Here is a 72,089-nt window from a genome sequence, read left to right as displayed (position 1 = left end):
TCATTCCTCCCCTCTCTATACTGGGGTAACACATCCCAACTCTCCATTGATCTGATCCCCCGACATCCACTTCCCAGTAAATTTGCCCCGAGGAGAAACTCTGACTGCTCAACACCTGAGGACACTGAAATCTCTCCGGTGTCACTGGGTGATTCTGGCTTTTATTTAAGATGGATACTGTTTTCCTGTCATCTGATATATGTAGATAATTATTAGCTGTGTTTACATCTAGAGATATGTATTTAGTGCCCTGTACATAGAAGGATACATTTACCCCTGTTATTATATCAGATAATGTGTGTGATATCCCCACCACATCCAGCCCCCCTCCATCATGGAGGAGTTCCTCATGTCTCTCTCTGTCCTCATCTCCATCCTCAGTATCACACAAGTCACCTGTGTCTGATTCCTGTAGGACAGTCAGTGGATTTGTCATGTTACACATCTCCTCAATGTCACGTATCTTCCTGGACAGCTCCTCCTTCTTTATTTCCAGATCCTGGATGAAAATGGAGACCTGCTCTGCCCTCCCAGAGATTTCCCTCAAGAATCTCTTCTCCTGGTCTTCCAGATGTTTCCTAAGATCTCTAAACAGAGCAGTGGCACCAGCTGCTTCTTCTTCTGCTTTCCTCCTGTGTTCCTGCAGACTCTGGACTCTTTCCTCCATCTCCTCTCTCTTTGTCAGAAGTTTCTGCAGAACATTCCTCAGTGTCTTCTTCTTCTTCTCAGAAGCCTTATACAGCACCTCCACCTTGTGTCCTCGATGTTCTCCAGACAAATGGCAAGATGCACAGATACAGCTGTCATCACTAACGCAGTAATATTTTAACAGTTTGTTGTGAGTGGAGCATTTCCAGAACTGGATAGAAGAGGTGAGGTCAGATAAGACATGTTCTGGTGCCTTGTTGTGGACTCTCAGGTGTTCCTCACACAAATAGGATTTACAGTGCAGACAGGATCTAACAGCAGGTACAGGAGAGTCCACACACTGAGTACAGAAGACCCCGGACTCCTGGCCTGGCTGAGCAGACAGGAAATTCTCTGCTATGTTAAGTAGTGGTATGTTCCTCTGCAGTACAGAACGATCCAGAAATTCCTCTCTGCATTCAGGACAGGAATATCCTCCAGACCCCCCCAGTGTATCCAGTACATGATGATTACAGATCCGGCAGAATTTGTGTCCACATTTCATATAAATGTTCAGACAGACGGAACATTTGAGCTCAGCTCTCAGATCAGACGCCATCACTGACCGCAGAAGAGAAATGAAATGACAGTGAAATGCAGATGAACTGGTTACATGTTTTTCTGCACAGGGTGAAGCTGAATTCATCTCTCAGATGAATTCTTTAACTCCTTGCCCTAAGGAAGATTTACCCACCCCCCCCTTCCTGGCAAGGCCATTGTTTTGCGATACGGCGCTGGGTTATTTTGACTATTGCGCAGTCATGCATTGCTGCACCCAAATAACATTTCTGTAATTTTTCCCCCACAAATAGATCTTTCTTTTGGTGGTATTTGATCACCACTGAGTTTTTTTTTTCTTAATTTTTTGCCCTCTTTAAAAAAAATGACAATTAAAAAAAACTATGTTTACATTTCTGCAATAAAACATATCCAACAAAAAAATACAAAAAACACATTTCTTCATACATTTAGGCCAATATGTCTTCTGCTACATATTTTTGGTAAAAAAATCTTAATAAGCGTATGTCGATTGGTTTGTGCAAAAGTTACAAAGTCTACAAACTATGGTATAAATAATGGGATTTTTGTTTATTTTATATTAGTAATGGCGGCGTTCAGCAACTTATAGCGGGACTGCAATAATGCGGCGGACAATCTGACACTAACTGACACTTTGTGGGACCAAGTGACACTAATACAGTGATTAGTGTTAACAAATACACACTGTCTGTCAGGAATGGACTCGCCAATAGTGGTGGGACTCACCTGCCTTGTGGGTTGCAGTACCAGGACTGGCCAGCGGGTGCTCTCAGCAACCATAGGCTCACTCCTGCAGTCAGCCAAAACACCTGAGGCTGATTGCAGGAGGGGCATATAAGGAATGGCCAGACTTGCAATCAGGGCCTTGGTGTATGTTTCCCAAGAGCCCCTGTACCTGCATCCTGTCTGCTTCTTGTCCTGCTTGATCCCTGACTCTGATTGAACTCCGCCTGTCCTGACCTATGCTATTCCTGACCACTCTCCAGTCTGCTCCTTTGTACCTTGCCTGCCCGTTTGCTACCGACCCGGCCTGCCCGACTACGCTTAGTATTGTTCTTTTGTTATCTGTTGGGGGTTTTGGTTTGGTTTGTTTGCACTGTGTTTATGTTTAGTCTTGCACTGCGTTTATGTATTGTTTAGTCTTAAACAAATTATATTGTTTATACTATATCTGAAGCCTGCATTTCCCTGTGTCAGTCCACACACCTCTGGTCATACCCGGAGCCCTGACATTACACCAAGGCCAATCCTGACCAGAAGTGGCTGCACAGGGAAGCCATCTTGGCTTATTGTTGCTGGGAAGGATGGATCTTGATGAGGTTGTGTATTTGTCTCTGCTAGTGTTTGATGACAGAGAATATGCTTATCAGACTCTGAAGGAGTATCCCCGGGATGAACTGCTAGAATGTATACGGATCGCTCATGTTCTAGTAGATCAGGGCACAGTGTTCTCTGAGGTGCAGCCATTGATTCAGGATTGTGCAGAGTTGGTTTCATCTGGTACCCCCGAAAGCAGGGATGAATGTTTGCTGCCATTTAGTGCCGACCAGGTAGAGTCCCTGGTGTGGTTATTAGAGGATGATGTGGGTTACTTTCTGGAGCGTTATTCCACATGTTCACCACAGACACTGCAAGATTGTATAAACGCAGTGCAGTCATTGACCAGACAGGCTTTGTGTAAGCTGAGCTTTGTTCAACCCATACTGCAGACATGGACAGACTTGTTGCACCCAGCCTCAGTCAGCTTGCAACGTCATACCTCTGCTCAAGGCACTCTTCCTACATCCCCGACAGCACCCCCAGTGACGGCCCAGTATACTCTGCTAACTACCACATATCAGTCCCCTGCTCCCACTTGCTGCACCTATCCTTTCTTTAACCCTCTAAAGAAGTCCTCTGTAGCAACTGCTCCCTCCTTTGTTCCATCCCCCAGCTCTTCTCTGCCTACAGCTGCTCTATCCACTTACAAACCTGCGCTTACTTCCTGTGCTCCAGTAAATAAAACCAGGAAAAAGTGAAAATTCTTTCCAACCAGTACCATCCTGCCAGTATCCAAACCGGTCAGCCTGCCTTCTGAGAACCCACCTTCCGTGGTTCAGCCTGGTGCCCCTGCACCCGCAATTCAGCCTGATACCCTGATGCCTGATGACCCAGTGTACGCTACCCAGCCTGATGGTTCTACCCAGCCTGATGGTTCTACCCAGCCTGATGTTCCTACCCAGCCTGTTGAACTGATCGAGCCAGATGTCCTGTTGCCAGATGACCCGGTGCCCGCTGTCAAGCCAGATGACCCGGTACCCGCTGTCGAGCCAGACGATCCAATGCCTGATGACCCAGTGCCCGCTGTCGAACCAGATGACCTGGTACCCGCTGTCAAGCTTAAAGACCCGATGCCCACTGTTTTGCCAGATGACTCGGTGCCCGCTGTCTTGCCAGATGACTCGGTGCCCGCTGTCTTGCCAGATGACTCGGTGCCCGCTGTTTTGCCAGATGACTCGGTGCCCGCTGTCGAACCAGATGACCTGGTACCCGCTGTCAAGCTTAAAGACCCGATGCCCACTGTTTTGCCAGATGACTCGGTGCCCGCTGTCTTGCCAGATGACTCGGTGCCCGCTGTCTTGCCAGATGACTCGGTGCCCGCTGTTTTGCCAGATGACTCGGTGCCCGCTGTCATGCCAGATTACTCGGTGCCCGCTGTCTTGCCAGATGACTCAGTGCCCGCTGTCTTGCCAGATGACTCGGTGCCCGCTGTCTTGCTTGACGACCCGATGCCCGCTGTCTTGCCAGATGACCCGGTGCCCGCTGTTTTGCCAGATGACTCGGTGCCCGCTGTCTTGCCAGATTACTCGGTGCCCGCTGTCTTGCCAGATGACTCGGTGCCCGCTGTCTTGCTTGACGACCCGATGCCCGCTGTTTTGCCAGATGACTCGGTGCCCGCTGTCTTGCCAGATGACTTGGTGCCCGCTGTCTTGCCAGATGACTCGGTGCCCGCTGTCTTGCTTGACGACCCGATGCCCGCTGTCTTGCCAGATGACCCGGTGCCCGCTGTTTTGCCAGATGACTCGGTGCCTGCTGTCTTGCCAGATGACTCGGTGCCCTCTGTCTTGCTTGACGACCCGATGCCCGCTGTTTTGCCAGATGACTCGGTGCCCGCTGTCTTGCCAGATGACTCGGTGCCCGCTGTCTTGCCAGATGACTCGGTGCCCGCTGTCTTGCTTGACGACCCGATGCCCGCTGTCTTGCCAGATGACTCGGTGCCCGCTGTCTTGCCAGGTGACTCGGTGCCCGCTGTCGAGCTTGACGACCCGATGCCCGCTGTCTTGCCAGATGACTCGAGGCCCGCTGTCTTGCCAGATGACTCGGTGCCCGCTGTCTTGCCAGATGACTCGGTGCCTGCTGTCGCACTTATAGACCCGATGCCCGCTGTTTTGCTAGAAAAACCTGTCTATCCTACTCTCACTTCTGCCTCTCCTAAATGTGAACCCCGTGCTGTCCGGGCTGCACTTAACCAAGGCGTCCACTAGACCTGCTTCCCTGACTATCGCATTTAAAAAAACGCTATCATATCCCAACCTGTCCTTGAAGCCTTTCCTGTCCTTAGGCCTAATGATGGTGTTGAAATCACCTCCAAAGACAACCTGTCGGGATGTAAAAAGAAAGGGTTTAATCTTTTTAAAAAGGCACTTCCTATCCCACTTAGTCTGAGGCCCATAGACATTAATCAGCCTCAACTCGTGCCCCTTCAAAAGGACGTCAAGGACCATGCATCTTCCGATCTCCACCTCAATAACCCGCCGGCAAGTTACCATGCCGGTAAAAAGAACCGCAACTCCGCTGTAAGGCTCGGCCGCAAGAGACCAGTAGGAGGGGCCACACCTCCACTCCCTTTTTTCTAGATGTATGTCAGCAAGGCTGCCCAGCCTGGTCTCCTGCAAAAATAAAACATCAGCACCAATATCACTGAGCAAAAATAAGGCCGTACTTCTAGCGGTTACAGATTTTACGCTGGCAACATTAATCGTTGCCACCTTTAACGGAGCGGGAACAGCCATTAAGGTAATTGAGAAAGGTGTTTCTTAACCTTCTTCTTAACTTTTTTTGGAGAGTCCCCAGGTCTCTTTTGGATCCCTCCTGCCTCCTCATCCTCCATCGGGGAAGGAGAGCCAACCGACTCCTCCTCCTCCCCTGACAGAGCCCCAAACATGTTGCCCAAGGTCGGTCCCTGCACCTCCAGAGAAGAAACCGACCCTGCCGGAGAAAGCACAGACTTGTTGCGTCTCCCTCCTACCACCGACCACCCTTCCTCCCCCTGAGCCCCATCCTGCCCGCCCTGAATCGGACCCTGGGACCCCTGAGGTTTCCTGATGGACACTTTACTCTGCCGTAGCGGAAGAAGAACTGGGGGAGCTGGCACAGAGGAACCTCCAGAGTTTAAATCCACCACCCCAGCCCCTTTGGCTGCCTCTGCCACCTTGCCCCCCTTCCTCTGAGGAAAGACTGGAGCAACCGGGAAGCCCACCTGAGACTCAACAGGAACAGACTTAATAGGAGGGGGCTTAACCAGGGGAACGGGGACAGTGGGGCCAAACCGGCCCTCCTCCACCCTCACAGCAGATGCTGCTGATGCCAAGGCGACTTTCTCTGCCGCCACCTCCGCCTCCTCAGCTTCCATTCTATCCAATTCCGCTGCCAACTCCCTATCAGTGAGGTTGTGGAGGGCCTCAGGACACTGGCTGTATGAGTGTCCAACCACACCACATAGGTTACATCTGATAATGTTGCAGTCCCTAGCCAGGTGCCCAATCTCCTGGCAAAGGGAGCAACGAATCACAGGGCATGTGGCAGCGGAATGACCCTTGCCGCCGCACCGGTGACATACCCGTGGCTGACCGGCATAAAAGATGATCAGCCGGTCCCTCCCTAGGAAAGCTGATGATGGAATGTGCTGTAATACATTACCCTCCACCCTTAGGAGGATGGTAGTTGTCCACCCACCTGTCCATATTCCCCTCTCATCCACTATTTTACTCAGGGCCCCCATCACCTGCCCATATCTTCCCAGCCACACCACAATATCAGACGCTGGAATGGACTCGTTCCTCAAGTTACCTGCCCGGGACTGGATGGGCCTAGCCTGCTCATGCCCACCCCTTACTACCGCCGAATAACTTAAGGCGGGCGCTGCTGGTGTAGGGGCACCCACTGTAGGAGGGCCGGAAACAGATGGGACCACCGTGGGGGCAACCTGATCCTGAGGGGGTGGACCTGGGGGAACGGAACCAGGGAGCACCTGAGCCTGAGGGCCCGAGCCCTGTGGGCGGGACCCTTGCTGAGCAACAACCGGGGGAACCTGGGCCAAAAGACTAGGCTTAGCAGACGGGGGATTCTGCGGGACTAGGCCAGCAGACACTAGATCTAACGGGACCTCCAGAGCAGGGACCCCACTAAGAGCAAACTCAGCCCCCGACGGGGTGGAATCAGCAGGAACAGAACCCTTAGAAACACTAGGAGCTACATCTACCACCCCCTGGGCTTCTGCTGAAGCCTGCTTGGCAGACACAGCCGCTACCATATTACCATCCACCATGACCCCGCCTCCTCCCAGCATCACAGAGTCCCGTTGGGTGTCTCCAGTCAGAAGGTTGCTTTTCAGTGAGCTCGGGATTCTTTGCAGTTTAACAAAGACTGCCCTCTCTTACACCACTAGCTGTGCAGGCTTGTGGGGCACCATGTCATCTTCTTCATCAACAGATGATTCTTCAGAGGTGAACCGGAAGAGGTCTCCACGTAACCCAGATTCCACTTCCTGTACAAAGTGCAGTTCTCCTGCTGACTCTGCCTCCTCCACACGAGAGCCCCAATCCTCGCTCTGCTGCCCAGGAGGGAGGGAATCCGACCCATCCACGTTCTCTGCATCTTCCATAACTATCGGCGCCACTTTCTGGTCTTCAGCAGTGGGCTCAACCGGCCTCTGCTCCTTCTCTCCCTCTGCCATCGGTGCATCAGACAATTCCTCCACCGAGGATCCCACGCCCATCGTGCCTCTTGCTGCCGCCACACGCCTACTCCTGGCGGTCTTAAAACGGCTATCGTTGGAGTATTTCTCCTGCAACACACCGCTTTTCTTCTTTAGAGCTGCAACATACTTCCCTTGCAGGGATACCCTTTGCTCAAGGGCCTCCAAACCCGGCTTCATACTCTGACGCTTCGTGCTCCATACCCGATCATAGGAACTGCGGAGCTTTTTCAACTCCAATTTAAGCTTAACTAGCTTTGCTTCCTCCTTTTCGACCGTACAGATACGGGCCACCACACGGTTACGGTACTCGCCGTAACCTTCCCCCTTCTTTGGGGAAGTTCCCAGGTCCTCAATGGTGGAGAGAACGGGACCGGTACTAGGCCCCTCAGAGGCCTTCCTCCAGCGGGTCCAGGCCCAGGACCCGACATCCTTCCTGGGCTTAGTTGGAGTTATTGAGCCCCCGGCTTTCCGGCCTTCCTGGAGCTCAGCTGAGCTCTCCAGCATACAACCACACCCGACAGGAATGGACTCGCCAATAGTGGTGGGACTCACCTGCCTTGTGGGTTGCAGTACCAGGACTGGCCAGCGGGTGCTCTCAGCAACCAGAGGCTCACTCCTGCAGTCAGCCAAAACACCTGAGGCTGATTGCAGGAGGTGCATATAAGGAATGGCCAGACTTGCAATCAGGGCCTTGGTGTATGTTTCCCAAGAGCCCCTGTACCTGCATCCTGTCTGCTTCCTGTCTGATCCTGCTTGATCCCTGACTCTGATTGAACTCCACCTGTCCTGACCTCTGCTATTCCTGACCACTCTCCAGTCTGCTCCTTTGTACCTTGCCTGCCCGTTTGCTACCGACCCGGCCTGCCCGACTATGCTTAGTATTAGAGATGAGCGAATCGAACTTGGCGAAGTGGAATTTGTTTTGAATATTAGGAAAAATTTGATTCGCGCCGAATCCGAAAATTAGCAGACTTCTGATGCGCGAATCAAAATTTTTCCTTAAATTGCGGCGACATGTGTGGCGACGGAGCGGGGATCTCTGGGAAGGCGCACAGACAAGGCGCGCTGACCCATAATGCATTCATTCATGACATGTGATCGCATTAGCCAATCAGCAGCCAGCCAGGCAGCACTGTGTAATGGTGGAGCTATAAATTGCGGCCATCTTACAATTCTCCATTTGCCTACGGTCATTCAAGAGAGACAGACCTCTCTGTATTAGGGACAGAGTTAGGGCCACAGATACTTTAGGGACACAGAATTGTTACTTAGGGACACAGAATTGTTACTCAGGGACACAGAATTGTTACTCAGGGACACAGAACTGTTACTCAGGGACACAGAATTGTTACTCAGGGACACAGAACTGTTACTCAGGGACACAGAACTGTTACTCAGGGACACAGAACTGTTACTCAGGGACAGACACATAATTGTTACTCAGGGACACATAACTGTTACTCAGGGACACATAACTGTTACTCAGGGACACAGAACTGTTACTCAGGGACACAGAACTGTTACTCAGGGACAGACACAGAATTGTTACTCAGGGACACAGAATTGTTACTGAGGGACACAGAATTGTTACTCAGGGACAGACACAGTATTGTTACTGAGGGACACAGAACTGTTACTCAGGGACAGACACAGAATTGTTACTGAGGGACACAGAATTGTTACTGAGGGACACAGAATTGTTACTGAGGGACACAGAATTGTTACTAAGGGACAGACACAGAATTGTTACTGAGGGACACAGAACTGTTACTCAGGGACACAGAACTGTTACTCAGGGACACAGAACTGTTACTCAGGGACACAGAATCGTTACTCAGGGACACAGAATTGTTACTCAGGGACAGACACAGAATTGTTACTCAGGGACACAGAATTGTTACTCAGGGACACAGAATTGTTACTGAGGGACACAGAATCGTTCTGAGGGACACAGAATTGTTACTCAGGGACAGACACAGAATTGTTACTCAGGGACACAGAACTGTTACTCAGAGACACAGAACTGTTACTCAGGGACAGACACAGAATTGTTACTCAGGGACACAGAACTGTTACTCAGAGACACAGAACTGTTACTCAGGGACACAGAATTGTTACTCAGGGACACAGAACTGTTACTCAGGGACACATAATTGTTACTCAGGGACAGACACAGAATTGTTACTGAGGGACACAGAATTGATACTGAGGGACACAGAATTGTTACTGAGGGACACAGAACTGTTACTCAGGGACACAGAACTGTTGCTCAGGGACACAGAACTGTTACTCAGGGACACAGAACTGTTACTCAGGGACACAGAATTGTTACTCAGGGACAGACACAGAATTGTTACTGAGGGACACATAATTGTTACTGAGGAACACATAATTGTTACTCAGGGACAGACACAGAATTGTTACTGAGGGACACAGAACTGTTACTCAGGGACAAAGAACTGTTACACAGGGACACAGAACTGTTACTCAGGGACACAGAATTGTTACTCAGGGACAGACACAGAATTGTTACTGAGGGACACAGAATTGTTACTGAGGGACACAGAATTGTTACTCAGGGACACAGAACTGTTACTCAGGGACACAGAACTGTTACTCAGGGACACAGAACTGTTACTCAGGGACAGACACAGAATTGTTACTGAGGGACACAGAATTGTTACTGAGGGACACAGAACTGTTACTGAGGGACACAGAACTGTTACTCAGGGACAGACACAGAATTGTTACTGAGGGACACATAACTGTTACTCAGGGACACAGAACTGTTACTCAGGGACACAGAACTGTTACTCAGGGACACAGAATCGTTACTCAGGGACACAGAATTGTTACTCAGGGACAGACACAGAATTGTTACTCAGGGACACAAAATTGTTACTCAGGGACACAGAATTGTTACTGAGGGACACAGAATCGTTACTAAGGGACACAGAATTGTTACTCAGGGACAGACACATAATTGTTACTCAGGGACACATAATTGTTACTCAGGGACACAGAATTGTTACTCAGGGACAGACACAGAATTGTTACTCAGGGACACAGAACTGTTACTCAGGGACACAGAACTGTTACTCAGGGACACAGAATTGTTACTGAGGGACACAGAATTGTTACTGAGGGACACAGAATTGTTACTGAGGGACACAGAATTGTTACTGAGGGACACAGAATTGTTACTGAGGGACACAGAACTGTTACTCAGGCACACAGAACTGTTACTCAGGGACACAGAATTGTTACTCAGGGACAGACACAGAATTGTTACTGAGGGACACAGAATTGTTACTGAGGGACACAGAACTGTTACTCAGGGACACAGAATTGTTACTCAGCGACACAGAACTGTTACTCAGGGACACAGAACTGTTACTCAGGGACACAGAACTGTTACTCAGGGACAGACACAGAATTGTTACTGAGGGACACAGAATTGTTACTGAGGGACACAGAATTGTTACTCAGGGACACAGAATTGTTACTCAGGGACACATAACTGTTACTCAGGGACACATAATTGTTACTCAGGGACAGACACAGAACTGTTACTCAGGGACACATAATTGTTACTCAGGGACACAGAACTGTTACTCAGGGACACATAATTGTTACTGAGGGACACAGAATTGTTACTGAGGGACACAGAATTGTTACTCAGGGACACAGAATTGTTACTCAGGGACACATAACTGTTACTCAGGGACACATAATTGTTACTCAGGGACAGACACAGAACTGTTACTCAGGGACACATAATTGTTACTCAGGGACACAGAACTGTTACTCAGGGACACAGAATTGTTACTCAGGGACAGACACAGAATTGTTACTGAGGGACACAGAATTGTTACTGAGGGACACAGAATTGTTACTCAGGGACAGACACAGAATTGTTACTGAGGGACACAGAATTGTTACTGAGGGAAACAGAATTGTTACTGAGGGAAACATAATTGTTACTCAGGGACACAGAATTGTTACTCAGGGACACAGAATTGTTACTCGGGGACACAAAATTGTTACTCAGGGACACAGAACTGTTACTCAGGGACACAGAATTGTTACTCAGGGACACAGAATCGTTGAATTAAAGAGTATGTCAGACAACACGCAGAGGAGTGGCAGAGGAGGCAATGTTTCAGGAGCGAGCAGATGTGGCAGCAGAGGAAGGGGTCGAGGCAGCACTAGTCACAGCCAGAGGCCAGTGCTCCCGGTGTCATCCAGCGGTCGTGTCTCCACCAACAACCCTGCCGTCATCGATTGGTTGGCTCGGTCGTCTTCCTCTTCCCAGGTCACCTCTGACACCTACAGCCAACGGTCGGTGGGTACGTCAGACACAACCGTTAGTTGGCATGGCCCGGGAGCAAGCCCACTGAAATCACGTGTCCTCTACCTGCCCCTGTCCTTTGCTGTTCCCTCACCAAGCGAAGTATCGCATGCTGTGGGCTCAGCCCCACTGTACAGTGAGGAAGAGCTAACAGAGGGCGGTCAGGAACGGGGGGAGACATCCGCCTCTTCAGCAGCCAGGCGAAGAAGTACTGGCGAGGAGAGTGGCTCGGTAGCCGGTCTAGAGACAGGTCTGTCTCCTGACCCACACGCAGCCGAGGGGGCTAGTAGTGAGGCGGAGACCCTAATTGATGATGAGGAGGTTGATCGCACTTGGCAGCCTCGTCGTCATCAGGCAATTTCTTCCGCATCATCAGGAGAAGAGGGTGCCAGCTTGGCAGCGAGCAAAACAGTCGGTGGGTTGCCCAGGAGGCAGCAGGGTCGCAGCAGTGTCAGTGGAGCCAAACGGCCATGGAGTAGAACACCAGCTCCACTGCTGGTGGGTTCCATTTTGTCATAGGGTGCTGGCAGATTACGGGCCTTCCATTGCTGCTGCCAGGCCCGTAATCTGCCATGGGCCCCCGTACCGACTCCTCATGCTGCTGCCAGGTCCACAGTGTGTCATGGGTCCCTGTACGGCCTCCCATTGCTGCTGTCTCCATCGCCACACTTTGCCATGTGCCACTTTCAGGTCTCCTCACACTGCTGCTGGGTTCCATTTTGTCATAGGGTGCTGGCAGATTACGGGCCTCCCATTGCTGCTGCCAGGCCCGTAATCTGCCATGGGCCCCCGTACCGACTCCTCATGCTGCTGCCAGGTCCAGAGTGTGTCATGGGTCCCTGTACGGCCTCCCATTGCTGCTGTCTCCATCGCCACACTCTGCCGTGTGCCACTTTCAGGTCTCCTCACACTGCTGGTGGGTTCCATTTTGTCATAGGGTGCTGGCAGATTACGGGCCTCCCATTGCTGCTGCCAGGCCCGTAATCTGCCATGGGCCCCCGTACCGCCTCCTCATGCTGCTGCTAGGTCCAGAGTGTCTCATGGGTCCCTGTACGGCCTCCCATTGCTGCTGTCTCCATCGCCACACTCTGCCATGTGTCACTTTCAGGTCTCCTCACACTGCTGGTGGGTTCCATTTTGTCATAGGGTGCTGGCAGATTACGGGCCTCCCATTGCTGCTGCCAGGCCCCTAATCTGCCATGGGCCCCTGTACCGCCTCCTCATGCTGCTGCCAGGTCTACAGTGTGTCATGGGTCCCTGTACGGCCTCCCATTGCTGCTGTCTCCATCGCCACACTCTGCCATGTGCCACTTTCAGGTCTCCTCACACTGCTGCTGGGTTCCATTTTGTCATAGGGTGCTGGCAGATTACGGGCCTCCCATTGCTGCTGCCAGGCCCCTAATCTGCCATGGGCCCCTGTACCGCCTCCTCATGCTGCTGCCAGGTCCACAGTGTGTCATGGGTCCCTGTACGGCCTCCCATTGCTGCTGTCTCCATCGCCACACTCTGCCATGTGCCACTTTCAGGTCTCCTCACACTGCTGCTGGGTTCCATTTTGTCATAGGGTGCTGGCAGATTACGGGCCTCCCATTGCTGCTGCCAGGCCCCTAATCTGCCATGGGCCCCTGTACCGCCTCCTCATGCTGCTGCCAGGTCCACAGTGTGTCATGGGTCCCTGTACGGCCTCCCATTGCTGCTGTCTCCATCGCCACACTCTGCCATGTGCCACTTTCAGGTCTCCTCACACTGCTACTGGGTTCCATTTTGTCATAGGGTGCTGTATGGCCTCCCATTGCTGCTGCCTCCACCGCCACACTGTGGCTCCACACTCTGGTTTTGGCCCCGTGACTGCCCAAATGAGTGAAGTGTGCGGTGATTCTAAGATCGACGGCACTCATCTGCATGTCATACTGACTGACAGTATTATTTCTCTTCCCCAGCAGACTCCAAGGGCATTTAAATTAAAGGTACAGTGTTCTGCACTAATATTAAGTCTCTCTGAAGCCTAGAAACACCCTTTTATAAGTTAAATTTGCAGAAAATATATTCGACTCGAATCAAATTTTTTCCACAAATTCGCCGAATCAGTCGAATCAAATTTTTGAATAATTCGCTCATCTCTACTTAGTATTGTTCTTTTGTTATCTGTTGGGGGTTTTGGTTTGTTTGCACTGCGTTTATGTATTGTTTAGTCTTAAATTATATTGTTTATACTATATCTGAAGCCTGCGTTTCCCTGTGTCAGTCCACACACCTCTGGTCATACCCGGAGCCCTGACACTGTCACTGTATTAAAGTGATTCTAATCGATTTTTTTAAGAGAAAATAGCAAACCTGTCTATACTTACCTGCTGTGTGTAGTGGTTTTGCACAGAACATCCCGAATCCTCTGCTTCTTGGGTCCCCTGCACGCTCTCCTGGCTCCTCCCTCCTGCCAGGTACCCCCACAGCAAGCAGCTTGCTATGGGGACACCCGCTGCTCCATATGTCCATCCACTCATAGAGCCGGGGCTGGGTCCCGCCCCTGCTCTCTTCTCATTGGCTCACTGGCTGGGATTGACAGCAATGGGAGTGAATGGCTCCTGCTTCTGTCTCAGACAATGAGAAGAGGGAGTCCCAGGATAGCCGAGACTTCTGTGCACATCATTGGATTGTGAGGGGGCTTAGGTGATTATTGGGTGGGGGATGCTGCACACAGAAGTTTTTTTTTTATGCATGAAGGTAAAAATCCTTGAGAGTTTAGAATCGCTTTCATGACACTGGCTGAGAAGGTGCTAAACATCTAGGTTGATCAAAGGGTTAACTGTGTGCCTAGCTATGTGTTTTGTGTACACAGTAAAGTGCTTTTACTAGGCAATCTGCCTCATTTACAGAGCTGTGTCCTGTCACTCTCCTCGCCGTTCAACGGGTGCCGGCGCTCATCCATTGGCTGGAACCTATTGATCAGCTTCTGCTGTGACTAGTCACAGCAGAAGTGGTGCGCCCGGGGTGTGAGAGTGTGCCCCCTACAGCAGAAAGTGCAAACTCACTTATATATGCGTGATTTTGCGCAGAACAGCTGCCCCATAGCAGTAAATAAGCTGTAGGGTGGTCCTAAACTGGTTAAATGCCTTCTGATGGCAGATTAGGACAACCCCCATGATTGTTACAGTTTGGGCGTTAGTGCCCCCTACAGCAGAAAGTGCGAACTCTCGTGTATATATGCGTGATTTTGCACAGAACAGATGCCCCATAGCAGTAAATCTGCTGTAGGGTGGTCCTAAACTGGTTAAACGCCTTCTGATGGCAGATTAGGACAACCCCCATGATTGTTACAGATTACTCTTATATCTGGTGTCTTTCTTAGCTTGGGTTGTCTATAGAATACATAAATAAAGTATATAAAGAGGAGTAATTCCATTGTAGAATATCAAGCCGTCACTCTCTCTATCCCACCTTATAGAAATGTAAACTTAAAATGAAGGATGAGCCATATTTACCTGGGTCTGGTTCGAGGCTCATTCAGGGCCAAACCAAACTACATTGTCAAGTCAATGGGAGCCCCATGTTAATTGGCCATTTTCTAGACCAGGGGTCTCCAAACTCCAAAAGGCCCTTTGCTAGCCTTTCTCTGACCCTTGGGGCCTCAGCTGTCATGAATGCACCCTATTCATGACAGTGCTAAACATTGCTGTTACAATGATCATTAATGTAACAGCATATCAAAACACCAGAGTAGTACAGTGTTACTATGGTGATATTGAATTGCTCTGATGAAAGTATGTAAAAAAATTCAAAAAAAGAAAAAAATGTTTAAAAAAATTGGATAAAAATGTATTTATTTATTTATATTATAACATACTGTCACCAGTCAGTATCCCTGATCACCGCCACACCAGTCATATGACGACACTGTACTGCTCTGTTGACAGGATGTAAAAAAAACAAAATTGTGGAAAAAAACATATTTAATTTCTTCATTTTCAAATGTGACAAAAAATTACAACTTCAAAAAATGTATCATGCCTCTTATTAAATATTTCAGACTGTCTACTTTTCAAAATGGGGCCATTTGGGGGAGAGGATTTGTACTGTCCTGACATTTGGGGGGGTTTGTACTGTCCTGACATTTGGGGGGGATTTGTACCGTCCTGACATTTGGGGGGGATTTGTACCATCCTGACATTTGGGGGGGATTTGTACCATCCTGACATTTGGGGGGGATTTTATTGTCCTGACATTTGGGGGAGGGGGGATTTGTACTTTTCTGACATTGGTTGGGGTGGGGGATTGCACTGTCCTGACATTTGGGGGTGTTTGTACTGTCCTGACATTTGGGGGGATTTGTACTGTCCTGACATTTGGGGGCATTTGTACTGTTCTGACATTTGGGGGGATTTGTATTGTCCTGACATTTGGGGGGAGGGGGGGATTTGTACTTTCCTGATATTTGGGGGGATATTTTCACTGTCCTGACATTTGGGAGTATTTGTACTATTTTGAAATTTGGGGGGTATTTGTACTGCCCTGATTTTTTTTGGGGGGGAGATTTGTACTGTCCAGACATTTGGGGGTATTTGTACAATTCTGACATTTGGGGGGGATTTGGGAGGGGGGGGTGTTTGTACCATCCTGAAATTTGGGGGGGGGGTATTTGTACTGTCCTGACATTTGGGGGGGATGTTTGTATTGTCTGGATATTTGGGGGTATTTGTACGGTCCTAGCATTTGGGGGGTATTTGTACTGTCCTGACATTTGGGGGTATTTGTGCTGTCCTGACATTTGGGGGGATTTCTACTTCCCTGACATTTGGGGGGGATTTGTACTGTCCTGACATTTGGGGAAGATGTTTGTACTGTCTGGATATTTGGGGGTATTTGTACGGTCCTAGCATTTGGGGGGTATTTGTACTTCCCTGACATTTGGGGGTATTTGTAGCGTTCTGACATTTGGGGGTATTTGTACCGTTCTGACATTTGGGGGGATTTGTACCGTCCTGACATTTGGGGGGTATTTGTACTGTCCTGACATTTGGGGGGATTTGTACTGTCCTGACATTTGGGGGGATTTGTACTGTCCTGACATTTGGGGGGATTTGTACTGTCCTGACATTTGGGGGTATTTGTGCTGTCCTGACATTTGGGGGGATTTGTACTTCCCAGACATTTGGGGGTATTTGTGCTGTCCTTGAATTTGGGGGGTATTTGTACTGACCTGATGTTTGGGGGTATTTGTACCGTCCTGACATTTGGGGGGTATTTGTACCGTCCTGACATTTTAGGGGATTTGTACTGTCCTGACATTTGGGGGATATCTGTACTGTCCTGACATTTGGGGGGATTTGTATTGTCCTGACATTTGGGGGGATTTGTACTGTTCTGGTATTTTTTTTTGGGGGGGGGGATTTTTACTGTCCTGACATTTGGGGGGGGGGGTATTTTGTACTGTCCTGACATTTGAGGGAGTATTTGTACTGTCCTGGAATTTGGGGGGGGGGGGATTTGTACTTTCCTGACATTTGGGGGGATATTTTTACTGTCCTGACATTTGGGGGGATCTGTATTATTTTGACATTTGGGGGGTATTTGTACTGTCCTGACATTTGGGGGGGGGGGGGGATTTGTACTGTCCAGACATTTGGGGGTATTTGTACTGTCCTTGAATTTGGGGGGTATTTGTACTGTCCTGATGTTTGGGGGTACTTGTACCATTCTGACATTTGGGGGGGATTTGGGAGGGGGGATTTTTACCGTTCTGACATTTGGGGGGTATTTGTACTGTCCTGAAATTTGGGGAAGATGTTTGTACTGTCTGGATATTTGGGGGTATTTGTACGGTCCTAGCATTTGGGGGGTATTTGTAATTCCTTGACATTTGTGGGTATTTGTGCTGTCCTGACATTTGGGGGGATTTGTGCTGTCCTTGAATTTGGGGGGTATTTGTACTGACCTGATGTTTGGGGGTATTTGTACCATTCTGACATTTGGGGGGGATTTGGGAGGGGGGGTATGTGTACTGTCCTGACATTTGGGGGGTATTTGTACCTTCCTGACATTTGGGGGTTATTTGTACTGTCCTGACATTTGGGGGGATTTGTATTGTCCTGACATTTGGGGGTATTTGTGCTGTCCTTGAATTTGGGGGGTATTTGTACTGACCTGATGTTTGGGGGTATTTGTACCATTCTGACATTTGGGGGTATTTGTGCTGTCCTTGAATTTGGGGGGTATTTGTACTGACCTGATGTTTGGGGGTATTTGTACCATTCTGACATTTGGGGGGGATTTGGGAGCGGGGGTATGTGTACTGTCCTGACATTTCGGGGGTATTTGTACCATCCTGACATTTTGGGGGATTTATACCTTCCTGACATTTGGGGGGATTTGTATTGTCCTGACATTTGGTAGGATTTGTACTGTTCTGGTATTTTTTTTTTTTTGTTGGGGGGGGGGATTTTTACTGTCCTGACATTGGGGGGGGGGGGGTTATTTGTACTGTCCTAACATTTGAGGGGGTATTTGTACTGTCCTGAAATGGGGGGGGGGGGGATTTGTACTTTCCTGACATTTGGGGGGATATTTTTACTGTCCTGACATTTGGGGGGAGATTTGTACTGTCCTTGAATTTGGGGGTATTTGTACTGTCCTTGAATTTGGGGGGTATTTGTACTGTCCTGATGTTTGGGGGTATTTGTACCATTCTGACATTTTGGGGGGGATTTGGGAGGGGGGATTTGTACCGTTCTGATATTTAGGGGGTATTTGTACTGTCCTGGCATTTGGGGGCCATTTGTACTGTCCTGACATTTGGGGGATATCTGTACTGTCCTGGCATTTGGGGGCCATTTGTACTGTCCTGACATTTGGGGGATATCTGTCCTGTCCTGACATTTGGGGAAGATGTTTGTACTGTCTGGACATTTAGGGGATATCTTTACTGTTCTGACATTTGGGGGGATTTGTACTTCCCTGACATTTGGGGGTATTTGTGCTGTCCTGATATTTGGGGGAATTTGTACTTCCCTGACATTTGGGGGTATTTGTGCTGTCCTTGAATTTGGGGGTATTTGTACTGACCTGATGTTTGGGGGTATTTGTACCGTTCTGACATTTGAGGGGGATTTGGGAGGGGGGGTATTTGTACTGTCCTGACATTTGGGGGGTATTTGTACCATCCTGACATTTTGGGGGATTTGTACCTTCCTGACATTTGGGGGATATTTTTACTGTCCTGACATTTGGGGGGGGAGATTTGTACTGTCCTTGAATTTGGGGGTATTTGTACTGTCCTTGAATTTGGGGGGTATTTGTACTGTCCTGATGTTTGGGGGTATTTGTACCATTCTGACATTTTGGGGGGGATTTGGGAGGGGGGATTTGTACCGTTCTGATATTTGGGGGGCATTTGTACTTCCCTGACATTTGGGGGGTATTTGTACTTCCCTGACATTTGGGGGTATTTGTGCTGTCCTGACATTTGGGTGTTTTTGTACTGTCCTTGAATTTGGGGGGTATTTGTACCATTCTGACATTTGGGGGGGGATTTGTGAGGGGGGATTTGTACCATCCCGACATTTGGGGGGTATTTGTACCATCCTGACACTTGGGGGGGGGGGGGTTGTACTGTCTGAACATTTGAATGTATTTGCACTGTCCTGACATTTGGGGGGGGGGGTTGTTTGTACTGTCTGGACATTTGGAGGGTATTGGTATTTGTATTGTCCTGACATATGGGGGGGGGGGGATTTCTACTGTCCTGACATTTTAGGGCCTCTAGAAATGGGATTGGATGACAGTACATGAGGACTGATGTACTGAATCCCATAGTTTGTAGACGCTATAACTTTCACACAAAACAATTAATATACATTGATTTGGGTTTTTTTTTTACCAAAGACGTAGCAGAATACAATTTTTTTTAATTTTAAGTTTACAGTAATACCTCGGTTTACAAATTTAATTCATTCTGCGGGACTTTTCGTATAGTGAAAAAATAGTAAACACTGTTTCCCACAGGAATGCACTGAAAGCCAATTAATCAGATCCGGAGGTCAGAAAAAAGTAAACGCTTCTAAAATACTGCATGAGTTATTTTATCAAGTCATGCAGTATTTTAGTAGTGACAACCATGTGGTAATGTTTCACCTGTCAGTGGGGTTCCTCACTGACAGCTGAATGTAAAAGAATTGCCGGCAATTAAAAAAAATATTTAAAAAATGGTGTGGGGTCCCCCCTCCCATACATACCAAGCCCTTCAGGTCTGGTATGGATTTTGAGGGGAACTCCCGTGCCAAAATTAAAAAAAAAAAATGATGTGGCGGTCGCCCCTCCCATCCATACCAGTCCTTTATCCGAGCATGCAGCCCGGCAGATCAGAAAAGGGGGGAGAACAAGCGAGCACCCCCCTCTCCTGAACCATACCAGGCCACATGCCTTCAACATGGAAGGGTGCTTTGGGGCAGGGGGGCCCCCCAAAGCACCTTGTCCCCATGTTGATGGGGACAAGGGCCTCTTCCTCACAATCCTGGCCAGTGGTTGTGGGGGTCTGCGGGCGGGGGGCTTATCATAATCTGGAAGCCCCCTTTAACAAGGAGTAGATCCAACATCAATCACAATGCCCACCGCTGCCACCGACCCGAATAAAAAAATTAAAGAAAAAGTCTCAGCTTCCGACGATGGCTTCCAGCCGTCTGGCTGCTCTGGTGGTTTGACAGTTCTTAAATATGTAAGGGGCGGGGCCACCCGGGGGCATCACCCTAATGACCCCACCCCATAGGGTGGGGTCATATGCGTGAGGTCCCTGGATGACCCTGCCCTTTACATATTTAAGAACTGTCAAACCACCGGAACAGGCAGATGGCTGGAAGCCATCGTTGGAAGTCAGGCCTTTTTTTTAATTCTTTTTTTGGGACAGCGTTGACGGCAGGCATCGTGATTGGATCTACTGCAGGGGACATTCTTTTAGTTTTTTCTTTTAATGAAGAACTTGTCAAAGACTGTGTCTTGTCTTTTTTCATACTACACTTTTTGTTTCTTGTGAATGTGTAGAGGTACCATGTACCCCATACTCATTCACTTGGGGGGCAGGATCTGGGGGTACCCTTGTCAAAGGGGGCTTCCAGATTCCGATAAGGAAAGATTGCCTACAGACTGCTGGGTAGAAGAGGAGTTCATCTGGGTCTGGGGTACTTCAACTGGAGGTGCTGGGTAGCTCTACAATGGTGACTGAGTGTCTTTAAAGGAGAAGTGGTGAGTAGTTCAGGAAGTTTGTCCTCAAGATTCTGGTTACCGTTGGTCATCCTATACACTCCTATACCCAATCCAAGTTAATCCCCTAAATTAAACAACCAAAACCAACGCTCAAAGGCTGAATTCTTGTCTGAGGGTGAACAATGTGTGGAAATGTTAAAGGACTGACAGTGCAGGACTATAGAGGAACCCAAATTCAACAGCAGCCCCCGAGGGGGTAGTGCTACACAAATGAAAAGCCTGTACAGAGGTAAGGGCAGGTAGGTGAAGGACATGTCTGCAGGAGCCCACATTGGACCCGTGATGATTGCAGGTGCAATGCTTTCCAGGCTCCTGCAGCAAAACTATCAGCATTTATTATTTTTTCTGCAAAGGCAAAATTATCCTTTAAATGTCAATTGTCTTCATTTCTAATAGGTGTTTCAGTCATATTTCAGGTTGTCAGTAAAAAATGTGCCCTGACTGGAAATGTTTTTTCTTTTGAAAAAGTTGCAACAGGTTGACAACTCTACGTGCGTCATTGTAAAAGGGGCGGAGTCACAATGCTGCCCAAAAAAAGCATAACTTGTAGAGAATAAAGTTTCCTTCTTCTGTTTTTCGTGAACATTCTTCCATGGTTCATCCAGGAGAAGGATCCTTTACCCTGAGCACTGCGGGGATTACAGCGACTGCTGCAGCACCAGTGATCGGTGACACAGACCGGCCGACTCCATTAACCCCGACATGACCATCTAGGTAAGTCTGCTGACAGCTGATTGTTATCCCGCTCTATATCCAGCGCTCAGCTGTGTTTATAGAATTATCGGAGGATGTATCCCCGTCCGGACGATTACTTGTGGCGGCAGGAGTGCTGGGTTCATGATGTGGTCCGGAATGACTATAACCACTGGAAGACCCGCCATTTTCTGGGAGATTTTAAATCTATTTTTGCTGGAAAATTACTTACAACCCCCAAACGTTATATATATATTTTTTTAGCAAAGACCCTAGAGAAGGAAATGGCGATTGTTGCAATTTATGTCACATGGTATTTGCACAGCGGTTTTTCAAACTCAATAGTTTTTATTTTCTTACCAAAGCGTACCAACAATGACACCCGGTCACACTGATCCTGACTACAGTGAAGTCACACGATTTCAAAGGACGTCATGCCGATTTGAGGTGCGATTTGCAAGATATCTGACACAGGTGTCTATGCAATTTGCAGCAAAAGTAAAGCAAGCAGCACCTTAGAAATTGGTGAGACTCTGACAAAGTCAGAACCACAATGATATGACCGATGTAATTGCGGACAATAGGGTGATTGGCATGTGATTTGCAAGTCACATGGCATGCATTCATATGCCAGATTGCACCCAGTGTGACCGGGTCTAAGAGATAAAATAGTGAAAAACATAGTGGATCCACCAGAGCATACAGAATCATTTTTGAAGGTGAAGGATGTTTCCCTGTAGAAGGTGTTTTGCACCGAAACAAAGCATAATGTAAAGAAAAGACACGTTCATACCAACAACAACTATAAACAGTATAACATCAGGAAGTTTATTTCCTGCAGAACAGAAGGCGCAGTAGATGTACTTCAATGCCCATCTTCATAACAATATGTAGGCAGAACGAAGAGATAAAGGAAAGGATAAAAGAACACACAAAATGTCATAAAGGTGTATACACAACACAGGGTGTGAAAACACTTGGCTTTATGTCACAATAAGGATCCTTCCCAATTACAATTCTGGGGGATTGAAAGTTACAAAAACCATTGGAGAGGGACTAATAAAGTGTGAGTCCTGAGCCACAGCAAATCAGGATGGATTTATGAGCTTGGCACTTTGGCCCAACCAGACTGAACATTGAATTTGATATTAATTGTTTCCTTTCAGATGATTAGATACAATGGGAGGGATTCATGTAGCATAATGTAACCCTTATAGACACCATGCCTCAATCAGCCCACTTGTGTAGTCACACATTAGGGAGTAGAGATAGCATTTTGATTTGATTCTTTTATAAATCACTTTTTACTATTTTATTTATATATGCATGTATTTTGTGTTACATTTTTTATTAACTTATTTTATATGTATCTAACATATATAAATGGATATATAGATATACTGCATATATATGTGTGTGGGTATATATTTATTAGGGACTGATGTGCATGTACAATATATATACAGTTGCAAGAAAAAGTATGTGAACCCCTTGGGATTACGTGGAGTTTTGCATGAATTGGGCATAAAATGTGCTCTGAATGTCATCTAAGTCACAACAATAGAAGAACACAGTCTGCTGAACATAATACTACACAAACATTAGATGTTGCCATGGTTTAATTGCACATAACATGTAAACATTCACAGTGCAGGGAGGAAAAAGTATGTGAGGCCCTAGCTTAATGACTTCTCCCAGAGCTAATTGGAGCCAGGAGTGAGCCAACCTTGACTCCAATCAGTGTGATGATATTGGATGTGTTGCTGACACCTGTTTTGGGTTTACTGGTTTCAAGAAGCACTGTCTGATGTGAACCATGCCTCGCAGAAAAGAGCTCTCAGAAGACCTACCATCAAGAATTGTTGACTTGCATGAAGCTGGAAAGGGTTACAAAAGTATCTCCTTGAGCCTTGATGTTCATGTGTCCACGGTAAGACAGACTGTCTAGAAATGGAGAAAGTTTAGCACTGTTGCTACTCTCCCTAGGCGCGGTCATCCTGTAAAAATGACTGCAAGAGCCCAGCGCAGAATGCTGCATGAGGTAAAGAAGAATCCCAGAGTGTCAGCTAAAGACCTACAGAAATCTCTGGCACATGCTAACATTTTTGTTGACACATCTACAATAAGGAAAACATTAAACAAGAATGGAGTACATGGGAGGACACCACGGAGGAAGCCATTGCTGGCCAAAAAGAAGATTGCAGCACGTTTGAAGTTTGCAAAAGAGCACCTGGATGTTCCACAGCACTACTGGCAGAATATACTGCGGACAGATGAAACCAAGATTGAGTTGTTTGGGAAGAACACACAACACTATGTGTGGAGAAAAAAAGGCACAGCACACCAACATCAAAACCTCATCCCCACTGTGAAACATGGCGGAGGGAGCATCATGGTTTGGGGCTGCTTTGCTGCCTCAGGGCTGGACGGATTGTTGTCATTGATGGGAAAATGAATTCCAGAGTTTATCAAGACATTGTGCAGGAAAACGTACGACCATCTGTCCGCCAACTGAAGCTCCGCAGAGGATGGGTGATGCAACAGGACAATGACCCAAAGCATACAAGTAATTCAACAAAACAATGGCTGCAACAGCACAGATTACGCCTTCTGGAGTGGCCCAGTCAGAGTCCTGACCTCAACCCCATTGAAATGCTGTGGCATGACCTTAAGAGAGCGATTCACACCAGACATCCCAAGAATATTGCTACACTGAAACAGTTTTGTGAAGAGGAGTGGTCCAAAATGACTCCAGATCGTTGTGCAGGTCTGATCTGCAACTACAGGAAACGTTTGGTTGAGGTTATTGCTGCCAAAGGAGGGTCAACCAGTTATTAAGTCCAAAGGTTCACATACTTTTTCCTCCCTGCACTGTGAATGTTTACATGTTATGTGCAATTAAACCATGGCAACATCTAATGTTTGTGTAGTATTATGTTCAGCAGACTGTGTTCTTCTATTGTTGTGACTTAGATGACGTTCAGAGCACATTTTATGCCCAATTCATGCAAAACTCCACATAATCCCAAGGGGTTCACATACTTTTTCTTGCAACTGTATATATATATAAAAATGGACGGAGATATATAAGGACATGTAATAATAATTGTTACTATTTGAGATGTCTCTACACTCCATCTAATACAGGGGTCCTCAAACTTTTTAAACAGGGGGCCAGTTCACTGTCCCTCAGACCATTGGAGGGCTGGACTATATCTTCAAAAAAAAAACTTTGAACAAATTGCTATGCACACTGCACATATCTTATTTTGAAGTGAAAAAACAAAACGGACACACTCAGAGTCAATTTGTATTTTTCTTGACATTGTTGTTTCTTAGGGATTCCAAATTGCTATTAGTAAAATACCTACAGTCAGGTCCATAAATATTGGGACATTGACACAATTCTAACATTTTTGGCTCTATACACCACCACCATGGATTTGAAATGAAACGAACAAGATGTGCTTTAACTGCAGACTGTCAGCTTTAATTTGAGGGTATTTACATCCAAATCAGGTGAACGGTGTAGGAATTACAACAGTTTGCATATGTGCCTCCCACTTGTTAAGAGACCAAAAGTAATGGGACAGAATGATAATCATAAATCAAACTTTCACTTTTTAATACTTGGTTGCAAATCCTTTGCAGTCAATGACAGCCTGAAGTGTGGAACGCATAGACATCACCAGACGCTGGGTGTCATCCCTGGTGATGCTCTGCCAGGCCTCTACTGCAACTGTCTTCAGTTCCTGCTTGTTCTTGGGGCATTTTTCCTTCAGTTTTGTCTTCAGCAAGTGAAATGCTCAATCGGATTCAGGTCAGGTGATTGACTTGGCCATTGCAGAACATTCCACTTCTTTCCCTTAAAAAACTCTTTGGTTGCTTTTGCAGTCTGCTTTGGGTCATTGTCCATCTGCACTGTGAAGCGTCCAATGAGTTGTGAAGCATTTGACTGATTATGAGCAGATAATATTGCCCAAAACACTTTAGAATTCATCCTGCTGCTTTTTTCAGCAGTCACATCATCAATAAATATACAGCCATACATGCCCACGCCATGACACTACCACCACCATGCTTCACTGATGAGGTGGTCTGCTTAGGATCATGAGCAGTTCCTTCTCCATACTCTTCTCTTCCCATCACTCTGGTACAAGTTGATGTCGGTCTCCTCTGTCCATAGGATGTTGTTCCAGAACTGTGAAGGCTTTTTTACATGTCGTTTGGCAAACTCTAATCTGGCCTTCCCGTTTTTGAGGCTTACCAATGATTTACATCTTGTGGTGAACCCTCTGTATTCACTCTGGTGAAGTCTTCTCTTGATTGGTGACTTTGACACACATACACCTACCTCCTGGAGGGTGTTCTTGATCTGGCCAACTGTTGTGAAGGGTGTTTTCTTCACCAGGGAAAGAATTCTTCGGTCACCCACCACAGTGTTTTTCCGTGGTCTTCCGGGTCTTTTGGTGTTGCTGAGCTCACCGGTGCGTTCCTTCTTTTTAAGAATGTTCCAAACAGTTGTTTTGGCCACGCCTAATGTTTTTGCTATCTCTCTGATGGGTTTGTTTTGTTTTTTCAGCCTAATGATGGCTTGCTTCACTGATAGTGACAGCTCTTTGGATCTCATCTTGAGAGTTGACAGCAACAGATTCCAAATGCAAAAAGCACACTTGAAATGAACTCTGGACCTTGTATCGGCTCATTGTAATTGGGATAATGAGGGAATAACTCACACCTGGCCATGGAACAGCTGAGAAGTCAATTGTCCCATTACTTTTGGTCCCTTAACAAGTGGGAGGCACATATGCAAACTGTTGTAATTCCTACACCGTTCACCTGATTTGGATGTAAATACCCTCAAATTAAAGCTGACAGTCTGCAGTTAAAGCACATCTTGTTCGTTTCATTTCAAATCCATTGTGGTGTATAGAGCCAAAAATGTTAGAATTGTGTCGATGTCCCAATATTTATGGACCTGACTGTATGTGTATATATATATATATATATATATATCCTCACCAGTGCCCATCAATGCAGCCTCACCAGTGCCCATCAATGCAGCCTCACCAGTGCCCATCAATGGAGCCTCACCAGTGCCCATCAATGGAGCCTCAGCAGTGCCCATCAATGCAGTCTGGTCAGTGCCCATCAATGCAGCCTCACCAGTGCCCATCAATGCAGTCTGATCAGTGCCCATCAATGCAGCCTCACCAGTGCCCATCAATGCAGTATGATCAGTGTCCATTAATGGAGCCTCACCAGTGCCCATCAATGGAGCCTCACCAGTGCCCATCAATGCAGTCTGGTCAGTGCCCATCAATGCAGCCTCACCAGTGCCCATCAATACAGTCTGGTCAGTGCCCATCAATGCAGCCTCACCAGTGCCCATCAATGCAGTCTGATCAGTGCCCATCAATGCAGCCTCACCAGTGCCCATCAATGCAGTTTGATCAGTGTCCATTAATGCAGCCTCACCAGTGTCCATCAATTCAATGCAGTCTGATCAGTGTCCTTCTCCTCGGCTGTCACTGCCCAGTGCGGGAGAACTGCAGGCAGCCCCTCTAGAGATCACAGACTACACCCCTCTATCATTTACTTGCCGCACCAGCCGGATCTACATCCCCAGCACACAGTACTATCACTGGGGATGGAACCGAGGCAGAGCTGAGGGAGGGAGAAGCAGAGCCAGTCAGAGCGGTGCTGGTGGAATGAAAGTGAAAGTATGCAGGGGATGCCACCATGAAAGTACGCAGGGGGATGCCAAATATTACAAAACACCTGTGCATGTGGCCCGTGGGCCATAGTTTGAGGACCCCTGATCTAATAGACGGCTATGGGTGCTGCCATCTTGTGGTCACATAACAGTATAGCATCAGCCGTATAAGTAGTGTTGCAATCTATGGAAGTGCTAAGCATTCCCATTCCTATAAAAAGTATCTCACAGAATTGAGTTCACCCCTCACATTTTTGTAAATATTTGATTCTATCTTTTCATGTGACAACACTGAAGAAATGACACTTTGCTACAATGTGACGTAGTCAGTGTACAGATTGTATAACATGGAAATTTGCTGTCCCCTCAAAATAACTCAACACCGCCAATAATGTCTAAACCGTACAAAAATCCTCTTTTCTTACCTCTAGGTCAGGAACCACATTCTGTCCACTCTCATTAGAGCCAGAGATAATCTCTTGTTCCATATCCTCAATGTCTGGGTTGGAATCCAGCTCCTCCTGCTCCCCAGCCATTACAGAGAAAGGAAAAGGATCTATTCCTTCCTCAGACACACAAACAGTTTCCACTTCCACTTTACAGTCAAAGGGGTCAGGAGTGAGTTCAGGTGTTTCCCCAGCAGGGGGAGCTCGGTCCTCCTGACTCCTCTCCTTGTCCCACAACCTCCAGAAATGGGGAAAATCTCTCCCCACTATGGCTTCATGGATCAGTGAGGGCACCACTCCCACTGAATGTGTCATAGGGCCCAAGGGAGTATCAATTTCAACCATAGCAGTCTGGTAATTACATGTATCACCATGACTACAAATAACCCCAATAGTGCTAGGGTGTAACCTTGCAGGGTTTACAAAATCACCTTTATCGAAGGTCACCACTCTACCAGAGTCTAGCAGAGCAGTTACTGGCTTTTCATCAATTGCAATCACACACATTTGCTTTTTCATGCGTTCCTGACATGCTGCAATAGATACCACCTGTGTAAAAAAAGACATGCTTTTTTCTAAGTAAGCATTTCCACACTGCATAGGTTCATCATTTAGGGAACAGTTTGCAGCAATATGACCTAACGCATGACGATAACACTTTATATGTTCTGCACCCAGACCTATAAACGGCCTCAGGGACCTTCTGTCAGGGAGCGAGGAGCCAGACACACAAGGAGGTGCAATTAAAGGTAGGTTTATTGTACAAAACAAGACAGAGTATATGCAAGTCCAACAGCAACAGCTGATGACTTGGTAGAACAGTAGCCAGGAAGAATGATCGCCAGAGCCTGGGTCAGAAGCCAGGAAGAGTGGTCGCCAGAGCCGGGGTCAGAGGCCAGGAAGAATGATCGCCAGAGCCTGGGTCAGAAGCCAGGAAGGATGATCGCCAGAGCCGGGGTCTAAAGCCAGGAAGGATGATCGCCAGATCCGGGGTCTGAAGCCAGGAAGAATGATCGCCAGAGCCTGGGTCAGAAGCCAGGAAGGATGATCGCCAGAGCTGGGGTCTGAAGCCAGGAAGGATGATCTAGAATAAAATATACAGTAAGCGCTCATCAGTATTGGCAGCAGCTGAACATACAGGAAAAACGCATATAAAGTCCCACAAATTGTATATATATAAAAATGCAGCGCTTGAAAAAAGTGAATATAAAACACAGTTCAGTGAAAAAAAGGTGCTCCGTATATCCTAGTGCAGATGGTAAGGGTTTACACTAACCAGATAGCGTAAAATAATACGCATGTATATATGTATCCTGTGGAGTCCCCTTCTCCCCTCAGATCTGGTCAGATAAATAGCCAGGAAAGGTAGAAATGGTCAGATGAATAGCCAGGAAGGTAGATATCCTACGCCCTCTTGTGGTGAAACAGCAATCCAGCAGATCAAACGGAATAAACCTTCCTTCTCAAGAGTTGATAAGGAAATCCTTTGGGGCTGTGAAAGATGAGGAAGCTCCTCACAGGGGACACAGGATGATACTCATAGTGTAGTAGGTAAGGTTTTTAATAAGTAAAGCATCAATACACAATGAACATAGGGTACAGACAGGTGTAGGTGAATACACTGACCCCCTGGATTTAAAGATGGCCGCCGGGCCTCCTCGTGGCACCGGCGGCTTAGTGTCAACGGCGTCCTAGGTGGACCTAGGACGCCGTTGACACTAAGCCGCCGGTGCCACGAGGAGGCCCGGCGGCCATCTTTAAATCCAGGGGGTCAGTGTATTCACCTACACCTGTCTGTACCCTATGTTCATTGTGTATTGATGCTTTACTTATTAAAAACCTTACCTACTACACTATGAGTATTATCCTGTGTCCCCTGTGAGGAGCTTCCTCATCTTTCACAGCCCCAAAGGATTTCCTTATCAACTCTTGAGAAGGAAGGTTTATTCCGTTTGATCTGCTGGATTGCTGTTTCACCACAAGAGGGCGTAGGATATCTACCTTCCTGGCTATTCATCTGACCATTTCTACCTTTCCTGGCTATTTATCTGACCAGATCTGAGGGGAGAAGGGGACTCCACAGGATACATATATACATGCGTATTATTTTACGCTATCTGGTTAGTGTAAACCCTTACCATCTGCACTAGGATATACGGAGCACCTTTTTTTCACTGAACTGTGTTTTATATTCACTTTTTTCAAGCGCTGCATTTTTATATATATACAGGAAGGATGATCGCCAGAGCCGGGGTCAGAAGCCAGGAAGGAGTCTTGCCAAAACCGAGCCAGTATCTAGGAGAGCAATGAGAAACTAACAGGAGCTTGTTGCAGTGCAACAGACAGGACACAAATGCAATGAGCAGCTTCAGACAGCAGGCTTAAATGTGATAAGCCACCACCTCCTGGAGGAGGAGCCGCAGAGGTCTGAAAGCATAAAGGATCCCACAATGCTTTGAAGACACCTAAGATGGATGCCAGCACATGGAGCAGCACAAGCCCTGAGGAAAGGTAGGACCTTGACACCTTCCTGACCTATTTGAACAGTCCCCAGGTCCTGAGCCCACAGTCTCATTTTCTGGAGCAATAGTCCTGTAACATTTCCCTGAGCCTTTGACCCCTGGAACAGTCTTACCGGATCCTCTGGGCAGTTTTTCACCCCTAGCAACATTGGGGTGGGGCACGGATGACTGCAACAAGTCCTCAGTGGCTGTATATCTCTCCACCAGTCCACCAGCTTGTTTTCAGACCTTAGGTCTCCATGGCCGACCCACTTCCTCAAAGTGGCAAGGAGCGCGAGTAAATATCAGTCCATGACCACACGATCCACAACCTGAGGGGCTGACAATACCTCTGGCTGGAGCCACTTCCTGGTGAGATGTATCAAGTCCAACATCTGGGAGCGGGGTGGCTTTTCAGTACTATAATGCCACTGATGCACCCGTTGAGCCCGGACTGCATTAATGATGCCCAGGCATGCAAGGACCTCAGCCTTCAGCTTCTCATAATCCTGGGCAGCATCTGGTTCCAGGTCATAATAGGTTTTTTGGGGTTCACCTGTCAAAAATGGTGCAAGCAGTCAAGCCCAATGCTCTTTTTGCCATCCTTCCCAAACAGCAACTCTTTCAAAAGTTGTGAGGTAGGCCTCCACATCATCTGCAGTCATCAACTTTTGCAGAAAATAGCTGGCCAGGACCATTTTCTGTTCCACTGGCAGCAGCCCTGCAGACTCCTTCTTTAATTGCACCAGGTGTTGGGCCACCTCCTTAAGGATCTCTTGGTCTGCTTGTTGGGCCTGTGCAAACTGGCAATTGGTTTTCTGCTGGGTTGCAGTGTCCTGCTGCAAGGCTCTTATCACATCCTCCATCTTCCCACTTGCTCAGGAAGTTGCCTGCCAAATCCACCATATGTGGGGTTAGCTCAGGTGGGGGAATCACCTTCCCGGGGAAAAAGGTAGTCCACTCAGCAGGGCTTTCTTAATCGCATGCCGCCCAGCCACTGTACATATACGGCGGCAGGGCGACACTCGCAGGCAAAACCACGTTTTAAAACGTGTGTTTTGTAAACAAATAGGGGGCGCGCTAGGCGCGCCGCCACCCTATCTGTCCCGCGGATCACCGCCGCGGATGTCAGTCGCTGGGCCACAGCTGCTCCTTAGCGGCTGTTTCCCGCCGATCGGTGGCAAACAGTGACAGAGAGCACAGCTGCAGTAGCTGTGCTGTCTGTCACTTCCCTGTAAGCTCGAGGATGAGCTGATCGAGAAAGAACAGTTTCTCTTTCTCGATCAGCCTTGTCCCGTGGAGTACACACCCCACCCCGCCCCCTAGTAAAACACTCCCCTCACTCCTATAACCCTTCCCTGAAAAATAAAGTTAGCCCCTTCCTTCCCATTGCCATTAGTACAGTGTCAGTTTTTTTTTTTTGCACTGATCACTGTATTAGTGTTTTTGGGGATGTCAGTGACCCCAAATCAGTACCCCCCAATGTCAGAATGCCCGTCGCAGTCCCGCAGTCCCGCCATAAGTCGCTGGCCACTGCCATAAGTCGCTGGTCGCTGCCATAAGTCCCTGATCGCAGCCATAATCCGCTGATCGCCGCCATTATTAGTATAAAAAAAAAACTAAAAATCCCAGTATCTTTCCCGCCATTTGTAAACACTATAACTTTCACGTAAACCAATTAATTTACACGTATTGGGTTTTTTTTAGCAAAGACATGTCGCAGAATGCATTTTGGCAGAAAGTTATGACTAAATTTGATTTTTGCATTTTTTTTTGTACTGGACATGTTTTATAGCAAAAAGTCCAAAATATTTTTTTTTTTCCTCAAAATTGTCAGCCTTTTTTTTTATAGCGCAAAAAATAAAAACCGCACAGGCGATCAAATACCACCGAAAGAAAGCTCAATTTGTGGGGAAAAAAAGGATGTAAATTTAATTTATGTACCGTATTGCATGACCGCGCAATTGTCCATTAAACTAGTGCAGCGCTGTATAGCAGAAAAATGGCGTAAATTGCAGTATCTATACCATAGTTTGTAGACGCTATAACTTCACACAAAGCAATCAATATACACTTATTGGGATTTTTTTTTACCAAAAACATGGAGCAGAATACATTTTGGCCTAAATTTATAACCAACTTTGAGTTTACTATATATTTTTTATAGCTGAAAGTAAAAAATATTGTTTTTCTTCCAAATTTTTGGCCTTTTTTTGTTTATAGCGTGAAAAATAAAAAGCGCACAGGTGATCAAATTACACCGAAAGAAAGCTCTATTTGTGTGAAACAAAGGACGTAAATTTTGTTTGGGTGCAGCATTGCATGACCGCGCAATTATTAGTTGAATTACTGCAGCGGCGAGTAGCAAAAAGAGGCGTGGTCATTAAGGGGGGTAAATCCTCTGGAGCTCAAGTGGGTAAAATCTGACTTGCTGTCAGTTGTTATTCAAAAGGTTGCACGAATCAAAACAAAACAGAAAATAAATCCTCGCCATCCACACAGTAACTAAACACCGAAGATATCTATCTCTCTGGTGAAGGGCTTCTCCCTGTCACCAGCAAAAATGAAGCAGTAAGCAAACCTTTTCCTTGTTTTTATAACACACACTTTCAGTCACAGCTCCCTCAGATATGACTCTCTGAGTCCCAAGCCATGAGCCACTTCTTGCTCCAGCCCTGCCTGATTTATACCACCTGCTGGTGGTCATCAGTGGACCACAAAATCTGGTCCAGAACCACCTCTACCATAGTGGCCCAGAAAACCTGGAGAGGGCTTCATCTTATTCTCCCAGATATGCCCACATGCGAGGTGACACATAGCATCCATCGATCACCTAGCCTTTCCTACTGTCACAATATATATATTGTATTCAGTCCGGGGGAGGGGCTGACTCACTTCTGGGAGATACTGTATATTCCTAGGGTGTATGTGTTATTATTTTTTATATTAATGTTTAGTGTATTATAGGGTTGTCTCCTCATCCCTTTAACCCCTCCCCCTCCTGAGGATAACCTCCCCTTCCTGACAAGGAATTCCTGAATCTGAATTAATTTAGCTGACAATTGTGTGGTCATGCAACGCTGCACCCAAATAAAATGTATGCCCTTTTTTCCCACAAATAGAGCTTTCTTTTGGTGGTATTTGCTTGACTATACTTTTTTTACTTTTTGTGCTCGAAACAAAAAAAGACCAACAATTTTGAAAAAAAAACAACAATATTTTGGACTTTTTGCTGTAAAACATATCCAGTAAAAAAAATTTAAACATCAAATGACCAAAATGTACTCTGCTCCGTGTCTTTGCTAAAAAATCCCAATACGTGTAAAATAATTGGTTTACTTGAAAGTTATAGTGTCTACAAATGGCGGTATAGAGAGTGGGATTTACAAAAAAAAGTTTATACTAGTAATGGTGGTGATCAGTGACTTATAGCGGGACTGCAGCGGGCATTTTGACACTGACCAGCTTCCACTGACATCCCAGTGACACCAATACAGTGATCAATGCTAATGAAAAGCACTGACACTGTACTAATGGCTCTGGGCAGGAAGGGGTTAACATCTGGGGCGATCAAAGGGTTAACTCTGTGCTGTGTGTGTTTTACTAGGGAGACATTCTATGCAGAGCAAACAAAGCAGCATGCTGGAGCTGACAGTGGAGAGATTTGTATTGTTTACATACAGACCTCTACCCTGTCAGTGTTCCTCAGTGATTGCAGCCAGCAGGGAATATTCAGGAAGGGACCTGGTGATAGACAGCCGTAGCCACCAATGGTGGCACGGGTAGGAAAGCACATGCACATGCATGCACCCCATACCTGTAAATGCAAAATCACATATATACACATGATTTTGCACAGCCCTGCTGCCCTGCAGCAGTATTTGTGCTATAGGGTGGGGGAGGGGAAGTGGTACTGAACACATATGAATTACACAGGTTCTGTGGCTGATTAAGGCAGTAATTAAAATCACCTAGCACCTTATCTGAATGAAATGATCCTCAGAACCCGTGTAATAATGATGTGTCCGGGTTGGGTGCCGGGATGAGGTGGTAACCTTCATGTATTATCATCTTCACTGGTTTCTGCCTACCCACAGTACATTTACTGGGGGAGCTCCGCACCAGCAGGCTGGATCTCGTACATGTATGTCATCCAGCCTGTTCTGGGTTGTCAGTGGCTACAATGGGATTTTGTCAGCAGGTCTGGCTGTAGCCAATCACAGCACAGAGTTCTATGGTTACGAACGCACATAACTCTGTGCACAGATCAGCAGTGTGGCTGTTACAGGCAGATCTGTAAGTGAAAGCAGCACATAGGACACACATTACACCTGATAGGCACACAGGAAACCCCTTTGATTGGCCCTTGCTGTTAACCCCTTCCCAGTCAGTGACATTAGTACAGTTGTAGAGATGTGCAGTTTGCTTTAAATCTTAAACAGCAGTTGCAAAGCATTTTTTTTCTTTTCTCTCGTTGTGAGTGACAAACAGGAAAAGCAGGACTGTGCTCTGATTGGTTGTTGCTACAGCTGAGAAGGATCCACCCATAGCAGCACTGTTGCAGCTGAACTTTTGATTGGCTGTGGAGGAAAAGGAGAGAGGAAAAAAGGAAGAAGAAGCACATGTGGGAAAGGAGACATTTTCAGGGGACCGCATGGAGCGAGGGCTCCTGGTGTAAAGTCAGAGTCTCACTCTCTGTGCTGCTAGAGCCCATGGGCTGGGCTGGGAGTGAGTAGCAGAGGAATTGTTGCAGGAGGACAGTGTACAAATTAAGGATTGTCCTGCCTGACACTCAGGATTACAGCCACTAAAGTGCATGTGTCTCTCAAAGTTGGAGCTGCTGAAAGAGAGGATTTCTACTGCTGTCTAATGCTATCTAGAGGACAATCCAGAAACAGTGAGTATTCTGTGATGAAAGGGGATTTTGATATTGCTGCATTTGCTGTTCATCTCTGGAGAATGGTCATGAGAAAGCCTGCTCTCTAATTCTCAGAGTGACACAGATCTTGGAAAGCCCAAGCTGCTCAGAATTAGCTTTTCCTGCTGCTGATTGATGAGAGAACTCTGTCTCTGTATATTACTGGTTTGTCTCCTCAAGACTTGTGCTGTGGCTGAAGAATGTGTTTAGTTCCAAGTCCCCACAGAAGCTTGCTGCTCTGAATATACCGAGCAAGTGTCAGTACATCAGGATTTTACCTGTATGGTGAAGATTTGTTGAAGTGTTATTTTTTCCTATTGCAATGTCCACTGGAAGATTCTGCTTAAAGGAGACTGTGCTATCCTGCTACCCCTGGATAACAAATACTCTCCCATTCAGAGAGTGAGCGCTCTTCCATTGATTAAAGGGCCCCAACGTTGAGAGACTTTAAGTTTCATCCCACTGGACAGTGGTTAGGTGGACATTTCTGCTTTAGATAGCACTGCTATAACAAATGTCAATAAGCTGCTAAACCTCAATGACAGTTATTGTTTCATGTGTCAATGTCACTCTCATATGCTACCCTAGTCAGTGTTATACTAGTCAGTTTTTGGAGCGATGTCAGAGATGTCACCAGATTCAGGTAAGAGCTGAACCTATATATCTAGCCAAGCATCACCCAAGGGTGTGCTACATTTGGGGGCTCGTCTGGGATATTTAGCTCCACCTACCTTATTTAGCTATACCTAGCTCATCTCAAAGACGTGAGGATGGAGCCTGTCAAAGGGTCAAATATACCTCCTAGTGCAAATACTGCACAGTCTGAATCTGATTCTTCACCAGCTATTGTTGGCTTAGAGGTTTTGAATACCCTCGGGAATCTAGTGGAGAAGTGTTTGACATCTATGTAACGGAACTGGAACCCAGACCGCACTGAGTTTTTCCGTTATAACACAGCTTCCCCTGTCCGAACACCATCTAGGACCACACCCTGAAATCCCTCAGGAAAAAGACAGCACCCAGCTCTTCTTAAAACAGGAAGCCAACTCTGTTATTTTAACACAAAACACAGGATATATACAGAGGGCGGAGAAACACAACCAAGAACAGGAAATACATCATCACCCCTCCCCATCCCACCAAGACACAGAACAATGGGATGAAGCACATGGCAAAGGACATTGACCAACCCCCACACCAATACACAAACAGTACATCCCATAATAGTTGGCTGGCCAGCAAGGCACAGCACAATGGGGGGTAGCACATGGCAAACAAACAATGGACAGCCATGTGGCCTAGACAAAGGACAACACACAAATGCACAATACTGGGACATTCACATGTACACCCTGTACCCTTAAACAGGCACAGGGTGGGTTAAACATAATGATTTGGGGAGATGATACAGAGGTCCCCCCACCCCCAAAAGTCACTCCTGTCACAATCTATTCCATTGAATAATAGATCTGAATATCGCAAATTGCGATTCTTCTCTGGAAAGCAACCTACACCAGTGGGAGAAGATGATTTTGAGGAATGGATGGAACAGGCCATACAGGCGTTAGATGAATGGTATGTCTCTGAGACACAAAAGAAACAGCAAATCTCTGAAAGTTTAAGGGGAGCAGCTTCAAGGGCAGTGCGAAACCTAAAGCTCAGCCAACCAGACTGTACTGGCCAGGACTACCTTAGTGTTTTACAAGATGTTTTTGGGAAGACAGATAAGATCCCAGATCTTATGTACAAACTTGAACACACCTATCAGGCAAAAGGAGAGAAATTGTCTGAGTATATAATGTGCCTGGATGAGATTATACATCAGCTGTTAACAAAGAAAGGTATCAACTCCAACACAGTAGACAAGATCAGAGTTCAGCAGGTTCTACAAGGATCACAGCCCTTAGACCCTATTATGATCCAGCTGAGGACACGGACAGGCAATGGAAACTTAAAATATCCTGAGCTGATCAGAATAGTAAGAGAGGAGGAAGCAAGGTTAGAAGAAAAAAATAAATACTCTGGACCATATTCAGCTGTTGGGGTAGCAAGTATAACAAATACTCACTCTGAAATAGCCTCATTGAGGGCAGAGGTGTGCGAGCTGAGGAAAATGATTGCCATGCTGATGTCCTCCAAAGGGGGTGAAGCGGGACAGCCTCAGATCAAGACAAACCCCACTCTAGCTGGAAACTACAAAAACCCTGTAATCTGTTACAATTGTGGTGGTGCAGGCCACTATAGAAGAAGGTGTGTAAGTCCACCTAAAGGGATTAGAGACCAAACGAGAGTAATTCAGAGAGAGTCTCCTTTTTCAAGACAAACCCCAGACAAGTCATGGGGCCGCTGGGCAATAAGGGCTCATGGGGCCCCTGTGTCCTTGCACACACTCAAAGCACACCCAAAAAAGGCCTATAAAAGGTACCAGGGGCATTTCATGGGGCCCCCTACTGACCCCGGGCCCTCGGGCAGTGCCGAGTGCTCGAATGGTAAGTCCGCCCCTGCCCACACAAGTCAAGAAGACAGTCATTTGTGCAACATGGAAACACTGATTGTGGAACTACTGGTCAACCTAGATCCAGAGGGTTACCCAGGGGATTAGTTGGACCTTCACCTGAAGTATCAGTGAAAATAGAGGGAGTGTATGGTCGAGGTGTGTTGGATACTGGTGCACAAATCACTATCCTCTAAGTACCTGACACATTTGCCCTTAAACAGATTAGAAGATTTGGAGATCTGGGGCCTGAGCAATACCAAATTTACTAATGATGGATATGTTTCCCTCAAATTAGAGTTACCTGCTGTTTTTGTGGGGTCTGCCAAAACCTTTGAGACCCTGGCAGTTGTGTGTCCTAGGCCAAAAGAAGATACAGGTGCTGCTATTTTAGTAGGGACTAATACAGATTTTATCCAAAGGATGTTGCAGCCACAGCTGAGTCAAAAACACCCAAAGCTCCATCCTGTATTAAAATCTGTATTCCATGCTTTACAATGAGAGAAGACTAACCCTAAAGAAGAGGTTGGACATGTGTGGTTACTAAACTGGAAGGAACAGGTGATTTCTCCAAGGAGGGTCACTTGCTTGAGCGCTAAAGTTAAAATGTGTGGGAAACCCACTAGTTCCCATTACATGATGGAAACGGACCCAGAGGTGTAGTTAGTACCAGAACTTGAGTTAGTACCCGAAGTCTGGCCAGTCAGTAAAATGAAACAACAGGATGATGTGTTAACGGTAGGTCTGAAAAACATAGGGAACACTTCAGTGATTCTTCCTCGTAAAGTACGCCTGGGTAATGTCTATACTGCCATTCCTATGCCCACCCCTGTCCAAAGCAGTATAGGGGAGATGAATCTGGATAATATAGACCTGGGGGATGGACTGCTATCACCTGAATGGAAGATTTAAGCAAGAAACTTGTTGATGAATAAGAAAAACTGTTTTTCTACTAGTGAATTATGTATAGGCTGCGCTAACAGTGCTCAGCATCATATCAGGTTGAAAGAAGATCGCCCTTTCAGAGAACGCTCTAGAAGAGTGGCACTAGGTGATTTGAAAGATTTAAGGAAACACTTGGAAGAGTTAAAAGCCACTGAGATAATTAGAGAATCTAGAAGCCCATATGCTTCCCCAATTGTCGTTGTTAGAAAGAAAAATGGATCAATACAGATGTGTGTCGATTATTGCATCTTAAATCAAAGAACTATTCCAGACCAGTACACTACCCCCAGTATTGAAGATGCTCTGAATTGTCTGGTGGGCAGCAAGTGTTTCAGTGTTCTCGATTTAAGGAGTGGATATTACCAGATTCCTATGTGCCCAGAGGATCGTGAAAAGACAACCTTCTGTCCATTGAGATTTCTTGAACTTGACCGGATGCCTCAAGGATTGTGTGGTTCACCTGCCACCTTTCAAAAGCTCATGGAGAACACTGTGGGAGATATGCATTTATTGGAGGTCCTTGTCTATCTGGATGACACAATTGTTTTTGGGAGAACCCTTGAAGAGCACGAAGAGAGGTTTGCTAAGGTACTAGACAGGCTTGAGAAAGAGGGTTTGAAACTATCTCTTGACAAGTGTAAATTTTTCCAGCCATCTGTAACCTATGTGGGGCATGTAGTGTCAGCTGAGGGGATAGCTACTGACCCAAGCAAAGCTGCAGCGGTCACCACCTGGCCCAGGCCATGGACCATTACTGAACTGCGTTCTTTTCTGGGCTTCTGTGGTTACTACAGATGGTTTGTAGAGGGGTTCTCAAAAATTGCAAAGCCTCTCAACCAGTTGCTATAAAGGGATGTGGACCATGAAGATATAGATGAAGACATTCCTTTAAGGATTACAAAGGGATCAAGGGGTTCCAAAGAGTGTATCGAGGACAAGTGGACTCCTGTCTGTGAGCAGGCCTTTGAACAGCTCAAACACTGCCTTACACATGCACCAGTTTTGGCATATGCTGATTCAACAAAGCCATATGTCCTTCATGTTGATGCTAGTAGAGATGGTTTAGGAGGAGTCCTTTACCAAGAGCATGATAAGAAGCTAAGACCAGTGGCATTTATCAGCCAAAGCCTATCTCCGACTGAGAAGAACTATCCAGCACACAAACTTGAATTCCTTGCTTTGAAATGGGCCGTAGTAGATAAACTGCATGATTTCCTCTATGGAGTTGAGTTTGAAGTTCAAACTGACAATAATCCCTTAACTTACATTCAAACGACTGCCAAGTTGGATGCCACAGGACATAGGTGGATGGTGGCTTTGTCCAATTATAACTTCAGTTTAAAATATCGGTAAGCAGAATGGAGATGCTATCAAGAAGACCTCATGAGCATCCGCATCCAGATGATGAGTGGGTAGAAATTCCATTTCCTGGAGTCCAGACCATGTGTCAGTTTGTGAACTGTTATCAACAGAAGGGATGCTGGGCTAAGAATATGTGTCTTTCTGAAAGTAGTGTGCCTCAGCTATATTGTAACCTGGTAATGTTGCAAGCTTCTTCTTTACTTAGCTCTGAGTAGCCAAGATTTAATAAGAGATCAAGGAGAACATCCCCTCTGTAGGTTGGCAGTAGAGGCCCTAAAAAATAAAAAAAGTAGATGTTCTTCGTACAGATGTCCACCCCTTATCGAGACTTTTGGCCAAAGAATGGGACAGGTTCCACATGAGACATGGACTTGTATACAGAAAAGCACCTAGCAATTCTAATAGTGAGAAATGGCAGTTATTACTTCCACAAAAGCACCGAGTGGTAGTACTTCATTCATTACATGATGATCATGGTCATTTGGGCTACGACAAAACTTTGGGACTTGTAAGAGACAGATTCTACTAGCCTTGCATGAAGCAAGATGTTGAAGACTACTGCCGTTCATGTCTTTGCTGCCTTCAGAGAAAGACACTACCTGCTCGACTTGCTTCTTTGGGACAGATGGAAAGTTCTGGGCCTATGGAATTGGTCTGCATATACTTTTTGTGCATTGAGCCAGATGGCGGAGGAATCAGTAATGTGTTAGTGGTAACTGATCATTACACCAGATATGCTCAGGCTTTCCCTACTCATGACCAGAGAGCTATCACTGTAGCAAAGACGCTTGTTGAAGTTCTTTGTACACTATGGTCTACCAAAGAGAATTCACTCAGATCAGGGTCATGACTTTGAGAGTAAACTTGTCCATGAACTGTTAACTTCTTTGAGAGTTCAAAAGAGTCACACTACTCCATATCATCCCTAAGGAGATCCTCACCCGGACTGTTTCAACCGAACTTTGCTAGATATGCTAGGCACGTTGTCTGCTGAGAAGAAGACCCATTGGAGTAGGCATGTGGCCACTGTTGTGCAAGCTTATAATAGCACCAAGAATTATGCTACAGTTTTTTCACCCTATTTTCTGATGTTTGGGAGAGAGGCTCGTCTCCCAGTTGATGTCACTTTTGGGGTGACTGCAGATGGTACCCCAGTTTGATCTCATATGGGCTATGTGGAGAGCTTGAGAAGAGATCTCAAACAAGCCTATGAAAGTGCAGAGGTTTCTGCCAGGAAAAGACACTTCCAAAATAAGAAACGCTATGACCAAAAGGCAAAGATTCATGATTTACAACCCAGAGACAGTCCTTCTCCGGAATCTAGGCCTGCATGGGAAGAATAAGTTGGCTGATAATTGGGGCTCTCAAATTTACACTATTTGCTCACAATTGCCCAATATTTCAGTCTACCAAATCCACCCTGAACGGAAAGAAGGACCTATCAAGACTTGGCATTGCAACAACATAATGATGTTGACAGAGTCAGTGAGGCAGGTAACTTCTGAACTTCATGAAACCCTGCGTAAGCCAAACTCCTGGCGGTCCAGAAGATTAAGGCGTAGGGGAGGTCCTTCCCTAGTTACCTTGCCGCCTCCAACATTCTTTGAAGAAGACGATGAAGGTAACAATGAATGGGGTTTGGATACAATTTTCTTTGATGAAAATAGAGGTAATTCAAGGGGTAGTGATCTCAATGTGAGTGCTCCTGAGTTTGTTTCCAGCTCTCCTCATCCATCAGTGGGTACTCAACTGTTGAAAGACTTATGTGCTTCGGAAACTGAGCCTATTCCTTCAGAAACGTCTATGGAGAATGATCCAGGAGATTGTGTTAGCAAGATTTCTGATTCCGGATCTACACAGCTCAGCACTGAGGACTCTGAACAAGTACCAGAGGAACATTTATTGTCTATTCCAGAGACTGAAAATGAATTTCTCGGGTCTGTACTTTCTTCTACTCCAAGCTCTACATTTGAAAATAGAGCCAAAGCCTCCCAGAGCAGTTAGGCCACCAAAAAAACTTACGTATGACACTTTGGGTCATAGTACACAAGAATCTGTGATCACTGCTCATCGTTCTATAAAAGCACATGACCTTTCAATTAACTATGCAGCCCCCTGTATACCTGGTGACACCTCACCCCAGACTCAGTCTTATATTAAAAGAGATAGGTGGGAAGCTTCCCTGCCTGAATGTTGTATTCAAAGGTGTTACAAAATAAGCCTGCACCCACTTACCAGACATGGTAAACCTGTGAAGCTGTAGTCTGTCTTAGTTCTACTGTAATGTAGTATAATGTTCAGTTAAAATCTGTGTGCTAACATTTTATCTTTGGGGGACAAAAGATTCTTTGGTGGGGGGAGAGTGTAGAGATGTGCTGGTTGCTTTACATTTTAAACAGCAGTGCAAAGCATTTTTTTTTCTTTTCTCTCATTGTGAGTGACAGACAGGAAAAGCAGGACTGTGCTCTGATTGGTGGTTGCTACAGCTGAGAAGGATCCACCCATTACAACACTTTACTCCTGCGCTAAGAAAGGACTCAGTAGACCCAATAGGAATGTTCCGGAATTTTCTGGAATATGCACTACTTGCTGCCCTCAACAGACCGGGGTGGTCCAAATACACTGGATACAAATGGAGAAACAGAAAAAAGGGCGCACCGACCTAGTGCATTATCGTTTAAAATAATTTATTAAAGAAACAAAAATAGTTATCATACTCACAATGGACATAATAACACAGGCATGTCAAACTGAACAAGGTGTATCCAAACAACATCTGAGTCCATACGATGGAACCCTGGATGACCAACTGGCTAACGCGTTTTGAGGTTGGCTCTGAGGAAGAGGTTGTGTCCTCGAAACACGTTAGCCAGTTGGTCATCCAGGGTTCCACCTTGTTCAGTTTGACATGCCTGTGTTATTATGTCCATTGTGAGTATGATACCTATTTTTTTTCTTTAATAAATTATTTTAAACGATAATGCACTAGGCCGGTGCACCCTTTTTTCTGTTTCTCCATTTGTATCCAAGGATCCACCCATTGCAGCACTGTTGCAGCTGCACTTATGATTGGCTGTGGAGGAAAAGGAAGAAGCACATGTGGGGGGGAGACATTTTCATGGGACCACATGGAGCGAGGGCTCCTGGTGTAAAGTCATAGAGTCTCACTCTCTGTGCTGCTAGAGCCCATGGGCTGGGCTGGGAGTGAGTAACAGAGGAATTGTTGCAAGAGGACAGTGTGCAAATCAAGTATTGTCCTGCCTGACACTCAGGATTACAGACACTCAAATGCATGTGTCTCTCAAAGTTGGAGCTGCTGAAAGAGAGAAGATTTCTACTGCTGTCTAATGCTATCTAGAGGACAATTCAGAAACAGAGAGTACTCTGTGATGAAAGGGGATTTTGATATTGCTGCATTTGCTGTTCATCTCTGGAGAATGGTCATGAGAAAGCCTGCTCTCTAATTCTCAGAGTGACACAGATCTTGGAAAGCCCAAGCTGCTCAGAATTAGCTATTCCTGCTGCTGATTGATGAGAGAACTCTGTCTCTGTATATTACTGGTTTGTCTCCTCAAGATTTGTTCTGTGGCTGAAGAGTGTGTTTAGTTCCAAGTCCCCACAGAAGCTTGCTGCTCTGAATATACTGAGCAAGTGTCAGTACATCAGGATTTCACATGTATGGTAAAGATTTGTTGAAGTGTTGTTTTTCTTCTATTGTAATGTTCACTGGAAGATTCTGCTTAAAGGAGACTGTGCTATCCTGCTACCCCTGGATTACATATACTCTCCCATGCAGAGAGTGAGCACTCTTCCATTGATTAAAGGGCCCCCACATTGAGAGACTTTAAGTTTCATCCCACTGGCCAGTGGTTAGGTAGGACATTTCTGCTTTAGATAGTACTGCTATAACAAATGTCAATAAGCTGTTTAACCTCATTAACAGTTATTGTTTCATGTGTCATTGTCACTCTCATGTGCCACCCTAGTCAGTGTGATACTAGTCAGTGTGATACTAGTCAGTGTGATACTAGTCAGTTTTTGGAGCCTTTGGCGAATGAAGAGTGATTTCTTACTAACTATGTTATGCAAAGTGGTATCTGTGTTTTATGTACATTACCTCTGTTAAATCAGTTCTTTTTCAGGGTTTATTTTCTTCAATAAAACCCATATTAAATATTTTAAGAGTGTCCTGGGTATAATCGGAGGTGTCACCAGATTCAGGTGAGAGCTGAACCTATATATCTAGCCAAGTATCACCAAAAGGTGTGCTACACAGTGATAGTGTACAGTACTGTATCTGATCACTGTTTCAGTGTCACTAGTGATGTCAGTGTCAGTTACTGTACCTCCGGTGTTATGGGAGGACCATTCTAACCCATTGTGTGCTGGAGTCAATGTGTCCTTGTAACTAATTGCTTACCTAGCACAGCCGACTTTTGGGGTCTGTTTAGATTTAATATGTGTAACATGTGGCTCATCAGAAGGTTATTCTGTATATCTCCTTCAGACTTCATATGAAAAATTATAATTTAATATCAGAAAAACCTGACATATCCGTATACTGTATCGTATACTTTGGGCTGCAGGTATACACACAGATCCCACCCATTAAAGTGCACTGTACACATTTTGCTGACAAAGTGGCCACTGAAGTGCCAAGAAACATGATGATGATGTCTTAACCTGTTTTTATGATCAATAAATACCGACCTTCCTGAAGAATCTACTTGGATCCACTTGGCTATATAAGGAACAGATTTGTGGAGGTGACACCTAAAAGTACGAGTCTGTATAAATTGTGGCCCTAAACAGGGTAAAATTCCTGTGTGACCCCGATATACCAATCAGATGAATGCCAGGATGAAGGTTCTGATTGACCTTCAGAGTTATGGGTTGTAAATGACAGAAGTCCATCCAATTCGATCTTCTCTGATTGGACAACCAGGTGGCCAATCGTTATTCACATAAGAGAACAAAATCCTTCTTATCGGTTCTGTTCATCGCACCACAAATGAGTTTATGATTGTTTGTACTCCTTCCAGGTGATGTTGTCTCGGGTCATCTCCTGATGTCATGGCGACCTTTTCCTCCTTATCCTCCTCCTCACTAGGTATGACTGCTGATCCTGACAATCCTTTCCAATGGTTTCCTCCATCTCACATCTCCAGAGATTGGAATTAGATGATAGGACATCTTCTGTCTCTGTAGTCTGGACATTTCCTGTAGACATCTGGTCTGTCCTCCCATTAGAAGAGTTCAGGAACTTTCATCAATTCCACAATCACATTCCTGTGTCTTCAGATTTTATTTATCATTGATTGAAATGATCTTCTGAGATGGCCCAGTGATCCATAATGACTGGATGACCCCAAATTGTATGGTTAGCTTTGCAGTGGTCGGGGGAATCCTTTGTCTATAATCCTAAGGAGGACACAACCCTGTGGTAGATGACACATATTGCTGGGAGATTTGGGGGTAATCAGAGTTCTTAGTTCACAATGATCACACATATTTTTTATGGGGGTAACATTTTTACAGGATTTATAGGTTTTTTGTTTTAGTTTACTATCAAAAAACCAATAAACGTGATGTTTAAAATGGTCATCCCTACATATACATTAGGAGGTCTATATATAAAATACGTATTATGAGTTTGTGTCATTTGCACAGCCATCACTAATAATCCCCATAATGTGTCTAATAGGTTACTTCCTATGATCATCAGCTCCATCTACTGGCCATAAACAGTATTTTTCTTGAAATACCTCAACTAGAAAGATATGACATTATGGCCACTAGATGGAGCTGATGTTGAAAGGAAATAGACATATTTGACATATTATGGGGATTATTCATGAAGGTGATTTATTTTTTATAAATAGACCCCTAGGTTTTTGCGTTCAATATTCATCCATCAGAGGTAACACACCATCCTGGAAGAGGTCATGTGACATTATCACAGGGAAGCCAATCCCTCCATAGGATAATGTACATATATACATATTGGGGGGATTTCCTTCCTCTTCTATATGCTCTCTATAGCATTACCAGCTGCCAGTACAGACTTATCAGCTGTCATGTGTCAGAAATCATCCAATCAAGATGAATATTTATGGTTGCTGATTGTCCTCTCTGCAGGGTTGGCTCCTGATATTGGAGGAAAGAGGAAACAAACCTCCGGGGATCTTCTCATATATTCTCTGGAGGATCTGAAAGGATGTGACTTCAAGAGATTTAGGGACAAATTGTCTGATTTCTCCTGTAAAGATAAACTTCCCATCCCCCGAGGAAAACTAGAAAATGCAGACTGCATCTCCACGAAGAACATCCTGATAGACATATATGGAGAAGAAGGGGCTCTGGATGTTACCAATGAAGTCTTTACACTGATCGGTCTGATGGGACCCGCAAATGACCTTCAGGAGAGGAGAGCCAAGAATGGTGAGTTCCTGTCTATAATGACCATTTCCTACCAATTCCTGATCAATATCTGTGTGAGGAAGAACCAGGAATGTCATCCAGGGAAAGCCAGTGACCAGTCAGGAGCTTCCAACTGGATGAACCCCATCCCACTGACAGTGCGCACATATGGGGCCTCACAGAAGTGGGTCTTTATCCTGGGGGCCCCATATCTGTGTACCTCTCTTTGTGCTGGGAGCGCTGCACAGAGACTAGGATCTCACCAAGAGCCCCAGGTATCATACTAATGATCGGGACCGGGACTCCCACTTCCCGGTCACCTGATCGCTGTGATAGCCTTTGATTGGCAAACAAAGCAAACTGTCATTGTTCAGCCCACATCTATGTTTTATTAATTTATGAATGGAGAGAAAGAAACATTGTATACATACAGGATATATCATATAATACATTGCAGATCCATTATATATTACTTTGTATACATACAGGACACATTATATAATACATTGTATACATACAGGATCCATTATATAATACATTGTATACATACAGGACACAATATATAATACATTGTATACATACAGGATCCATTATATAATACATTGTATACATACAGGACACAATATATAATACATTGTATACATACGGGATCCATTATATAATACATTGTATAGATATGGGATCCATTACATATTACTTTGTATACATACAGGATCCATTATATCATACATTGTATACATACAGGATCCATTATATCACACATTGTATACATACAGGACACATTATACAATACATTGTATACATACAGGACACATTATATAATACATTGTATACATACAGGATCCATTATATCACACATTGTATACATACAGGATCCATTATATCACACATTGTATACATACAGGACACATTATACAATACATTGCATACATACAGGATCCATTATATCATACATTGTATACATACAGGATACATTATATAATACATTGTATACATACAGGATCCATTATATAATACATTGTATACATACAGGACACATTATATAATACATTGTATACATACAGGATCCATTATATAATACATTGTATACATACAGGACACATTATATCATACATTGTATACATACAGGACACATTATATCATACATTGTATACATACAGGATCCATTATATCATACATTGTATACATACAGGATCCATTATATCATACATTGTATACATACAGGACACATTATATCATACATTGTATACATACAGGATCCATTATATAATACATTGTATACATACAGGACACATTATATCATACATTGTATACATACAGGACACATTATATCATACATTGTATACATACAGGACACATTATATAACACATTGTATACATACATGACACATTATATAATGCATTGTATACATACAGGATCCATTATATCATACATTGTATACATACAGGACACATTATATCATACATTGTATACATACAGGACACATTATATTATACATTGTATACATACAGGATCCATTATATAACACATTGTATACATACAGGATACATTATATCATGCATTGTATACATACAGGACACATTATATAATACATTGTATACATACAGGACACATTATATAACACATTGTATACATACAGGACACATTATATCATACATTGTATACATACAGGATCCATTATATCATACATTGTATACATACAGGACACATTATATAATACATTGTATACATACAGAATACATTATATCATACATTGTATACATACAGGATACATTATATAATACATTGTATACATACAGGACACATTATATCATACATTGTATACATACAGGATACATTATATCATACATTGTATACATACAGGACGCATTATATAATACATTGTATACATACAGGACGCATTATATAATACATTGTATACATACAGGACGCATTATATAATACATTGTATACATACAGGACGCATTATATCATACATTGTATACATACAGGACGCATTATATAATACATTGTATACATACAGGACGCATTATATCATACATTGTATACATACAGGACACATTATATCATACATTGTATACATACAGGATCCATTATATAATACATTGTATACATACAGGACACATTATATCATACATTGTATACATACAGGAACCATTATATAATACATTGTATACATACAGGACACATTATATAATACATTGTATACATACAGGATCCATTATATCATACATTGTATACATACAGGATCCATTATATCATACATTGTATACATACAGGATCCATTATATAATACATTGTATACATACAGGATCCATTATATCATACATTGTATACATACAGGATCCATTATATAATACATTGTATACATACAGGACACATTATATCATACATTGTATACATACAGGACACATTATATAATACATTGTATACATACAGGACACATTATATAATACATTGTATACATACAGGACACATTATATCATACATTGTATACATACAGGATCCATTATATCATACATTGTATACATACAGGACACATTATATCATACATTGTATACATACAGGACATATTATATCATACATTGTATACATACAGGATCCATTATATAATACATTGTATACATACAAGATCCATTATATAATACATTGTATACATACAGGATACATTATATAATACATTGTATACATACAGGATACATTATATCATACATTGTATACATACAGGACACATTATATAATACATTGTATACATACAGGATACATGATATCATACATTGTATACATACAGGACACGTTATATCATACATTGTATACATACAGGACACATTATATCATACATTGTATACATACAGGATCCATTATATCATACATTGTATACATACAGGACACATTATATCATACATTGTATACATACAGGATCCATTATATAATACATTGTATACATACAGGATCCATTATATAATACATTGTATACATACAGGATACATTATATCATACATTGTATACATACAGGACACATTATATCATACATTGTATACATACAGGACACATTATATCATACATTGTATACATACAGGATCCATTATATAATACATTGTATACATACAGGATCCATTATATCATACATTGTATACATACAGGACACATTATATCATACATTGTATACATACAGGACACATTATATCATACATTGTATACATACAGGATCCATTATATAATACATTGTATACATACAGGACACATTATATAACACATTGTATACATACAGGATCCATTATATCATACATTGTATACACACAGGATACATTATATAATACATTGTACACATACAGGATACATTATATAACACATTGTATACATACAGAATACATTATATAATACATTAATGGTAGAAGTCTCATGCGCTGCCAAACAAAACCAAATAAAAACCTAAAGAACAGCAATGTAATCAAAAAAATCTAAAGAAGCAGCAAGCACCCAAAAAGTGTTCCATCGCTAAAATGAATAAATGTAAAAATAGTGCTGTGCTAACAAATATTGATAATAATAATATATAAATAAATATAAACCCTCAAGCAATGAATAATAAATACATAGTGTCAGTGTATATACCACTAAACATGTAATGTGAATGAGGTCCACATATAAAAACCTCAACAGAGGCAATATAGAATATGGGACCAATAATAAACAGTGAAAAAAAAAATTAAAAAAAAAAAAATATATATATATATATATTATTATTACATCGAGTTTATATTGCGCCAAAGGGTTTGCTCAGCACTGTACAATAGAGGGGGGACAATACATGAAACAGCACAGCAACAACGAACAGCACACAAGGGGTTATAGGGCCCTACTCTTTCGAGCTTACAATCTAGGAGGGAGGGGGTAGTGGCACAGGAGGAAGTGGCTGTGGGGGATGGTGTGGTAGGAGGAATGAAGGAGGACGGCTGTTAGGTAAGGGTGGGGTAGGCTTCTCTGAAGAGGTGAGTTTTCAGGGAGCGCTTGAAGGTGAGGAGGAAAGGCAACAATCTGATGGATTGGGGTAGTGAGTTCCAGAGGATGGGGGAGGACCTGGAAAAGTCTTGCAGTCGTGTGTGGGAGGAGGAGACCAGGGAGCAGGATAGAAGGAGGTCCCGTGAGGAGTGAAGGGTATAGGTAGGGTGGTACCTGGGGATCAGGTTGGTGAGGTAGTTAGGGGAAGTGTTGTGAATGGCTTTGTAGGTCAGGGTTAGCAGTTTGAATTTGATGCGTTGGGCAATCGGGAGCCAGTGGAGGGATAGGCAGAGGGGGGTGGCAGAGGGGGATGGAGTGGTTGGTGAGGTGGATAAGTCTGGCCGCTGAGTTCAGGATGGTCTGAAGCGGGGAGAGCCTGCACTGGGGTAGGCCGGTGAGAAGGGAGTTGCAGTAGTCAAGGCGTGAGATAATCAGGGAGTGTACGAGTAGTTTAGTGGTGTCTGGGGTAAGGAAGGAGCGTATCTTGGCGATGTTGCTGAGGTGGAGCCTGCAGGTGTTTGTAAGTGATTTGACATGAGGTTGGAAGGAAAGGTTTGAGTCCAGAATGACGCCAAGGACTTTGGCTTGCTGGGCGGGATTGACGGTGGTGTTGTTGGTAGTGATGGATAGGATGGGGGGGGGGTGGGCAGGGGGAAAGATGAGAAGCTCGGTTTTGGAGAGGTTAAGCTTGAGGAAATGGAGCGACATCCAGTCTGAGATGTCGTTTAGGAGGTGAGTGATGCGGCGGAGACTGAAGGGGTGAGGCGAGGGGTGGAGAGGTAAATTTGAGTGTCATCAGCATAGAGGTGATAGTTGAAGCCATGGGAGTGTATGAGTTTGCCAAGGGAGGAGGTGTAGATGGAGAAGAGAAGGGCTCCAAGGACAGAGCCTTGGGGGACCCCAACAGAGATGGGGAGGGGAGGTGGCACCGTTGTAGGAAACGCTAAAGGAGCGTTGGCATAGATAGGAGAACCAGGAGAGAGCGGTGTCTCTGATGCCAAGGGAGAGTAGTTTATTAAGGAGGAGGGGGTAGTCAACTGCGTGGAAGGCCGCGGAGAGGTCCAGGAGAAGGAGGACAGAGTAGTCGCCTTTTGCTTTGGCGGTTAGTAGGTCGTTAGTGATTTTGAGGAGGGCGGTTTCGGTGGAGTTTTGGGGGCGGAAGCCGGACTGTAGTGGGTCAAGGAGGTTGTTGTCAGTTAGGTGGGAGCTCAGGCGATCGTAGACTAAGCGCTCAAGGAACTTGGAAGTGAATGGCAGCAGGGAGATGGGGCCTGAGGTTGTTTGGGTCTGTGGGGTCCAGGGAGGGCTTTTTGAGTATGGGGGTGATGTGCGCATGCTTTAGAGGGGAGGGAATGCGCCAGTAGAGAGGGAGAGTTTGAAGATGTGAGTGAGGGAGGAGGGGGGTGACCGGAGGAGATGAGAAGGGATAGGGTCCAGGGGGCACGTAGTGAGGTGGGCTTCTGAGAAGACCCTGGTGACTTCCTTAGTGGTAGCAGGGCTGAAGGAGTACAGTGCTGAGGGGGTCTCGGTAAGTGGGGCCTTGGGTGTGGTGGGGGGCAGTGCAGTTGTGAGGTCAGAGCAGGGGAGAGATGAGGGGGTGATGGTGGGGATGCTAGGAGGGGAGGTAGATTGCGAGTTGACTATGTCCTTATGAATTGCGTCAATCTTGTTGTGAAAATGGGTGGCAATCTCTTGGGCGATGAGTGAGGTACTGAGTGGAGGGGGGGGGGGGAGTGAGCAGGGAGTTGAAGGTGGAGAAGAGCCGGTGAGGGCAGGTGGAGAGAGTGTTGATCAGGTTTACGAAGTAGGCTTTCTTGTCGGCATGGAGGTGTAAGTGAGGAAGGCAGATTTGTAGAGGGAGAATGCACAAGGGGACCTGGATTTGCGCCATAGTCTCTCCAGCACGTGACTGCAACGTTTGAGGCATTTAGTATGGTCATTCTACCATGGTTGGAGCGGTCTAGGTTTAATGCGTGTGGTTAGGGGTGCCTGAGTCTAGGGCAGCTGACAGTGAGTCGTTGTATGTGGTGGTGGCTAGGTCAGGACATGACATTGGAAGGATGCTGTCATGTAGGCGGTCAGCAGCCGAGTGGAGGGGGGCCGGGTTTAGGTTGCGGAGGTTGCGGCTGGTGATGGTTTGGCATCTTGGGGGGGATTTAGGGGAAGGGGAGATGGAGAATGTGAGGAGGTGGTGGTCGGAGAGAGGGAAGGGGGTGTTAGTTAACTGGTTGAGGGTACAGAGGTGGGAGAAGACGAGGTCCAGGGTGTTCCCATTGATGTGGGTGGAGGATTGAGCATACTGTGTGAGCGCAAAGGAGGTGGAGGAATTGGGAAGTAGCCGGGTTGTTGTCGTTGATGGGGAGATTGAAGTCCCCAAGGATGATGGTCGGCAGCTCAGAGGAGAGGAAGAAGGGAAGTCAGGCGGCAAAGTCATCCAGGAAGCGGGGTATGAATCCGGGAGGCCTGCAGATCACTTGCGATCCTTAAGGGGGTGGGGGAGAAGAGCCAGATGCAGTGAGCCTTGAAGGAGGAGAAGGATAGAGAAGGGGGGTTAGGAGGACCTGGAAGGTGCTCAGCAGTGATAGGAGCAGGCCGACACCACCACCTCAGCAACCACTTGGTCTGGGTGAATGGCTCCAGATGAGACCTCCATGGGTGAGTGCCGCAGGGGAGATAGAGTCAGTGGCCTGTACCCAGGTTTCAGTGACCGCTAGGAGATTTTATATATATATATATATATATGTTTCTCAAAACAGTGCAAAAAGACAGTCCATAAGGTGAATAGCAGAAAACTGTGACTCTTCTCCTTTACTGTGCTGTGTGGTATCCACCATCACCAGGCATGCACACTCACCTCATAAACTGACCCACATCACATAGGTGAAAAACAGCAGTAATCCTCCCTGGTGATTGGGAGCTCAGCATCACCGAGAAGCATATAGCAGATGTCATACATAAGTGAACAAGAGAGAGGGAATCCTCATAGTGCAGTAATGTTCATTTTATTTAAAAAAACATGAAAAATTCAAGAAATACACTCACAAAGGAAAAGGGCTGCAAATGCCCACAAACAGCATGGTATTTTTGAAAACTAAGATGGCGGCTGTCAGGGACCATCGCGACGCATGGGTCTGCACATGCGTAGGTGTCTGTCAAGACATGTAGGCAGCAGGGCACTAGGACCCAGGTGCACCCGTCACCTATGACGGTGCTGGGCAGGCACTAGGACCTAGGCTGCGCCTGTCAGGTGCAGGGCGGGCTACTTAAACCAGCCCTGCACACACACACAAGTTGCCATATGGTCTGATCTTATTTATGTGTTCCTGTATTCTGTTGCTGAAGATTCGTTGCTGAGCTGCCTGGACCTGACCTCTGCTGACTTCTCCTGCTCTGACCCCTGGCTAAGTTTGACCTCTCTTTGGATATCCCTACCTGATCTGAATTACTGATACCGACCCCAGTGAGGGACCTGACTATTCTTCTGCCTGCTGCCTTGTACTACGCTGACCTCTCTGTTACTGACCTGGCCCTCCTGACCACGCTCATCTGTCCATCCATCCGGCACGGAACCAGCAATCCCTGCTTCCGCCTTCTGCCTCTTCACGTCAGGCTCTCCACCTGCACAGACCCCCGGCGGATTCCTCTACCACAGATGGGTGTACTCAGGGGCCGCGACCTGGCTCCAAGTCCATCCCCACCATCAGGGGCCCTGGTGAACAAGCAGGCTGGGGCTTAGACTCCGCGCTGTGGGGAATCCTGTCCTGTGGGCTGCTAGAGGTACCACCAGGTGGTTGCTAACAGCGGCGATCACGGCAGCAACTGGAAGTGACATCACCACGCTTCCGTCAGACATGTTACATCACACATCACGTGACTTCATTAGGTCCAGGAAGTTTCCAAAAATACCATGCTGTTTGAAGCTCCTTTTGATAATAAACAATCAGGAGATGCCTGTCACCGATTTACTAACACAGATCAAGATGGCATATTTGTGTTCAGGCATTAACATTTGTTTTACCCTCAGTCATTAAGGGGTTAAACAATCTTTCCTGAGGGAGTTTACAGAATAAAATAAATTTGGGTATCAACATTGTGGATGAAGGAAAGACTACGGAGTTCAGGAACATTCTGAAAGGGACACGAGTAACAATTCTCCAGGATGCTGGCAGTCAGTCCCCACAACACAATGACATCACTCAGCATGCCGAGCAGAGCAATACAATTGCAGCCACTTGCCTATTATACAGACCCCCCCATATTTATAGTTGTAGTATGGGGAGACCCTCATGACTGTTGCTCAATGTTCTTAGCCTTGTGCCCAATGCATCCACCTGAACCTCCATCACAAAGAGGAGTCATGGCTCCAGATTACAGGTGTGTGCCTGTAAAACCTGCATAGAGAATTGTGGGGGTTCTGGTCCCCCCACCATGGTCACATGTCACTGCAATGTGCTGAGATGTTACCAGGCAGACATAGACACTCCCCATCACCTGTATGGAGAAATAGGAGGAGGAGAGACTCCAATCTACAGAGGGTTGGTGGGATGATGGTGTCGGGGAGGATCTCCTACACTAATAACTCTCTTAGTTATTATTTTATACATTTCAGAGGTTTGTCAGGACTAATCACTTCCCTCATCTTATTTCCAGCCAAACTGAAGAAGAAGATGACACACGACAGATTATCAGGTTAGTAGGACATCAACTTTTCATATGGAATCTCTTCAGGATGAACATTTTGTTCTGTTGTAGTCAGGATCAGTGGTGGAACTACCAGGGTCACAAAGGTTGTACTAGCAGCTTGAGTCACATTGATTAGGATGGCACCCCCTAAAATAAATGTGTTTTGATTTGTCATGTGACTTTGTGTCATACGTCACATAAGTGGCAGCAGTGTGAACCGGAGCTTATAAAAGGCCCCATGATGGGAGTTAGTGGAAAATGCCCCAGGACCAATAGAAAGGGCCCCAAGGCCAATAGAAAGGGCACCAGTGGTCAGGTGGACCCTTCATGGTTTCTCTTTGCTTCTCTGCTCTGGATGGTCTGTCCATAGTTTGGATGCTTCCACAATCCTCCAGTATTTCATGAGATATCTTCTGTTAGGGTTCCACTCTTCAGGTTTATAGTTAGAATATAATATTTCCAACTCTGCGTATAAATACTATTTCATGTGTGTACAAGGAATAAAATATTTTCTTTTCTCTCATAAAGACTTCAGAAAGGAACACAAAGTGTCTATGAAAGAGGAATTCCAGAAGATTAAAGAATATAATTCCTGTAGGGGGGAGACTGTTCATCTACAGAAAAGATACATCAAGTTACCAATGAGAAAAGGACCCCAGAATAAAAAGGGAAAAGAACAAGAACTGAGTTCAGGCAGAAGACATCTACAGACCATGGAGAAAATACCTTCTGACGGAACCTCCCCAACCACAATCCAGGCCTTCTTTGACCCTGATGAAGTTGGTTGTATCCCTAAGATTGTGGTGTTAGAAGGACCTGCTGGGATTGGTAAAACAATGACCTCCAAGAAGATCATGCTGGACTGAGCCTCTGGGAATCTCTACCAAGATGAGTTTGACTTTCTGTTTTATCTGAGCTGTAGAGAAATCAACACCATCCCTGGAAACATAAGCCTTGTGGGACTTTTATCCAGAGCCTGTGGACTAGAGAGTTCATATGACCTGGTGTCTCTTCTAGAGGATCCTGAAAGTCAAAGAAAAGTTCTCATTCTAGTTGATGGGTTTGATGAGCTGAGATGGACTCTGGAGGAGAAATCTGAGGTTTGTCGTGACATTTTAAAAGAAGACCACAAGGAAATAATCCTCCAAAGATTGCTCAGGAGACAGGTTCTCCCACATTCTTCTCTGATCATCACCACGAGGTCACTGGCCATGGGGAAACTTAACAAATTTATTGATGACTTTCACAATGTGGAAATCCAGGGATTTACAAGGGACAATCGAGAGGAATATGTCCGTCAATTCTTTGGAAATAAGGAAGATGCAGACAAGGTTCTCAGTATAATAGAAGACAATGAAGTTCTGTACACCATGTGTGCCGTCCCCATCACATGCTGGATTGTCTGCACTATAATGAAACAAGAAATAGAAAAAGATTTGGGTTTAATTCAGTGTAAAACGACGACTTCAATTTACCTTCTCTACCTGGAGGTTCTAATAACCCATCACAGCAAGGAGCAGTCTGTAGACAGGAAACAAACCTGTCTGAAGAAGCTGTGTGCTCTGGCCAATCAGGGAGTTCTGCAGCAACAAATCTTATTTGAGAAGAAAGATCTAGAAAGACATGGACTTTCTCTGTCTGAGGTGGAGTCTGTATTTCTGAATGAGAACATCTTTCATTGGGACATCCGCACCCAGACCTGCTACAGCTTCATCCACCTGAGTGTACAGGAGTTCCTTGCTGCTCTGTATTATGGGCTGGATGATGGGTCTATGGAAGGTACTTTCCTCCCGGAGATCTGTAAAAGGGAATCACTCCATAGCTTCAGTTCACATTACTCACATTTAGCATTAGCTGTACAATTCCTGTTTGGTCTCCTAAATGAAAAACAGGTGAAGACATTCTCAGAGGTCACAGGAATCAACATCTCACTCCGAGCCAGACCTGCCATGATGGAATGGGTCATGAAGGACATTGATTGGAATCTCTATCCTCTGACCATCTTTTGTCTGTATGAGACTCAGGAAGAGGACTTCATTAGGAGCATCATGTCTGGTTGTTCAAGTCTGAAGCTGTGGGGCTCATATGCTTATCCCTTGTTGATGAAAAGTAATTATTCCAAGCATCTGAGCTATTGCTTGAAGGCTTTGAAGAGAGAAACTTTTCAGTCTTTATTTTTTTCATCGCTCACTGTGGATCCAGAGTGGCAGAGACTCCTGTCTCCATTCCTACACAGGTGTCCGGAGGTCAGGTAAGTGAGTGTGAGGATATCCTAACTGAATGTAGAGAATGGGCAGGAACCTGCATACAGTATAACGGGGATTATCAGACATGTTCTCCATCTACCACACTTGTTAGAAGTCCTGGGAACTCATTCTTTCCTCAGTCCTCTGCCCTGGGTCACACTGGTGGGATCTTTCCAGCGACATTCTGGTGACCTCCCTGGTCATCCTTGTTGCCTAAAAATGTCCTCCCAAGCACATCTCATTCACACCTGAGCGTAGCAGAAATGCATGTGCCCGCTCACATTTTTCTGCGGATTGTGGCCAAACGCATCAAAAATGCACCAGAGCACACATGTCCCCTTCTAAATTGACAAAAAAGAGAGAAGGGAAAACAAACTGGCATGCATAAAAAAATGCATCAGAACACGTCTGTCACAGCTGCCCCCCCCCCCCCCACCCCAGCCCCTTGCTCTGTCCCTGCTCTCTCTGCTGTCTCTCATCCGTGCCCCTCCCCCCCTCCTGCAGATGAAAGGTATCCCTAAAGGCAAGCTGGAGCCACACTACCTCCATGCCCCTCCCCCGGTTACCTAGGTGACCAGGGGGGTCCGACCAGTTTTAAGAAACTGATGCCAGGGCTCCCGAGGTATTTACCGCTGTGTAGCAGACGGAAGGAGCCCGGGCTGCGGCTGGGACCTTTTGTGGCCAGGCTCAGCAGAGACCCAAGGCTGCCTAGGACCCCCCTTCTCCGAGATCTGGGGAAGACTGTCTGCGAGACACCAGAGATCCGTGAGTACAAGCTCTCTGCCTCCTTCACTTGAACTGTTCTTGTGCTGACCTCACACCAACCCCCTTTGTTGGATTACTTGCTGCAGAGACTCTCCCTTGGCTCTCGGTGTTGGACTTTAAGTGTGTTGGTCCTTCCGTGTCGCCCTGGACTGGCGTATTCACCCTCCCTGCGATCTGCCCTATTTGGTGACTGTCATCTGTTTGTCTCAATAAAGCTTTGTGCGTTTGCCATCTACTCTGTGTGTTCTGCCTACGCTCCGTCATAGCGTCAAACTGTGTGTTCTTTGTGTGTTCTGGTGCAGTTCTGTGTGGAGGAGATGCGGCGTGTTCTGCTTTTTTCTGCAGCTGAATCGCACTGGAACTGCAAGTGCTGATGTGAACTATGACACTGGCCACCATGTAACCTACTTTCTGTGCGTTTTGGATGGAGATGAAAAGTAACAAATGCATGGAGTGTGAACCGGCCCTCAGTCTGCTTCCTTTCTGTTCTTCCTTTTTCACAGCTCATCTCTGCAACCCTGCCCGCCCATTGGCTTGTGTAGCGTCCGCATCATGTGTTTCCATGACAACAGCGAACTGCCTCCACTTTGTCCTGCCCGGCGCTGACATCATGCGTTTCCATGACACCGGCGACCTGCCTCCTCCTTGTCCTGCCTGCCACTGATGTCATTCATTTCCATGACAACAACCTGCCTCCACCTCATCCTGTCTGCCACTGACATCATGTGCTTCCATGACACCGGCAACCTGCCTCCAACTCATCCTGCCCGGCGCTGATGTCATGCGTTTCCATGATAACGGCGGCCAGTGCAGGAATGACTTTGAGCGCATGCATGAGCAGTAAACTAGCATGGTGCATGTGCAGGTGACATACGTTGCCATGATACTGTAGGCGGCTGGACCAATAGGACCACTGTAGGTGTGTCCTCCATGCAGGTCATGTGACAATAGGAGACCCCGCCCCCCACATCTCTCAGCAACAGCTTTCAGCTTCTGTTGGGGACATTTCTGCTGCTGGTCGTTGTTTCCATAATCCAGCGCTACTTTCAGCTGACACTTTGCTCCAATCCGGGGAGGACTATGATATCATGTGACCACAATGTCTATATCCCGGGAATGCAGGTGATGTCATCTGATTATTGCTTTATTGGTTTTCACAGATTAACTCCTCCCCCTCTAGAGGATCCCCCCTCCCCCTCCAGAGGATTCTGCCCCCTCCCCCTCCAGAGGTTCCCCCCCTCCCCCTCCAGAGGATTTTTTGCATTATGGCTCTGCATTACTTTAACTGACAATTGTGCGGTCATGCAGAGCTGCACCCAAATTAAATTTCTGTCCTTTTTTCCCCCGAATTTAGCTTTCTTTCAGTGGTATTTGATCACCTGTGCAGTTTTTTTATTTTTTGTGCTATAAGCAAAAAATAAATACAATTTTGAGGAAAAAAAAACATGTTTTTTAAATTTTTGCTATAAAACATGTCCAGTAAAAAAATTAAAAAAATTAAATTTGATCATAAATTTACCCCAAAATGTCTCCTGCTCTGTGTCTCCCGCTCCGTGCCTTCGCTGAGAAATCCTGACATGTGTAAATTAACTGGTTTACATGAAAGTTATGGCGGTATAGATACTGGGATATAAATTTTTTCACTAGTAATGGTGGCCCGCCCGCCCTACCCGTACCCTTCGCTCCTCACAGGACCTCCTTCTATCCTGCTCCCTGGTCTCCTCCTCCCATGCACAACTGCAGGACTTCTCCAGGTCCTCCCCCATCCTCTGGAACTCACTGCCCCAATCCATCAGACTGTCGCCTTCCCTCTTCACATTCAGGCGCTCCCTCAAAACTCATCTCTTCAGGGAAGCCTACCCCACCCTCACCTAATGGCCATTCTCCCTCATTCCTCCCACCCCTCATTCCCCTCAGCCACTTCCTACTGTACCTTTACCCCCTCCCACCTAGATTGTAAGCGCAAAAGAGTAGGGCCCTCTTACCCCTCGTACGTTGTTTGTTGTTGTTGTACTGTGCCATGTATTGCCCCCCCCCCCTATTGTACAGCGCTGAACAAACCCTTTGGCGCTATATAAACTCGTAGTAATAATAATAATAATAATAATAATGGTGGCGATCAGCGACTTATAGCGGGACTGCGACAGACATTCTGACACTGGGGAGGAACTGACTTGGTGTCACTGACATCCCCAGTGATGCCAATACAGTGATCAGTGCTAATAAAAAGCCCTGACACTGTACTAATGACACTGGGCAGGAAGGGGTTAACATGAGGGACGAACAAAGGGCTAACTGTGTGCTGGGAGTGTTTTACTAGGGGGTGGGGTGTGTTACTAGGGGGTGGGGTGTGTGTTACCAGGGGGTGGGGTGCGTTACCAGGGGGATGGGGTGTGTTACTAGGGGGCGGGGTGTGTGTTACTAGTAGGCGGGGTGTGTGTTACTAGGTGTCAAGGATCCGTCAACGATCACCCTGTCCCGTGTCCACCACACGCCACGCCCACAGCGACTAGCTACCCGTGACGCACGCGTGCGGCCGCGACAGGGTGGTAAAGAGGGGATAATAAAGGAATTTACACTTGAATATCTCAAACCGTATATAAGATCAGACGTGATACCTTTTCACAGCCCGCACTACCTCTGGCCACCACCGGATGGAGATTCCACTCCAAGCCAGCTGGTCGACCACACACTGGCAGATACGATCTTACATACAACCTGGTGCCCTGATTAGAGTTGAGGACCAGCTTAGTAATCACACACCCTTCTAAAGGTCCCTTCAGCTATCCTAGCTTGAACCCCGGTGTTGATAACCCTTCCACTGTCCACACACCCCCACACCAGACGCACCACAAAGGTAGCCTGCCACTACCCAACAGTTTATCCGCAGAACGGTCTGTTGAGACACCACACACACACAGATCTCCGGCTGGCAGATCTGTTACCTTTGCAATCTGCGTACAATCTGCCCACTCACAGAGCAGTTGCATACAGATTGGCAATGAGCTTAACCGAGCGTTTTAAAGGCACTAAAATACAATATAATATAACCCAATCTAATCTCTCCGATCTAATCTCTCCAATCTAGTCTCTCTGATCTAGTCTCTCCGAAGATATGAGCACGAGCTTAAATACACAGAAGTTCACTAATTAATTTTAAGATTTAATTTCCCAAAGTGGGCGGGGCATAAAATATGTACAAAATATAACAAGTTACAGAAATACAAAAGCTACAGTCATGGCCGAAATTGTTGGCACCCTTGATATTTTTCCTGAAAATCAAGTATTTCACACAAAAAAGGTATTGCATTAACACATGTTTTGCTATACACATGTTTATTCCCTTTGTATGTATTGGAACAAATATAAAACAGAGGCAGAAAAGCAAATATGACATAATGTCACACAAAACCCCAAAAATGGGCTGGACAAAAGTATTGGCACCCTTAACTTAATATTTGGTTGCACACCCTTTGGAAAACATAACTGAAATCAGTCGCTTCCTATAACCATCAATAAGCTTCTGACACCTCTCACCCGGAATTTTGGACCACTCTTCCTTTGCAAACAGCTCCAGGTCTCTCTTATTGGAAGGACACCTTTTCCCAACAGCAATTTTAAGATCTCTCCACAGGTGTTCAATGGGATTTAGATCTGGGCTCATTGCTGGCCACTTCAGAACTCTCCAGCGCTTCTTTGCCATCCATTTCTGAGTGCTTTTTGACGTATGTTTGGGGTCATTGTCCTGCTGGAAGACCCAGGATCTTGGACGCAAACCCAGCTTTCTGACACTGGGCCCTACAGTGCGACCCAAAATCCTTTGGTAATCCTCAGATTTCATGATGCCTTGCACACAGTCAAGGCACCCAGTGCCAGAGGCAGCAAAACAACCCCAAAACATCATTGAACCTCCACCATATTTTACCGTAGGTACTGTGTTTTGTTCTTTGTAGGCCTCATTCCGTTTTCGGTAAACAGTAGAATGATGTGCTTTACCGAAAAGCTCTATCTTGGTCTCATCTGTCCACAAGACGTTTTCCCAGAAGGCTTTTGGCTTACTCAAGTACATTTTGGCAAACTGTAGTCTTGCTTTTTTATGTCTCTGTGTCAGCAGTGGGGTCCTCCTGGGTCTCCTGCCATAGCGTTTCATTTCATTTAAATGTCGACGGATAGTTCGCGCTGACACTGATGCTCCCTGAGCCTGCAGGACAGCTTGAATGTCTTTGGAACATGTTTGGGGCTGCTTATCCACCATCCGGACTATTCTGCGTTGCAATCTTTCATCAATTTTCCTCATCCGTCCACGACCAGGGAGATTAGCTACAGTGCCATGGGTTGCAAACTTCTTGATAATGTTGCGCACTGTGGACAAAGGCAAATCTAGTTCTCTGGAGATGGACTTGTAACCTTGAGATTGTTGATATTTTGCCACAATTTTGGTTCTCAGGTCCTCAGACAGTTCTCGTCTCCTCTTTCTGTTGTCCATGCTTAGTGTGGCACAGACAGACACACAATGCAAAGGTTAAGTGAACGTCTCTCCTTTTTATCTGCTTTCAGGTGTGATTTCTATATTGCCCACACCTGTTACTTGCCCCAGGTGAGTTTACAGGAGCATCACATGCTTGTAACATTCTTATTTATCCGCAGTTGTGAAAGGGTGCCAATACTTTTGTCCAGCCCATTTTTGGAGGTTTGTGTGACATTATGTCGAATTTGCTTTCTTTCCTCCCTTTTTTTGTTTTGTCCCAATACACACAAAGGGAATAAACATGTGTATAGCAAAACATGTGTTAATGCAATACGTTTCGTGAGAAATACATGATTTCCTGGAGAAATATCAAGGGTGCCAACAATTTCGGCCATGACTGTATAAGAAGACACACAAATGACTGATTACTATAAAATAAAAGGGAATAAAAAGACAGAATAACACTTTACCCTGCGGCTGGAGCAAGCCAGAAACTTAGCAATCCATTGGTCAATCGAACCAGCTCCGTACGTATCACCCTGTCCAAATGTCCGTGTACCCAATTTATTGTGATTTGGACATGGGCGGGACAATAGTCTTTGGCCAATTGACTCTGGGGGAGGTGGTCCTGACCTGCCCACAAGAGGTACTGTGTATGGACCTGCCCAAGTTCAATTGGGCCAAGACTGGTCTGAACACCAAGTCAGGGATTGGATTTCTGACACCAGCGCGTCAGCCCGATCACAACAGTACCAAACACCATCAGATTGTCGCACCCCCGCGTCATCTAATCATTCCATGCATTTCCCTGGCTTTCTCCCCAAGCCACAAATATGATTCTTATATGTAAATGTAGCATACAGAATGGCCTGCACAAAGGAAGCTTGTTCATATCTCTCCAACTAATATTTCATCTTTTATAAGAGATTAAACATCCCCCTTTGATAAATATATAACCCTAGCCGTCCTGTCTCCTATAACAAATTCCTAAACAGGTTTTCCCAGCAGGTGATAATCTCTTTAACACAAAGGTGTCACCTCCAGGAGGCGGGGCTTTAGGCTAATTAATGCTAATTGATGCTACATGATGATTGGGTCTGTAAGGCCTATGGAGTAATTGTGTATAATACACATCTGATCCCAGATCAATTGTTTGTACCTTCTATTCATTTCCCTACTGCCCAGGGGCTCAATGTACATCCTTAATGATCAGACTGTTCCTGCACACACCTTTGCAATGAAAGGGCGTGGCCTCATCTAATCTACTCACCCTGTTATGGCTATGATTCCATATTTCCACTCAAATCTTACATGTCCGTTACAATAAATCTTACATGTCCGTTATACTAGGGGACAGGGTGTGTGTTACTAGGGGGCAGGTTGTGTGTTACTAGGGGGTAGGGGGTGTGTTACTGGGGGTTGGGGGTGTTACTAGGGGTTGGGGGTGTGTTGGTAGGGGGTGGGGGATGTTACAAGGGTGTGGGGTGTGTGTTACTAGGGTGTGGAGTGTGTGTTACTAGGGGGCGGGGTGGGTGTTACTAGGGAAGGGTTGTGAGTTACTAGGGGGTGAGGATGTTATTAGGCGGTGGGGTGTGTGTTATTAGGGGATGGGGTGGGGTATGTGTTACTAGGGGTAGGGGATGTTAGTAGGGGTAGGGGGTGTTACTAGGGGTGGGGTGTGTGTTAATAGGGGGAGGGGGTGTTATTAGGGGTCGGGTGTATGTTACTAGGGGGCGGTGTCTGTGTTCTTCACTGTACTCACACTGCTGTGGATGGCTGTTCTGTTCCCGAGCTGACAGGGAGGAGGATTGTTACTAAACAAAACATTCCTCCTCCCCATCAGTGATTGTCGGTAATCTCCGGGTGCCTGCGGGTAATCACCTTACTAGGGGGTGGGGTGTGTGTTATTAGGTGGTGGGGTGTGTGTTACTAGGGTGTGGAGTGTGTGTTACTAGGGGGCGGGGTGGGTGTTACTAGGGAAGGGTTGTGAGTTACTAGGGGGTGAGGATGTTATTAGGCGGTGGGGTGTGTGTTACTAGGGGGTGAGGTGGGGTATGTGTTACTAGGGGTAGGGGATGTTAGTAGGGGCAGGGGGTGTTACTGGGGGGTGGGGTGGGGTGTGTGTTAATAGAGGAGGGGGGTGTTATTAGGGGTCAGGTGTATGTTTCTAGGGGGCGGTGTCTGTGTTCTTCACTGTACTCACACTGCTGTGGATGGCTGTTTTGTTCCCGAGCTGACAGGGAGGAGGATTGTTACTAAACAAAACATTCCTCCTCCCCATCATTAATTGTCGGTGATCTCCGGGTGCCTGCGGGTAATCACCTTACTAGGGGGTGGGGTGTGTTTTAGTAGGGGGTGGGGTGTGTGTTATTAGGGGGTGGGGTGTGTGTTACTAGGGGGTGGGGGGGTGTTACTAGGGGGTGGGGGGTGTGTTACTAGGGTTGGCGGGTAATCACCTGCTGGGACCTGGTGATTGATGTCCATGACCATGAATGGCGGTGTGGGTAGGGCGTGTGTGCGGGTCACGTGTCCCCCCGTACTCAGAATGTCAAAGTCCCGTGTATACATACATGATTTTGCGCCCCCATGATGCCCTGTAGCAATATATCGGACATATGGCGGCGGGGAAGCGTTTATAATGTTTCTGGTTACATTGATTGGAATGTATTATTGGAGGGAACATGACATCATGGGGCGGGGCCATTTTCCTTCTCTCTGATTGGTGGACGGTTTTCTCCAGTCTCTGTCCCTGATGAAGGGGTCCTGCGTGACTCGGAAACGTCTCCTTGCTGGAACTATGTGATGGATCAGTAAAACGTTTGGAGCCGTATTGGTGATCCTCGGTGTGCTGGTGACATTCTCCCTCGCTGACTCTGTTGGCTTCCAGCCGACGGTCGCTGCCCCGCCCACTTATACACACCGCCATTTGTAACGCAGGAACGTGTGCGTTTGGATTGGACACTCGCATTCTAAAAAAACATGCCACACCCCATGACTGAAATGTTCTAGAGTGACTTTGGGGTGTTTGTTGCATGCAGGGCGGCCCATTCAGGTGAAGGTCATGCGTGTTCATTCTTGAAAACATGCCAAACATGCAAGTGAGAACACGCGTGTCTGCTATGCTCAGCTGTGAATGGAATGTGCTTGGGAGGAAGTTATTCGGCATGACCAGGGAGGAGAGGTGAGGGTTAAACAACAACCCTGACCCATCAAAGTCACTTGGGAAGGCTTCTTCTCAGTAAAGTGGCCCTGAAGTGGCCCCTGGTCACCGGGAAGTTGGAGAGCCAAAGTGGAGCTGGAAGTCGCTGCGACTTTCATGTCAGGAGAGTGAGAACCAGAGCTAAATGGCCGATCCACAGATATCACCTGATACAGGACTTCTGGGAGAATCCCACCATTTACATCAGATTAACCCTTTCCCTGCCCCTCCCCCAATTATACCATTCATCACACACATGATCACATGTCACCCACATGTACCTAGCAGAGGATCTGGAGGAGAAAAAGATGGTCTTTGTGTGAAGGATTTACAATTTGTGCCGAAGTCACCAAAATTCCCGGCAATGTTTGTAATATGTGTGAGATGTCAGCTTCCATCTGTGGCCTTTCACAGGGTGAATGTAACATTCCCTGACATTCCATCCTAAGAGAACATCGCCCTAAGAACATTCGACCAGAAGAGCGAATAATGTGTGGAAGAGCTGAGCTCCGTGTATGGAGATTCCTGAGCTCCCCACTGGCAGTGTCATGGATCCCATACTGCAGAGGGGACCACCATACCGAATCCAGGAGATCGATCTCTGTACATTGTATGTCCTGTATAGGAGATCGATCTCTGTACATTGTATGTTCTGTATAGGAGATCGATCTCTGTACATTGTATGTTCTGTATAGGAGATCGATCTCTGTACATTGTATGTTCTGTATAGGAGATCGATCTCTGTACATTGTATGTTCTGTATAGGAGATCGATCTCTGTACATTGTATGTTCTGTATAGGAGATCGATCTCTGTACATTGTATGTCCTCTATAGGAGATCGATCTCTGTACATTGTATGTTCTGTATAGGAGATCGATCTCTGTACATTGTATGTTCTGTATAGGAGATCGATCTCTGTACATTGTATGTCCTGTATAGGAGATCGATCTCTGTACATTGTATGTTCTGTATAGGAGATCGATCTCTGTACGTTGTATGTCCTGTATAGGAGATCGATCTCTGTACATTGTATGTTCTGTATAGGAGATCGATCTCTGTACATTGTATGTTCTGTATAGGAGATCGATCTCTGTACATTGTATGTTCTGTATAGGAGATCGTTCTCTGTACATTGTATGTCCTGTATAGGAGATCGATCTCTGTACATTGTATGTTCTGTATAGGAGATCGATCTCTGTACATTGTGTGTTCTGTATAGGAGATCGATCTCTGTACGTTGTATGTCCTGTATAGGAGATCGATCTCTGTACATTGTGTGTTCTGTATAGGAGATCGATCTCTGTACGTTGTATGTCCTGTATAGGAGATCGATCTCTGTACGTTGTGTGTTCTGTATAGGAGATCGATCTCTGTACGTTGTATGTTCTGTATAGGAGATCGATCTCTGTACGTTGTATGTCCTGTATAGGAGATCGATCTCTGTACGTTGTATGTTCTGTATAGGAGATCTGTACGTTGTATGTCCTGTATAGGAGATCGATCTCTGTACGTTGTATGTCCTGTATAGGAGATCGATCTCTGTACATTGTATGTCCTGTATAGGAGATCGATCTCTGTACATTGTGTGTTCTGTATAGGAGATCGATCTCTGTACATTGTGTGTTCTGTATAGGAGATCGATCTCTGTACGTTGTATGTCCTGTATAGGAGATCGATCTCTGTACGTTGTATGTTCTGTATAGGAGATCGATCTCTGTACGTTGTATGTCCTGTATAGGAGATCGATCTCTGTACGTTGTATGTTCTGTATAGGAGATCGATATCTGTACATTGTATGTCCTGTATAGGAGATCGATCTCTGTACATTGTATGTCCTGTATAGGAGATCGATCTCTGTACATTGTATGTCCTGTATAGGAGATCGATCTCTGTACATTGTATGTCCTGTATAGGAGATCGATCTCTGTACATTGTATGTCCTATATAGGAGATCGATCTCTGTACACTGTATGTTCTGTATAGGAGATCGATCTCTGTACATTGTATGTCCTGTATAGAAGATCGATCTCTATAGTAGACGATTCAGTACACTTAATATTTATGTCTTCTGACCATCAGCTCCATCTAGTGGCCATAATGCAGTATTTTCCGGATTCACTCTCTTCTTATGACTGGAGATAAAATCTTCTCTAACTCTTCAGGTTGAATGTAATTGGGACGATTTCCTCTTCTGATCGAATGTTAGGGAATGTCACATTCACCCTATAAAAGGCAACATTTCACACAGATTCCACACATCACAGAGATGATTTGTGACTTTTGTGTGAATATTGAGCCATTCACAGGGCCCTTCTATAAATCGCCCCGACAATGATTTCTAGGGCACACACACCATCCAATCTCCAATCTCTCCATTAAATCCAGTATAAAGGACGAGGCTGTGTGGAGATAATAAATCACAAATCTGTCCAAAGGTCGATCTCTTGTGAAATGGTGAGAAACTCGGCCGGAAGGTTCCCTCTTCATTCCCCCTTTTCCTATCTTCCAATATACAGCACAGACCCCCAACATGAAAGGATGATAGCGGGGGTCTTGTTATTATCAGGACACATATAGAGGGTTCCCCTAAACCTGTATGGGGGAGATGAGTGGGGGAGGGGAATGATGACTGCAATCCCTCCCATCTCACTTCATAGCCCCCAGTATTGGGATATTATGTCCCATCAATAGATTCTATGACCTCCCCAGTGTGTCTGCACCTCGTAGAGGTTGTCCAGTGTTCAGCAGTGGTGCCGACTGACCTATCGCCCTCCTCCTGCCGGGTCAGGTGTGAACTGCCAGTCATTCATTGGTGGACAGGAATGGGTGTGTCCAGCCAATGGAAGGAAAGCTTAGTGTTCAGAGATCTGGGGGAGGGAAATGATTCCAGGGGTGTGACATCATCACCCCAACTTTGGAGGGACCAATTGTCTGCAGAAGTGGGCAGAGATGGGAATGTCTGGACTGCATTGTATATGTTAACCAAAGTGGTGTTCCAGGATTTCCCAGAATGTGTTGATGAATGGAACCTCTTGTGTAGGTAGTCCGGAGATCCTGTATATACAGTACATATATATATATATCAGGGACATCGAACGTTATGTCTAGAGTGTGACTTCAAAGATTGGTCATAGCCACCAATGACATCAGGACCAGCATGAGAGTGTAGAGCCGGAGGGAAGGCAGCCATGTGGGAGGGAAATGTTGGGTGTTACATTGTTGTCGTGTTGTCAGAGGTCATACATTCTTGGTGGTAATTATTGTCTCATTGTTGGTTTAGGTTTCATATATGTATTATTTCCAGTAAAGATTGTCTGGGAGAGGACAGAGCAGAAGAAGATGAAGTGTCCTCCTCCTCAGAAGAAGAAAAATATGAATTGTCCATCTATAGGGAACATAAAATGTATCCTGCTGATCTTTCCTTTCTGATGAACCCGGAGAGTAACATTCAGACATTACGGTAAGTGAGATCTGTGATCCTGCAGTGATCGGGAAATGTGACGTCTTGTGATTGTTCCCGTCTCTCGGTGTTTCCTGATATCTCTGGGTGTCCTCCATCCTCACCGATTTAGAATCTTCCATCACCTTCCTCTTCTCATGTCTTCTCCTCTCTGAGGGAATCTTTCTCTCTGTGATCTCATCCATGGGATTTGGGGTTCTCCTTGAAGTAGACCTGTGAGCAGGCTTTGTACATATGGAATGAACATCCCTATCCATAACAAGCAGGAAATAGGATCCAATACAAACCCTTAGGGCTCGTTCTCACGTGTGATTCTGAAGGAGGAAGCAATGCTCACTAACACTCCTCTGGCATGATGACGTCTTTTCATTGTGTTTATGAATGCTGGATAAATAAATAACACTCACTATTGCCGTGTCGTCGCTCTCACTATCGCCATGTCGTAGCTCTCACTATGGCCGTGTCATCGCTCTCACTATCGCTCTCCTGCCCCCTGGAGGACAGACCTCCCAGTCTGAGGATAGTCCCGGCTTGGTGACTTGTTCCCAGATCAGTGTTCTTTGTCAGGGTCACAATATCTGGGGATACTCGGGTCATTAATGGTTTCTGATAAATAGCATGTAATATATACTCACATAGAACCACAATATATGGCTTCTAGAATGCACAGAGCGCCCGGCCATCCTCCTCTCCTTCATAATGACAGTATAGCAGCGGCTCTCCTCGTGTATCCGACAGGCGTGATGACGTCTCCACCTTAGAGGTTACGTCCTATGCTGGGCTTCATCGTGTCTGTTTGTGCTGAAACACATGTTGTTTGTTTGAAAAGTGTAAATATTACCACTTTAGGTTTAGAGAGTCTCACTTCTAGTGCTGCACAGCTATCTTTACATCTATCCTGTAAGGAAGGTGTCACTGCACATCACCAATCATAACTAGCCAACCACAAGGTAGGTTTTTTGCAAGTGCATAGGTTGCTAAAGTTTGGGTGGTCTCACTCATCATGCTGCAAAATTACTCACTTTGAAGATATCTTGTTTATATTGTTTTTATAACATTGTAATATTCCTGTATATTTGTGTTGTGCACACATTGATTGTTTAACCACTCCACCTCCAAGCTTTTACCCCCTTCCTGATCAGGACATAGTTTGCTATTCATCACTGTGCTACTTCACCTGGTAATTCCAAGGTCATGTAACGCTGTACCCAAATGAAATTTATATCATTTTTTCAGACAAATAGAGCTTTCTTTTGGTGGTATTTCATCTCCACTGGGTTTTTTTTTGTGATCTAGATTATAAAATCTTAAAATAAAAAAAAAACAATATTTTCTACTTTCTGTTATATAAAATAAAAATCAAATAAACTAAAATTTGTCATAAATTTTGTCCAAAATATATTCTGTTACATGACTTTGATACAATAAATCCCAGTAATTGTATATTAATTGGTTTGTGTGAAAGTTATAGCGTCTACAGACTGTGGTATACATACTGGAATTTACACAGCTTTTACTTACTGACTGCCCATCACATTTCTTGAGGCACTAAAATGCCGGGCAGTACAACCCCCCCTAATGACCCCTTTTCAGAAAGTAGACACCCCAAGATATTTGCTGAGAGGCATGTTGAGTCCATGGAAGATATCATTTTTTCCACAAGTTTTTGGAAAATTACAATTGTTCTCCTTTTTACACAAAGTTGTCACTTAAATGATATATTAAGAATATTATATTACTAGATGAGAATAGTGCTGCGCTGCCCCTAGTGACCAAAAAAGAAACTAATAATAAATAAACACCCCCCTGAGCATCAAACTCAATGTGTAAATGAATAAATCTGTGAAATAAATCAGTCAATAGTAAATAAGAAAAGTGTCTGAGCCACTAAATCTAAATATATGAAATGTGTTGCCTTCACAGGCTAATTGAATTAAAGTTACTTATATGGGACATGTAGTGTACCACGGCCATCTAGTGGCAAACATGTATGGCAGTTCTCCTCTGGATATGTAAGCTCTCAGACAGGAAGTGACTCTTGGTTTAGGAAGCTCGTCAGCCATTTTAGACTTCTATTCACTGTGGATGCAGTGTGCTTGCTTCTCTCCCAAGGGGCTTGAGACATCATCACCTGTAAGTGCCTTTCTTCTGTGTCATCTGTCATGTATGTTACACTAGTTATTCTATGTATACTGATATGCTGTCATTGTATTGTGTTTCAGTTTCACCTTTAAAATAAAGTTGGATTCTTTGGTAGACAACACAAGCAGTGGGCTTCTGTTTGCTGGAGATTCTGACAAGGGTTTAGCTGTCCGTTTAGAGCCACACATAGTCAGTGTTTTGAGAACGGAACAGTGAAAAGGTGTAGCGCAACAAGCCTGGAGATAGGAGTCACTGCACAGGCAGTGAAAAGGTGAAGCGCAACAAGCCTGGAGATAGGAGTCACTGCACAGGCAGAATGAGTCTAAGATCAGGAAGACAGTATAAGGCTGAAGATCAGCCACCCGGGACACATCAAGGCAGGGAGAGCATGCCAAGTGTCCAGCAAGATGATGCACGCTCACACTCGTCTAGATCAGCAAGGTCCAGTCAGATTTCATCAGCAAGTGCCCTTTTAGCCAGAGCTCGCGCCAAAGCAGAGGCAGCTCGTGTTCAGCTAGAATTCGCTGAGAAAGAGGCCACCGTTATGAAAGAAAGGGCTGAGAAAGAGGCCACCATTATAAAAGAAAAATTAGAACAAGAAGCAAAGTTGCATATTCTTCAGCGGCAGTGTGCAGCCGCTGCAGCAGAGGCCGCAGCTTATGCCGAAATGGAACGGTATGGAAGTGGGTCTATCCACGAAGGCCCATATGTGCCTGAGAAACCCCTCTCCTCAGTAGAACGCACAAGGGAGTATGTCCAAGAACATTCAAGCAGCAATGCA

The 72,089-nt window shown here is 45.5% G+C and overlaps 1 pseudogene across 1 annotated transcript; it reads left to right on the top strand.

Moving 5' to 3' along the window:
- The first annotated feature begins 21,432 nt into the window (after window positions 1-21,432).
- LOC149441021 (NACHT, LRR and PYD domains-containing protein 3-like) lies at window positions 21,433-71,339 on the top strand (annotated as a pseudogene). Its single transcript, XR_016307450.1, has 7 exons — window positions 21,433-21,560; window positions 44,964-45,031; window positions 46,060-46,362; window positions 54,995-55,033; window positions 55,556-57,278; window positions 68,987-69,166; window positions 71,090-71,339. The product of XR_016307450.1 is annotated as an NACHT, LRR and PYD domains-containing protein 3-like (transcript).
- The last annotated feature ends 750 nt before the right edge of the window (window positions 71,340-72,089 follow it).

This window comes from Staurois parvus, unplaced genomic scaffold (genome assembly GCF_062004578.1).
Source record: "Staurois parvus isolate SC_StPar_1 unplaced genomic scaffold, SC_StPar_1.0 ptg001036l, whole genome shotgun sequence".
Classification (NCBI taxonomy): Eukaryota; Metazoa; Chordata; class Amphibia; order Anura; family Ranidae; genus Staurois; species Staurois parvus.
Note: the sequence above shows the minus strand (reverse complement) of the source record. Positions and strands in the feature narration are given on the sequence as shown.